Source organism: Aristolochia californica, unplaced genomic scaffold (assembly GCF_029961685.1).
Source record: "Aristolochia californica isolate CCGP_79_NKW_82.1479 unplaced genomic scaffold, dmAriCali1.0.hap1 SCAF_8, whole genome shotgun sequence".
NCBI lineage: Eukaryota > Viridiplantae > Streptophyta > Magnoliopsida > Piperales > Aristolochiaceae > Aristolochia > Aristolochia californica.
This window is the reverse complement of record NW_027182279.1, coordinates 36712125-36784213: the sequence shown is the minus strand read 5'-3', so window position 1 is coordinate 36784213 and position 72089 is coordinate 36712125. Positions and strand designations below refer to the sequence as shown.

At 36.6% G+C, this 72089-nt stretch overlaps 3 protein-coding genes across 4 annotated transcripts in view; 1 reads left to right on the top strand and 2 right to left on the bottom strand.

Moving 5' to 3' along the window:
* LOC137938786 (glycylpeptide N-tetradecanoyltransferase 1-like) overlaps positions 1-5178 on the bottom strand; it is a 7114-nt gene extending 1936 nt beyond the window's left edge. For both annotated transcript variants that reach the window (XM_068783823.1, XM_068783824.1), the window contains exon 1: positions 5071-5178. The gene's annotated coding sequence lies outside the window, so the exon portion shown is untranslated. The remainder of the gene's footprint in view (positions 1-5070) is intronic.
* Positions 5179-24919: 19741 nt separating this feature from the next.
* LOC137938699 (inorganic phosphate transporter 1-4-like) lies at positions 24920-28141 on the top strand. The gene is made up of 2 exons (XM_068783702.1): positions 24920-25018; positions 26210-28141. The coding sequence occupies exon 2, from the start codon at positions 26304-26306 to the stop codon at positions 27915-27917; it is 1614 nt and encodes a 537-aa protein (XP_068639803.1). The 5' UTR covers positions 24920-25018; positions 26210-26303; the 3' UTR covers positions 27918-28141.
* Positions 28142-28432: 291 nt separating this feature from the next.
* On the bottom strand, positions 28433-54579 carry LOC137938644 (serine/threonine-protein phosphatase PP1 isozyme 3-like). The gene is made up of 4 exons (XM_068783614.1): positions 53893-54579; positions 40348-40907; positions 39721-39936; positions 28433-29181 (listed from the first exon to the last, which is right to left on the bottom strand). The coding sequence occupies exons 1-4, from the start codon at positions 54068-54070 to the stop codon at positions 29158-29160; spliced, it is 978 nt and encodes a 325-aa protein (XP_068639715.1). The 5' UTR covers positions 54071-54579; the 3' UTR covers positions 28433-29157.
* Between the last annotated feature and the right edge of the window lie 17510 nt (positions 54580-72089).

Here is a 72089-nt window from a genome sequence, read left to right as displayed (position 1 = left end):
AATCGGTTAATGTTAAAGTTGAAGCAAGCCCGGTTTTCAAAAAATTGGAATACGAATTTTAAATTGCCTCACAAATTGCTTCAGGACATCTTAAATTCAACTGGTCCATGTGCAATGGCATTAATTCTGAAGAAGCAACCTGTCTTGAGAGACTCGAGCTGTTGAGACACATGGTCATTGTCAAGAGTTCTTAAAGCTCCCTGACTTGAATAAGGTTCTCTTCTAAAGATATTTATATTTGGCTAATGATAAAGTTGAAGTGAATCAAGAACAGGACTTTGAATAACGAAACAAATTATTTGAGGACATCTGAACTCATGTTATCCATGTGTTATGGAATGTATTCTGAGCAAGCAACTTATCAGAGATACATGAGCAATTACATAGGCCTGCACTGCAGAGTACTACAGCATATGAGAGAAAAAACAGGAGAAAAGAGAAAAAGGAAAGTATCGAGAGGAAAGAAACAAAGAATAGGATATGCCGATACTTTGTTGACCCCAATACATTAATTTATAGAATACTTTACGTAGAGCACCCCCCATTCTAATTCAAGTGGAGGAGCTTTGCTAAAGGATAGCAGCTGCTAAGGCTTTCACGCTTCTTTTCTTGAACCGATATATCAATGGAGTAGGGCTGAGCAATTTTCCACTCCTGAATCAGCCCCCGAAACTGTGCCAAGAACTTATGTAGGTTGTCCCCTGGTTTGGTATTAAAAATGTTTTGAATAACATCATACAGTTTATGGAGGTTCTTTGTGCTAGAGTACAACTTCACACAAGTATCCCATATCTGTTTGGTTGTCCCAAGGTGGACTACATTATTAGCCACATACACTTCCATGCTAATTATCAACCAGCCAATTACCAATATATAATTCTTTAACCACTTAATAGAGGAGCTATCCTCCTCATCCATAGGTGGAGTTGGTTTGGTGAGATGTCCTAAGAGGTCATGTGTAATGAGAAACCTTTTAACGGACTGTGACCAGCTCAAGTAATTAGATAAGCCTTTCAAAGGTATAGTGGTAATCTTGAGGAGGTCACTCTTACTCCCCATGTGATCTTCAGCCATTTGAGATGAAAAAAAAAAAACTTTACTTCGAGAAGAGTTGTAACCCGAAAGGGAACCACCAAAGAAGACTTGTAAAAAGAACTTATAAGTCTGATATGAGTAGTGGAAGCACTTGAATTAAGCCAATAAGGCAACCACAAAGAATATGAACCAACCCAAGAGGAGGGAGACCAAGGCCAACACAAGTTGGAACCAACTTGGAAAGAAAGAGCTAAACAACTCGAGTTGGGACCAATTTTAGGAAAGGAGTAAGATCTATCCCAAAAACCAAGGAAATCTTTGCAACAACTAATCATGCACCATGCTGGCCGAGATCAACAGATAGATAGAGCAAGTGATTCTTTTTCGCTTAGGAAAGAATATTCACCAATAAATCAAATCAAGGAAGATTTTCCTGCAATCAGCCACATTCCAAAAAAAAAAGGAAACCTTCCTTTAGTGTCTTAGGTGCCACTTTAGGAAATCAATCTCAATCTTTGACTTACCTTAATTATTTTAGGCAAGGGGATAATTAAGGGAGGTAATCAGTAATCATAACAAAGAAAAAAAATCACGGATATCTTTTTTTATGTTTTTGAAATGATGTTGATTTTTATTAAGACAAAAGCTCAAAAGAGCAATTTACAAAGGAAATCAAGGATATCTTGGAGATCCTTTAAAGAATGAACCTTTCCTTCTAGTTGTTTGGTGCCAACCACTAACCAAAAGATCCAGCCTTTGTTATCTTTTTCCATAAAACATTTTTGGTAAGGCTTTCTAATCTTGTCTCACGTGGGAAACACTCCAACGAGAAGATCAAGGTATGCAAAATTATACCAAAAAACAAGAGATCTCAATCAATCTTGTGGATCTTCTAAAGAAAGAACTTTCCTTCTACAAGTCACGTGCCAACTAATAATGTAATTCCACCCTTTTCTTTCCCTTTTTTTCTTTTTAAACTTTTAGGAAAGAGGATCAAGAGCAAATCTTAATGATCGAATCCCGAAATTGTGAGAGAACAGCATGTATTTTTTCAAAAAAAAAAAAATCCTTGCACCAATGCACAAGCACCTTCACGAGTTAAAAAAAAAACAATTGAACTATATGTCAACCTTCAATCTACAAAATATAGCCTTTCAATCATGAAACACCATGGAACCATCAATGGAATATCAAAGCTTCATTCATCAAACAAAGAACCAGAAATCCACAAGTTGTATCAGTCTAAAAACTGATCTCTTTAACCGAAGATAGCATGGATTAAACACACCGATATTAACCGTGTTGAAGCTAATATATAAGATGCAATAACTCAATCTTTTATGATCAAAACATGCTTATTAAACCTTCAGCTCTCTCTGAGATATACAGCAGTGTTCATCTCAAGGAAAAGAAGAGAAGAAAAACTTATCTTTGTGAGCCAAAAGAGGTTCAAATCCGAATTTTGATCAATACCTCAACTTCCACCTAGAGAGTTGATAAAATTTGATTAACCAACATCATCATTTCGGGATCCCAAACCTAATGCTCTGATACCATGTTAGATTTAGGATCCCATGATAGGTACTCGGCCAAGAGGGTGAGAGAGGAGAGAGAGAAGAAGAGAAGAAGAAAAGGAGAGGAAGAAGGAAGAGAAGAGAGGGACAGCTAAGGAGATGAAACCTATTAACCCTAATCCAAAATCAGACCATTGATTTTTGAGTTTCAAACTCAAAATAGACCCACTTATGCCTAAAATGAGCATGACATGAGATTTTGAACCTAAGCAATCCTAAACCAATTTCAAACTCTAGATTTTCAGTAACCCAAACTTAGTACCTAGCTAACCAAGGATAAACTTAATAGAAGCTAAATTTTCACAAACTTAACCATGCATAATTTATTGCAAGCCCTCAATTTCAATAGTCCTGCTCCATACCCAATAAATCCAACATGAACTAAAAGGAAACTGGAATTGCAATAAGCCTAACCATGCATAAATTATTTCAGGCCCCCGACTACAATAATCTTGTTCCATACCCAATAAATTCAACATAAACTAAACGGCACCTGGAATTTCAAAAAGCTTAACCATACATAAATTATTTCAGGCCCTCAATTTCAATAATCCTATTCAATACCCAATTAGTTATGCCTAAACTGAAGGAGTATAAGGAATTTCAGAAACCGAAACCACTCCAACCTAAATCAGAATCTTCAATTTCAATATCCCAAGTTTACCCTCAACTAATCATACATAAATTGTGAGGAACCACACAATTTCAGAACTTGGAATACTTCTAATTTAATTGAAATCTCAATTCATATCTGCATCTCAAATGGCTGTAGAATTATGATAAAGAGGGAGACATTGTCGTTGATTCATGATAAATTAAAAGATGAACTTATCAAGAATCCCAAATAAGATTAAGCATGAACAAGAAATTCCCACAATCTCAAAACACCCATAGACTAACAACGTCAGAAAAGTTAAGTCTAACCATGTATGCAAATAAATTTGCTTAATAAAGGTTATGAACATCAGCAAGTATATAGAAGCAGAACAATCAGAAATTTAACCTCACTAAGAGTCTTTCCATCACTCATATAGAAAATCCTATCACTCTTCTAACCATTCGAACTGATATAGAGCTCTAGTTATAATAAATGAAGTCTCAAATTATTAACATCCTAAAATCTAAATCACACACTCAATTTCAAAACCTAAATTCCAACATTCCTAGAAGCATGCTTAATTGGGACAAGCTATGGAACTTCAGATCCTTAATAGCCTAAATCTAGATTTAAGACATTAAAATTCAGGCCCTACTCCAATAGCATCTTCATCATGCTTCCCCAGAATAAATTATGAAAATCTCAAAAAGGCAATTTAGCCTTAACTCAATACACTTCAAGTCATACTTATAATAAAACGAGACACGAAATTTTAGGACTCTATTAGTCTAAATCCAATTAGGACTTCAATTTCAGATCTTAAGCCAATTATACTTCCTGTCATGCATAATACGAAAGTTCAGAACCCAATCAACCCTCAATCCTAATCAAAAACATTAATTTCAGAGTCCAAAATCAATATTCCTCTAATCAAAGTTAAGCACGAAATCTCAGAACCCAATTAGCTGTAATCCACTTTAGGAACATCAATTTCAGAATTTTAAACATACTATATCTCTCACCATACTTAAATCACAACAGAGCATGATATTTTAGAACTAATTTAACCTTGATCCAATTTCAAAACTTCTATTCCATAGTTCTAAACTTGATCTATTTCTAACCATGTTTAAACCAAATAGAATATGACATTTCAGAACCCAAATTAACACTAATCCAACTCAGGAATCTCAATTTCAGAATATTTAAACCTAACCTATTTCTAATCATGCTTAAATCAAACTAAACATGACATTTCAGAAGCAATTTTAACCCTAAACCAATTCAGGAACTTCAATTTCGAAATTCTAAACTCAATCTACTTATAATCGAACTTAAATAGAGACAAACATGAAATTTTAGAAATCAATTATCCTGAATCCGAATTGAAAACATCAATTTCAAATGCTTAGCTCAATTTAGCCTTCTATTCATGTTTAATCAAACCCAAAACACAAAATTTGGGAATCCGATTAGTTTTACTCCAAATCAGAACCATCAATTCAAAAATCTGAAATTCAATCAGAACAAAACACAATTTTCCAAAACCCTATTGTTTGAAAATCTGAACCGAGGACACTTCGGCTCAAGCTAAAACTCAAGAAGATTATATGGTGAATTATGAGAAAGGAAAATAGAATAAAAATTAGGAGAATCAGCTAGAGGAGCAAAGAGATGGGGAGAGGTACCTTGGATTCGAACTTACCAGATACAAAAAATTCAAACTCTAAATCCAATGAAAGAACAAACGTCATTTAACCTAAGGAAAGCTAAGACTTTTCATTTCGAAAATAAAAAGAGGAACACGAAATCAGAGAGGGTTGAAGATGAGGGAAAGGGGGAATGACACAGTTTCAGACTTACCTCTTTTTCCCTTCTTCTTCCTTCCCTACAATCTCAGCTTCTCCTCTTCTCTTCTTCGCTTTCCCTTCCCTTCGCCTTCCCTTCTCTCTCTCTCTTATTTCCCCTTTCTCTCCGTCGCTCCTCCCTCTTCATGCTCCCTCTCTCTCTCTTTTCGTTTTTTTTTCTATACAATTACCAAAATGCACTTCCCTTTTCATCTTATTTCATACATATCCCTTCGAGATATGACTGTACCAAAAACCACTCTATAGGGTTTGCTCCATAGGGTTTGGTAACCCATAAAACCTTGGGCAAACAAATTTGGATACCCAAAATAACTAGTTAGAACAAACATTTTCCCAAAGAGCCCAACCTTCATGGGATCTCTAGGGCATCTTTTCGTTTTTAGGTTTGTCTTCGAGCCAATAAACCAAAGAACGTATGGATTTTGGATAGTAGGTATTCGAGGCGCAAGACCGATGATAAGATGAAACTTGTAGAACTCACACTGAAAGACAGGGTCATGTTACGTTTGATGAAAACAGTAAAGGTACCATCAAAGGAATTGGAAAGATAAGTACCTCCAACTCTTTCATATCAGAGGTTTATTATGTTGAAGGGTTGATGCATAAAATACATAGCATAAATCAATTTTGTGATAAAGGAAACAAAGTATCATTTGAAAAAGATAAGTGCTTAGTAAAGAATAAAAATAATAAAACCTTGTTAGAGGGACATACAAGAAAAAATCTCTTTGTTAAATATTGTTCACTTACCCTCTACAAGTACAATATGTTTGGGTGCAAATTTAGATGAATCTTAAAGCACAAGAGGTTAGAGCAAATAGGAATAGATTCTTTTGAACATATTAGCATGGAAAAATCCTGTAAAAGGACTATCAAATTAGAAATTATAAGAGAAAAAGCTTGTGATGTTTACCAACTTGAAAAGTAACATAAAAACTCATTCAAGGCCAAGAATCTAGTCTCAACTACTTGACCTATACAACTAATCCACATGGATTTAGTTGGACCTACCCAAACCTTGAGTTTAAGTATACAGGTGCTCACCCTAGGGGTTGTAAATGACTATTCTAGATTTAAATGAGTAAATTTCTTAGCCAATAAGGATGATGCATTTTCAGCTTTTGCCAAACTATGTGAAAAAAGTACCAAAAGAGTAAGGTTGTAATATTATCAAAATTAGAAGTGACCATAGACTATTGTTCTCAACATGGCATTGAGCAAACATTTTTAGCTCCTTGAACTCCTCAACAAAATGGTGTTGTCGAGAGAAAGAATAAAACCTTAATTGAACTCCTTAATTGAACTGCTAAGAGCTATGTTACATGCATATGACTTGTCTCATAGATTTTGTGTCGAAGTTGTAAATATAACTCGATATATTGTGAACCGAGCCAGAATTAGGCCCTTTTTCAAAAAAAATCCTTATGGGTTGTGTACAACCCTTCTCAACATAACCTACTTTAAACCCTTTGGATGCAAAGTATATCTATTAAGAGACAAAAGGAGAAACTAGGGGAGTTTGATTGTAGGATTGAGACGGGAATATTCCTAGGTTATTCATCTCATAGCAAGGGTTATAGAATTTAAAACAAAATCTCTATGAGAGTCATGGAGTCGATACATGTTAAATTTGATGATCTAGATCCATCAAGTACAATACCAACTCCATCACCAGGTTCCCAATCTCAAGACCAAAATCTTGAAGAGAACCCAAAAGACACAACTAACCAAGAGGAACCACCTATCTTGCTAAATAACTATAGGTTCAGGGTTGTTCACCCTTTAAATCAAATTATTTGTGACCCCCAATGGAAACTAGAAGAACAACTCATGAATTCATGGCAAATAGTGTCTTTGTTTCTCAATTAGAGCCCAAGTGTTTTGTCAAGGCAGAAAAAGATGATTTTTGGATCAGGGGAATGCTAGAGGAACTTAATCAATTTGAAAAAAGTTAAGTTTAGACTCTAGTTCCTAGACCTCAAAATCAACTAGTGATTGGAACTAAATGGAACAAAGCTGATAAAGAAAATAAATTTGTGAGAAACAAAGATATGTTGGCTATCAAAGGATAAAACCATGAAGAAGGTACAAATTTTGAAGAGAACTACGCACCCCTGGCAAGAATATAGGCAATTAGAATTCTACTAGCCTATGCTTGTCACAATCGGTTCAAGTTGTACCAAATGGATGTAAAGAGTGCATTCCTAAATAGGTACATACAAGAAGAAGTATATGTTAAGCAACTCGAAGGCCTTGAAGACCTCAACAAGTCGAACCACATATATAAGTTTTATGAAGCCTTATACAGTTTGAAGCAAGCTCCTAGGTAGGTATAAAAGACTTAGTGAATTATTGGAAAAGACTGGACATAGGTGATGCAATGTGGACAAGACCTTGTTCACCAAGAGGCACAATCAAAACTTAATCATTGTCCAAATCTATGTGGACGATACCATACTCGGCTCTACCCACCCTTTATTATGTGAAGAATCTGCTACATTAATGAAAAATGAATTTCAAATGAGTTTAATGGGTGAACTCACTTTCTTCCTTGTACTACAGGTGATGCAAACCGAAAATGGAACATTTTAAATCAGTCCAAGTATACAAAAGGATTGCTTAAGATATTCAACATTGAAAATTTTAAGTTAATTAGCATACCCATGAATTTGTCCCTCAAATTAGATACCAACAACTCGAGTAGACCCGTGGATCAGAAATTGTAAAGAAGCATGATTAAGTCATTACTCTATCTATCAGCTAGTAGACCAAACATAATGTTTTCAATATATATCTATGTGCTAGATTTCAATCTGACCCTAGAGAATCACACTTAATGGCGGTGAAAAGAATCTTCTGATATCCTCTTGGAACTAAAACTTAGGGGTTTAGTACTAAAACTCCTCCACCAGAGACTTAATTGGATGTAAAATTGATTAGAAGACCACCAATGGTGTTAATAGAGAAATTAAATTAATTTAAAAATTAAATTCGAAATTAAATTATGTAATAATTTAGGAAAATAATGACAAATCAATCAAGAGATTGAATTTTCATGATTTCCTAAAATCAAGAGAAAATCTTGATTGATTTTGATTTATTAAATTAAGAAAATTTGAATCCTTAATTAAGGAATCAAATAGTCTTTCATTAGTCTATAAATAGGTTTGTATTAATTGTAAAATTCATTCTAATTCAATAAAATTTATCCCTCTCTTTTCACCGGTGGATTAGACTCCTAGAGTTGAACCACGTAAAATTGGTTTGTGATTTTTGTTCCTTTCATCTTCAATTTTATTTTCTCATGGTATCAAAGCCGAAGGTTTGATTTTGGCTATTTTTTGTTTCATTGTTAAATTTTGTATAATTTTTGCACGTTATTTATTATATTATTTTTTGTTGGAAGATATGAATAAGTTGGAGGGTCATTGATGTAATTAGTTTATATTTTTTGTCTCTTCTTCACTATTACTAGGGTTAAGGGTATAATTATAACATTAGTATTTTTAGCATCTATAAATAAAGCTTAAGGGAGAGGGTTTGGACTAAGTCCCTTACCCTAATCCTTCCTCTTCTTTTGCTCCACGTCATCTCTTTCTTCTTCCTACTTCTTCCTCTTCCCTCTCTTCTTTACCTAAGATGTAATCTATGGAGTCCCAAAAGTCAACTTTTTTCATTCAAATTTATTTATGCATTAGATAGATCGGCTTACTAACTATGAGCATTTTGCCTCTTATTTCATCAAAATCCACTTAGGGGGTTAGTGCACATGACTCAGGACATGATCTTCATGCGCATTATGCAGGTCATGTCCTGATGTCGTTAGGGAGTGCCCAAATTTATGTCATGTACATGAATATACATGAATCAAGCGTTCATGTTTCAAGAGTAATGGGCGGAAAGTGCTTTCCGCCCGATTTTGAGAATCTTCTACATGACTCTCGCGCGGGGCTGTTTCTCAGAGCTCTCTCTGCCGCACACCCTCTCTGCCATTGCATTCCCGCAGCCCTCTCTCTTTCTCTGCTCCCTCTCTCGTCTCCTTTCCCGCAGCCCTCTCTCGTCTCCGTTCCCGCAGCCCTCTCTCATCTCCGCAACCCTCTCTCATTCTCTGCTCCCTCTCTCATTTCCGCAGCCCTTTCTCATTCCCGCAGAGCACGGGAGGTCGAGCATTTGCAGAGCTTCTCGGCCTCCCTCTCTTCTCCCTCTCGGCGTACCGTCGGAGCGCCGCCTCTATCGGCATTGCCCGCCGCCGTCGCCGGCCGTTGCCTTTGCCTAGCCCGTCCCCATCGCCATCACCCCGCTGGCTCGCTGCTGAGGAAGACGAAGATGTTTAATTTTTCCTAAGTTAGGAAAAATTAAACTATCTTCATAAAAATTATTAATTTATAATTTTTATTTATAAAATAATTATTTTTATTTTAAAATTACTATATTAAAATAGTGATTTAATAGTTTTAATTAAAGTATTGTTAAAATAAATATTTGATAAATTATTTTGGCATAATTATCCGATTGTTATAGTTAATTAAACCAATGATTTTAAATTTTGTGATAATATATTATTAATTAATAATACATAAAATATATTATGTACAAATATATAGTGTGTTAAAGTTATGATTAGATCAATTTTTTCTCTTAAATTATTCAATTTTAGGTTAAAATATATCATATGTTATTAATAAATTAATAACTTAATGTATTATTTTCGTTTTTTATTTATAATGTTATTTATTTATTATTTGTAATTAATCATATACGTATTTCATTGGCTCATGTAATTACCATATTAATGTATAATAAAATATCTAATTCAATTAATAAATATATTAGTATATTTAATTATACATTCAATAACTTATTCGTGTAGTAATAATGGTTGTTTTACCTAATTTGGGGTTTAAGGATTATGTTGTAATTAAGTGCACTGTAAAGGTTTAGAAATTCTCTTATTTTTTATGTTTTTCTCATGTTGGGGCACTAACACTGGAAACTGTTTTCCAGTGCACATGAAGTCGTCAACACTAACACAAATTCTTACCTGATCTTCATGTACATGACATGACATGATCTTCATGTTGGACATGACTTGATCTTCAAGAATCCACTTTGGGGCACTAACCCCCCCACCCCCCCCCCCCCCCCCCCCCCCCCCCTTAGAAATGCTTTATAATTTCGTGTTTTTCATCAATGGGCATTGTGTTTTTTAACCACATTTTTTGTTGCAATATAGTGCTTTTTTATTTAAATTGAAGATTTGTTTTGAAATAGGACTCAAATTTGAGTATTTTTTCTCTTGTTTCATCAAAATCCTTCAACAAAATGATGGTACAATTGAGATTTCAAATCTCTGGTTTGTTTTATGTTGAGAAGAAGATGTCAAGCCAACATGGCTTGCCCTAATAGGCACGTGCATCCAGTTTTAGAAATCGACTCTGTCGTTGGAACCGCACACTGACCCAATATGATGGTAATGGGTCCGAAGTGCTTAACCGTGTGTCTATCCGACACGCGGGTTCGGTTTCGAATAGAGGATCTGCTGCGCTATCCAATGCACAGTTTCATATTTGAATTGGAAAACCAACAAAGAATCTGCCTAAACACATTGCATCCTCTTGAGTATTCGCACCGCATTCCACTTCTCGGATCCAGATTTGGCATGCAATCCACTTTAGTATTCCACTTCTCGCATTTCCCTCATTTTTCTTTCAATTTTTATGAACTTTTCTTTGTTATTTTTCTTTAAAAAAATACTATTTGTTGTTTTTGAAAAGGGGGATGAATTTAGAAGAGATTTAATTATTGAATAAGTAGGGAGATATTTTTTACGTTTTGGTAATAGGAATAGGGGTTGTGTGACGAATACAATCTCATATCCTAAACCATTTTTAAATATCATATTAATATATTATTTCCATACACCATCTACCACTATTTTCATACACCCTCTATCACTATTTCATCTTATTTTTTTATCACGTTATTTGCTTGTATAATTTTTTTTATAGGATGGATTTAGGACATGCTAGTCGAATGGACCTCTCCATAATCATTACCATTTCATCAAGATTTTCTCTATCCCATAAGACACTTCATCCCACCATCAACGACACCAAGTACAAAAAAAATCCCTTTCACAAGAAGGAGATTCTATCCTGCAAGACAACAAGTTGGATTTCCTCTTACCCCTAATATAACTTGAGGGGGAATGTTAGGAGAGAAATTAAATTGAATTCGAAATTAAATTACGTAATAATTTAGGGAAATAATGACAAATCAATCAAGAGTCTGTCACGATTTCCTAAAATCAAGAGAAATTTTGATTGATTTTGATTTCTTAAATTACAAAAATTAGAATCCTTAGCTAAGGAATCAAATAATCCTTCAGTAGCCTATAAATAGGCTTGTAATATTTGTAAAATTCATTTTGATTCAATAAAATTTCTCCTTCTCTCTTTTCTTTCATGGATTAGGCTCCTAGAGCTCAACCATGTAAAATTGGTTTGTGCTTTTGTTTCTTTCATCTTCAATTTCATTTTTGCATGAATGTTAAGAGAGAAATTAAATTCAAAATTAAATTATGTTATAATTTTGGAATATAATGACAAATCAATCAAAAGATTGATTTGTCATGATTTCCTAAAATCAAGAGAAAATTTTGATTGATTTTGATTTCTTAAATTAAGGAAATTTGAATCCTTAACTAAGGAATCAAATAATCCTTCATTAGCCTATAAGTAGAATTGTAAAATTCGTTCCGAATCAATAAAATTTCTCCCTCTTTCTGTCTGGTGGTGATTGGACTCCTAAGGTTGAACCACATAAAATTGGTTTGTACTTTTTGTTCCTTTCATCTTCAATTATATTTTCACAGAAGTTCTCAATATGATTTGTCAATTGCCTTAAAATATTCTTATCTCTTGGTTTTCAAGAAACAACACTCCATAGCCTTGCCTACCTCCGAAGCAGAATCATTGTAACTGGAAATTATTGTGTTCAACTTATGTGGATGAAATAGCAGTTAGAGGACAAGGTTTAGAGCAAGGTGAAATGCCTATTTATTGTGATAACATGAGTGTAATTGCCTAAGTAAGAATCACCACTTTTGATCTAAACATATTGAAATAAGACATCACTTCATACAAGAGCTGGTTCAAACCAAGGTAGTAAAATTTGAATTTGTTCTTATTAAAAATCAATTAGTAGACATTTTTACAAAGCCGTTAGGATTCGATCAATTTTCGAAGCTACGGGGCAAACTAGGCCTAAGCAACCCTCCTTAGCTCACTTAGCTGAATTTCCATAGATCTAGGATACATATCCCATTAATCCTAAGATTGAAATGTGAATTGAGAAGAAAAATCCCAATTTAGACGTGTCTTTTATGGTAGGATCGATCAATGCCACCCGATCAATCGATCAACCACGAAATTACCTTCTTAAAATAAAGTTCAGGCTTCATTTTAAACACTTGGCTTTCCCTCCTCAAACTCTCTAAACCTCTGAAAATCCTCTCATGACCCTCCTTTACGTTTTCCACTACCTATGTAAGGAGTTTTTGGCGTATTTCAGATTCCACCCGCCCATGAAATCTCTATTTGGGTCCCTTTAGAATTCTTTCCCCACAAAACAAAAATGTCTCTCTTCTCTATGCTCCTTACCCTCCTCACCATGGTTTATACCAAGTGGATTGCTCACAAAGAAAAGGCACCTCAATCTGAGGATGAATACTCAAAAATGTCTAATTGATGCAGCCACTTCTGCACCAAGGCACAAAGAAGCCACCATGTGAAGCTATTTCTAGGTTGAAGCATGGTAGAACCTACCCAGTTTTAGCTCGGTTTCTACCAGCGTGAGGTAGCTTCCTTCGATGAGCTTTTTGGGTCCTACTCTAGTATTTTGGAATGCAACCTACCCATCTACCCCAACCTTGTAAAAGTGTTTTACACCAATCTTGAGTTAGAGAATGAAGAATTGAAGCTAATGTCCTTCGTTCAGAAGTCTTCCATCTTTCTTGACCACCAATCTTGAGTTAGATAGATCGTGGGAAGTTCCTATGAGATCAAGATTAAGGATGTCATTATGGAGAACTAGCTCTTTACGGAGGTTAAGACTGACATCCTCAATATGAGGAATGACACTTTTTCCTATCTTACCACATGTGACACTTCTTGGCTATGGGTCTTGGTGCAGTAGATCCATCCCGACTTTGCATATCTAATGTTCCTACAGGTGGCTGACATAGTGAACAACACTCGGGCAGATGATCTCCCATTCGGCCAAGTCATCACTATGATCTAGGAGTGCCATTGGCATTGCCCTAAAGCACAAAGGAGATCTTTGTTCTCGCCAAGAAGATGCCCGTTCACGAATTGAAGGTGAACAAATTTGTGTTTCCAAAAAATCGAGGAAATTGGGTGTCCAATCACTCAAAGGTAAGACAATGCATGAAACTTGAGAGACTAGGCTTAGATTGTCTTGTGTGGATTGAGGATGATATCTAAAACATGAACGAAACTCTTGTCCAAATTCAATTTTCTCAAGTTGTACTCCAAACAGGATACCAGGGGCTTCAAAACCTCCTTAATTCAGTGATCGACTTCCTCTCTCTATCCCGCCTGCCTTTGCCACCACCGACAGAGCACTAGTCCCTCTTACCGACTAGAATTTTGATTAGGATTGACGTATTTTTCTATACTACATATAAATCTTTTAAGGTCATTCTCTATTTGCTCATACTTGTACACACTTCACTTATGAATGGAAAAACCTTGATCCACTCTTTTGTGTGCATTTTTTTATCCTTGTCACAATTGCAAATCTTTTTTACTTATGACAAAAGGGGGAAGAAAGAAAAAAAACTAAAAATTTAAAATGCTATGCATAATTTTAGCAAGAGCGATTAAATAAACATATGGGATCTCGTAATATAATTTTATGGAAGTTTGGTTTCATCATCATAAAAAAGGGAGGAGATTATTGACCTAGGTTGACCTCCATCTATATTTTGATGATAACAAAACTTAACCGTGTCTGTACTAATATTTTCAATCAAATATTTAAGATATAATTCCTTCAAGAGACACAAAGATCTAGGTCTACACAAAGAACTAATAGAAATATATGGAAGACCTCAAACTCAACCGTGTGTAAATCATCTTGAAGAAGTTCTCAAAAGCGAGAAAATAAATAATTGAAGACTAGAGTCTATACTTTAAAGAAATATTTGAAGAACTTTAGCCATGCAAAAACCACCTAGAGTTACATCATTCATCATGCTTAAAATTTAATTTTCATAATCTAGCATAAAGCATGATTGATCAACCTACATGGGCTTTATCGATCATACAAAATGCAAATTGGTATAAACAAATAAAACATGATCGATCAATGTAACTAATTGATCGATCATCCAACAAATTGCCATATTCAACTATAAAGCATGAGCGAACAAAGCCTATACAATGAATGATCATCCAAAATTTTACATAGCCAGCCCCCATCCAAAATTTTACATAGCCAGCCCCATAAAGCATGATCGATCAACACTTTTTGTTTTTTTTTAAAAAAAAGGGAAAAAAACAACTTTTACGATGGGAAACTTATAAATACCCCTCCAAACATCTTGTGAACAGGAATGCGAGCATTTATTGGCAATTTTATTGCATTCAACCACTATTTTATTTGAAATTTATTCTCAAACCCATTTATGAGAGAAAAGAGCTACAAACTTACCAAAACACCCGATCTCTCTCAAATTCTTGTGCATACTAGCATTATTTTATTTGAAATTTATTCTCAAACCCATTTATGAGAGAAAAGAGCTACAAACTTACCAAAACACCCAATCTCTCTCAAATTCTTGTGCATACTAGCATTTCAAACTCATGAAAATTTCTCTTGTGCATCAAAGCTTGAGACTTGGAAATCTCAAGGAGCACATTATCTCTCCAAATATCAAGGGTGTAAGTTTTCCTTTATTTTTTTTATTTTCATTATTTCTTCTTGCTACTAATATAGAGCCAAGATATCTAAATAGGAAAGCTTTCTAGAGCTAGAATCTAGCTGATCAATCTCAAGGATAGATTAGTATTAGTGTATGTTGAATTCATGGAAAAGATAAATACTTCATTGACTTCATTAACTTATTATAATCAAAGTACATGAACCTCTATTTATAATAGAGGAAGGTAGTAAAGTCCAATTACAATAAAACTACATTTGTCCCAATTACACCCAAATTCTAACACTAAAGGATAAGCCTTAACATAATTAAATAACTCAATATAAATAGAAGACGTTTGACTCAAACTAAAACTCTTCTATGACGTGACCATAAGATAAAGATATAAGCTCGTGGTTATCTTTGTGCGTCCTTCTTGATCTTCCAACCAACTTGTCGATCTTTGTGAGTCCTTCTAGATCTTCCAACTTATGTAATAAAGATGTCAGCTCGTGGTAATCATAGTGGGCCCTACTTCTTATGTATTTGGGCCCATCTTGTGGGCCTTCCTTGGTCGTGTGGCCCATATTATAATACTCTTAGATATGTGGGCTTGGTCGTGTGGGCTAGAGCCCATCTTCTAACACTCCCCTTCAAGCTGGGGGTGAGAGAACATCATGAACTCTCAGCTTGCTGCAAATTATGTATTGAATATTTTTCTATAAAATGACAGTCCTCCCATCTTCCAACACTCCCCCTCAAGCTGGTGCTCTCTTCCATGAGGTCCAGCTGGCCAATTCAGGAGGGTATAATATAGATGTAATAATAAGTTCCTTTGTCATGGTTTCCTAACTGTGATATTTTTTTATAGGGTATCATTCATCATGGTTTCCCAACCGTGATTTTTTTACAAGGACTGTCATGGTTTCCCAACCATGATATTTTTTTATAGGGTAGCCTCCGTCATGGTTTTCCAACTATGATATTTAGTTTTTTTAAAGGGCCCATCATGGTTTCTCAACCGTGATAATTTTTTTACAGGGTATCCTCCATCATGGTTTCCTAACCGTGATATTTTTTTACGGGGTCAAATAAATGATGATATGAGAAAGGATATCGAGGCCACCTCTTCTTCAATAATAATGTCCCCAAAGAGACATAATAGTTGCAGCTGAATATAACACACCATCTTCCAACACATATAACACAAACCAAAATAATCATAATCCGATATAAATATTTTTTCTTAGATGTAGAAGCTTCATCTTTTGTACTTCCCCTTTCTTTAATATTTTGGTCACATAAACTTATCCACAAAATATGGAATAAAATACATCTTTCTTGTACTTCTACTTCTCTCCCTCAAGTTGGGATGTAATGGGAGTGATCCCAGCTTGAACCAAATATCATAGATGTAGCAATAACTCCAAATAACAGAGATGTAGTAATAAGCCCTTAAACCATGGAGAAGTGAGATATTTGCCTGATATAGCAACTCAAACAGTGACGTAAAACAATCGGCTTAAATTCGGAATTTTCAATGCAGCAGGATACCAGCATGACCTTTGATTCTCCCGATGCGAATATATCTTAAAATATAGATCAGATTGTCGTGAAATTTTTCCTTCTGAAACTAGACTTAAATACCTTTAATCTAAGTATAACTTTACTTCATAAAATATAATTATCAGAAGATAAATAACCTGATAGATTTTGTTTCTTTTTTTTTTTTAGCATTACCATTGACTCTTCCAAGATCAATATCTCCTTATAAAAACTCAGATCGAGAATTGGTTAAATAGGTAAGAAAATATACTTACATATATTTCTTTTTATATATAATTCTCCATATAAAGTCTCGTTCTTGATAGCATAAAATACCTTGGAAGTTTAAGCTTTCTGCTGCTGCTCGAGCCTCTTTTTTTCAATCTGACCTTCGCTACTTCAAATATCAATTTATCTTTGTAGATAAATCCGATTGAAAATTGGTTGAATATATAAGAGAATAGACTTACAAATATTTCTTTTGATATATATATATATATATATATATATATATATATATATATATATATATATATATATATATATATATATATATATATATATATATATATATATATATATAAGTCTCGTTCTTGATAGAATAAACTCGAAAGTTGAAGTTTTATGTTGCTGCTCGAACCTCTTTTGCAATCTGACATTCGCTCATTCAAATATCGATTTCTCTTTATAGATAACTCCAATTGAAAAAAAATATTTTTCCTTGGAAAGTAGACTCAAATATATTTCCTTCAATATATAACTTTTAATATGAAAATCTCAGTATAGAGGTGAAAAATGCAAACCAAACTATGGTTGTAGGGACTAAAAAAAATAACTACGAACCTAGACTTAGGGTTTAGGGTTTAGAGAAAAGGATCTCATTATCTATGTGGGTTTACCAAGTCAACTCACTGAACCCGCTTTGATACCATGTTGAATTTATGAAAAAGAGAAATACTTCATTGACTTCATTAACTTATTATAATTAGAGTACATGAACCTCTATTTATAATAAAGGAAGGTAGTAGAGTCCAGTTATAATAAAACTACCTTTGTCCCAATTACACCCAAACTCTAATACTTAAGGATAAGCCTTAACATAATTAAATAACTCGATATAAATAAAAGACAAACATTACTCAAACTATAACTCTTCTAGGACGTGACCATAAGATAAAGATGTCAACTCATGGTTATCTTTGTGAGTCTTTCTTGATCTTTCAACCAGCTTGTGGTTATCTATGTGAGTCTTTCTTGATCTTTCAACTTATGTGATAAGGATGTCAGCTCGTAGTAATCATGGTGGATCATACTTGTTATGTGTTTGGGCCCATCTTGTGGGCCTTCCTTGGTCATGTGGCCCGTCTTATAATACTCTTAGATATGTGGGTCTTCATTGGCCTTGTGCGCTGGAGCCCATCTTCCAACAGTGTATTTGAGCACATATGTGGGTTAAAAGAGAGTTGGAATCTCTTTTATGTAAATATCAGCTAATAGAGCTATTAGAAAAAAATTTCAAGCAAGGGTTCTTGGGCAATGACTACCGATAGGGGAACATCAATAATTTTTTTTCTTGTCCCCTAGTAGTATTTGTGTTAGTTAATTGTCTTACTTGTATTTATTTTTCTTTACAAATACTCTAATTTTTAATTGTAATTTCTCAATTTACCTTCACTTAAAAAGCGACCTGGGTCAATAGGAGAAATTTGTGGTACATTTATTCAAGGATGAGAACACTTGTAGTAGGGCATTTTAGCCACATGAAGCTATGAGTTTTGTGATTATTAAAACAAGATGCCTAAGTGGTTTCAAAATTTTAAGGCTGAGATTGAGGTGAGGAGAAACCCCTTTGAAGGGGTTCCTATGAGGATTAGGAGTGATTGTGCATGCACTTCATGAGCCCAGAGTTTTCGACAAATGTTCTATATTATAATAATAATAATTTTTTTGTGAATGTGACACTTCTTTTATTTCCAAATGAAGAGAATATAAAAGCAAAACTCTAAGAGTACAAAGAAACAATCAATTTGGCATTCATGTGGCTTGAAGTCATTCTTTCATGCTATCCATGACATGGTATGTATAATATTGTTGACACTTTCATGTCTTGTATTAGTTGTATGTGATTTAAATTTTTTATGTTACATTTGTAGAATGAGGGTGTGAATCAAGTAGATTTTAATAAAAACACTCATCATCAGGAGCCACGTGGATGGGCTTCAAAGGGAGTGGGTGGCAGATGTGAGTATAGTTTGGTCTAGGTGGCACTCAAGAAGGGGGCTAAACTGACTCACAAAAATTAATCAAAAATATTTGACACAATGTGTATATGAATAGATAATGCTAGCACATAATGAATCTTTATGTGGTTTGGCCAAATATGGCTTAAACCACATTCAAGCAACCACTTAAGATTTACTAGCAAAACTCATGACATGTTAATGGAGTCCACTCCTCCAACCTAGGGATTTAATGGAGCCCATTCACCCCATACAACAAGAGAAAACTACTCTTTAACAACCACATGAGTAATTTTTTGTCTCAAACACCCTATACAAATGGCCCGCCGGCCAAATACCATCAATAGAGAAAAGAAAAATACGAATTAAAACCAATAAAAATTAGTAGTTTGAATCTCCTTGAGTATAGACAAACCGATTTTTTGTGGATTTTGAGTACTTGATTGATTAATTTACAAGTTTTAGAGCTTTGATTCAATGAGTAGATCATGTTTGAGTATTTGTGGTTTGGTGGAATATTTTGTTCGAACTAAATGCTTAAGGATCTATCGATAGTTTTTCAAAAAAAAAACTAGCCATTTTTTTTCCTATTGGGACTTTGGGTCCACTTAAAAACTCAAAAGCAACATAAAACAAGGCTCCTACACTTATAGTAGCTTTTGGGTTTTTTCATACCAACCCATAGGTAATGGGTCAACCCAAATAATTACAAAGACCAAAAAATTTAGTATTTGAGTGATTTTTTTTGCCAATTTTGAGTCCAAAATGTTTAATGCTCCTTGGGTATGTCCATCAAAACTTGGAAAATAAGCTAGACAAAGTTTTAAATGAAAAAAATCTGACTTACACATAAAAACAATGACTTCTTTACAATTCTGAAAGGTCTTCACTCGAACTTGTCTTCTTCAGAGTAAAACTTCGTCTAATTTTGGCTCGAGGCCTTGAATCGGTTTCTTGAATCTTCAACTTCTTTACTTCATTTCATGCCAAAAACCACCAAAATCATTGTTGGAAGGATAGTGTCTAATCACATAGATAAACAGTTTAGTCGCAAGCACACTTTCAAATTACACATTTTTTTTAATCATCCAAATAATGGTGCCCAACATGATTTGAACCCTTGGTCTAACAAGTATAACCTCATTTATTTCTAAAAATAAATTTATCAAAATATAAATATTAACTATGTGTAAATTTAATAAGACCAAATGCAAGGAAGGTGGTGGTGGACTATCTCAAGATAGTGACCTGGGGCCACTAGACTTGGCTACATGGGAGGATGGGTCTTGGTGCATCTCCTTCTCTCGAATGAAACAATTCATGCATGGTTGCTAGTGACACATCCCCCGTTACCATCAATTATTTTCCTGAAATTAATGCTTGGATAAAAGTTTTCATGGCTAACAATTAAAGTCAAAGTCTTCGGCCAGCAGTGTCAAGACTTTCTTCATCAAGAGAAGAACCGGAAGCAAGCCAGGCCACACCTGTAGCTATGGATCGATGGAAATTTCATCCTTGACCCAGGTCTCTCTTCTTCCCCTAACATCTGTTTGACGAAAGCGCGTCTTGATTACTTAAAATCTATCAAAATCTATCAAAATCTATCAAAATCTATCAAAATCTATCAAGAAAAAGGTAAAGCGTGATAGACAAGCAGACACCATATTGTTTAAGAAACACAGGCGATCCCTCTATTGATTGTCCTTATGTCAGAAGAGAGAGTTGAATCCAAAGACAAAAGGATGCTTCGATTTGTTCACTAGTGGGTGTCTTTGACCACCCACTTGTGATTAATTGATTCTTGAGCTCCTTAAAATAATCCCAAGACAAAACGACAGATAATACCTGCATTAGAAGCTACCTGTCATATAAAAGTTTATTAATTTGCAGCAATCAGTTCTATCTGTTACATACAAATCATAAACAAGCAGGGAAGATTATCTTCCTGTATGGAAACCTGGAGCTTGGTTTCTTAAAGTTGGAAGAAAGGAATGACAGATGGAAGTGAGTTATCTAGGGATCATGAGTTGAATATCTGAAAAGGACGCCTGAGTTCTTTCTGTTCTATAAAAATCATAAACAAGCAGGGAAGATTATCTTCCTGTATGGAAGTGAGTAAAGGATTGTTTTTATGAGTAAAGGATCCTCTGGTCAGGTTCAATAACTGAGTTTGCAGAGGACGATTCCACCTTAAAGTGAACTTTGAAGAAGAAGGCACTTTCATGGATTTAGCTTTTTTTTTTACTTGTTAATGGATGTCTTAGTGGGAGGATCCAAGCCGAACAGTGAAAGTCAATAGATAAGAGATGTTTTATTTGGTGTAAAACATACGAAAGATCAGACAACTGAGATAGCCGTTGATCGGACGGTTGAGATAACTGTTGATCGGTTGGCTGGAATAGCGTTTCGCACCAAATGATTTTTCTTATTGGATCAGCCTTCCTTAAATAAAATCCATTCAGGCATCGTCAACTGTACCTGAAACACAAACCAGAATAGTCACACATCTAGGGAAAAATTACAATCAAGATGAGTTCAATGTCAATGACTGCCCTCAAGCTTTCTTGCTTCTGCACCTGGAGAAAGTGGGCAGTGCTCATTCATGGCCAAGCACATTTTGCACTAAGTTTTTCTTTCTTTTCAACTGGTTGACTATGGAAAAACTGCCCATGTAAGTGGTTTCACCTTAGAATGTGAACCATTAGGTAAAGTGGACCGATTGTTTTAATATGGGTTTGTTAATATAAGACTTATCTTTTAGTGTTTAATTTTAACGATAACTGGGACAAAGATAATTTTTGTAACTTGTTGATGCTTTGAAGTAAGGTGTTTTAGTCTTTGTGAATGTTGTAAACGTCAGGGTGGACATTGACATCACTTTTAGACTGCAATCTTGTCTTTGGCGATCGGTTTCCCTTCTAACAAAGGGAAAGGAATCAACGCGGTAACGGCCATTTTCTCTGGTCTAAGATGCACAGCCCACACGCAGGGCTCTTGCTATGTTAAGAGGGGTCCTGCTTCTCAACTGACTCAAGGCATTCAGCTAGTGGAACAAAAGGTCGTTTCATCAAGCATCAGCGCCCCACTCTCTGAGACATTTCGTCAAACGGGTTTCCGTAAAGAAGATGGTCCAGTGACGAAGCCGTAGCCCAAGATTGTTGACAACTTTGGAAGGTTGCTTGCCGTCTTAAGTTGCAGCGTGTCTAACAGGAACAGTAGTGAGAATTAAGCAGCAGCCACTATAGGCATTCAGCAAGTGGAACGAAAACTCGTTTATTCAAGCATCACTCCCCACTCTCTGAGACATTTCGTCAAACGGGTATCTGTAAAGAAGATGGTCCAGTGACGACGCCGTAGCCCATGATTGTCGACAACTTTGGTAGGTTGCTCGCCGTCTTAAGTTGTGGCGTGCCTAACAGGAACAGTAATGAAGATTAAGCAGCAGCTGCTATGAGTACGTGTTTCTTTTTTGCTATATAGTTCACTATGTGGGAAGCCCTTCTCCTCTCTGCAGATAACTTTTTCCTCCTTTCTGTCATTAATAAGAGTCTGAAGAGTCTCTCTTCCAAGCCTCCATTTTTGCTCAAATAGGGAAGAAAGGTTTGGAAGCTGATTCTTTGTTTCATAGTCCTTGTCTTTCCTTACCAGATTGTTTTATCATAGGGTCCACACAGTTCGAGCCATTAGGCCTCAAGTCAATGAAGCAGAAAGGGCCAAATCCTATTTTAGTTCATTCTTCTAGAGTCACTCTACTCTTTTCACACTAGATCGGTTTGATGACCAAGCCATTTGGTGCGAAACATGCAAAACGGTTATCTCAGTTGTCTGATCATAATCAACGGTTATATTCTGATCAATAGGCTATTGATACTCATTTCGTTTGTTTTGTACCAAATAATTTTTCGTATTCGATCAGTGGTGCAAATGACATTCATTTCTATGCATATACCTCCTTCTATGAAATGAGAATCAAGTAGTCACTTTCTTGTTGATGGATAAGGGAATGACAATAGGCCATGGACTTGGTGACAAACTAGCCATGAGACAAAGCTAGGTTTAGGAGTCAAGATTTGAATATATTTTTCTCTTTGGGAGTTCAGCTGTGAAAAGAGCAAAAGATTCTTATTATATTGGTTGAATTCACCCTTTGTCAAATGTGTTTGGAATCATCACATTCTTATTGTTATCATTTCATCTTTTGTTTGTATTTGTACTCTGTCTACTCTTTGAGTTAATACTTGTTATGCCTCAAATTCAACATCTAAACAAGAACCTTAAAAAAATTAAAAATTTGATGATTTTCTACTTCAAGGAAATGTTAATATGACAAGGCAAATTAGCAAAATCGTTTTTTTTTTTTTTAAAGATTGAATAAAATTAAAGGACTAAAATAGAATTAGAAAATTATGCTAAATATAAAACTAAATCTACCAAATTGCATCTAATTAAGCTAAATTATCGATTGGATTAGGTTCCATCTATTACAACAGAAAAAGAAAGAGAGAGGATCGATCGGGTATACCCTTCTTTGCTCATAACCGATGTTAATAAAGCTAAACCGGTAGGATAAGTAGTTTTGGTGCAATCGAGTTAGATTAGATCCAATTGGACTACTTCTTTATTTTATATTATTATTTTATTGAAGTTGGACATTTTTCCATTCATTCACAAGAAAATAATTGAACCAGACCAAAATTATCAGTTCAAGTTTAGACTTGACCGACCAACCAGGTATTCATGTTTTAAGCAAAGAACCATTTTCTTTCTATGAAAACCGAAAAAGGGTCCAGTTCAATTCAATCCACAACAATAATAAAATAGAATATAAAAAAAAAAATAGGTGTGTGATGTATAAGTGTACTTAGCATTTTTTAAATAAAAAAAGAAAAAAAAACTTAGATATTATGTCCACAAGCCACATCCACATTCTATTTAGGAATAGTCAAATAGTCACTTTCTTGTTGATGGATAAAGGAATAGCAATAGGCCACCCTCCTTTTTCTATGCTTCATGGACTTGGTGACAATCTGGCCATGAGAAAAAAAACAGGTTTGTCTCAATCATGGTGAAACAAGTCAATATTCTCCAAATCATGGGAGGACACATCTTTCTCTTAGGGAGATCAGCTTCCCATGATGACTTGTGAAAAGAGCAAAAAATTCTTCTTATATTTGGTGAATTCACCCTTTGTCAAATGTCTCTAGAAGCACCATAGTCTTATTATTATAATTTCATCTTCCCCCTTGTGTTTTTGGTCTAACTACTCTAAACAAGAACCTTAAAAAAAGAAAAATAACAAAAAATAGAATTAGAAAACAATGCTAAATATAAAACTAAGTCTACCAAATTGCATCTAATTAAGTTGAACTATCGGTTCGACTCCTTTGCTCATAACCGATGTTAGTAAAGCTAAACTGATAGGATAACTAGTTTTGGTCCAATCGAGTTACATAATATCGAAATGAACCAATCCATTATTTTATTGAAGTCGGACATGAATCGATCTTTGATTAGTCGATACTATCTTTTCTATGTAGGTACTTAGTCATAGCTTTGAATCTTCCCTCTATTAACTCAGTTCGAGTTCAGAGTTAACTGACTAGTCAAGTATTCATGTTTTAAGTGGAAAAAAAAAACTATTTTCTTTCTATGAGATCCAAAAAAAGGTCTAATCCGGTTCAAACAAGTTGGTTTTGAAAGAAAACAAACCTTAACAACCCACACCCACATTAAAGTCAGCAAAGGTGGCATAGAAAGAGCAAGGGATGAGGAGATAAAAACAAAGGGAGACGAAAAGAAGGACAATCAACCCTCAAATACCATAACCCACCATAAATCCTGATTTCCCTTACCTTGTGCCTTGATTTTAAAAAAAATAAAAATATACCCAAAGTTTTGGATCCTTTGCCATGTACTTACCATAAACCCTAGTTAAATATTAGTCGTCCTTGTCAATGCCAGTGGAAACCAAAATTCAATGTGAACGAAGAACAAAAAGGAGAGTTGACTTGACAGCATGTGGTATATACTGTCAATGGATTCCGTTTCTGGATCCTATAAATGCACGGTCGTTCCACCAGCCTCCTCTCTCAAGTCCTTACTTCGTTCCCTTCTCTTCTTCTTCTTTCTCTTTCTCTAATGGCGGTACCTGTTCACTCCTCTGTTTGATATCAGATACGGGGTGGTAGTTCGTTAAGACTTTCTTGTCCCAAAGGGTAAAGAAATCAAAATTCTGCTTCGGGTTATTGAAGATTTTTATTCTACTTTTTTTTGGTTTGTGATTTTGATCTTACAGTGGCTGGATCGTTACGTTTTCGTGGTTGAATCGTTGAAATCGATGTTATGAATGAATCGTTCTGGTTTGCTTACCCTATTTATGTATTTTCATTTTCATTTTCTTTCAAGTTGAAGACGCCATTCTTTTTATTTGCCTCTCTGTGAATCTATCGGCCGTCTGCTTCAGATTTAATGTAATATATATTTATCGAATTTGTGGGATTATAATTTTATAATCGTCACTCTTTTTCTCTTGACTGCTTCAGATTTAATTTAACGTATGTACTTGTCTGAGTTTTCGGTTTCTTCTGCTTCAATTTATATATTTTGGACTCATTTCTGTCTGTAAACTACCTAGTTTTTAATGGTTTCTTTCTTAAAACTGATTGGTGGTTGATGCCCGGCGAGGATTTTGGTCTTACTGATGAGGACGATAAGACTGGAAAGTCCTAAATTTTTATTAATGTGCTTCCGCCCTTTTCTGCTCTTTCTGTTTACTTTTCCGGTTATCACGGGACGTGCATGCAGAAGAAGATCTTAAATCTCCGAAAATCTCTCCGTTTCGATTTCATCTTTCTGTCTTTGTTCTTATTTTCTTACTCTGCAACTCCTGTGGCTCCTTCTTCTCCGATTAGATATAAGGTATGTTTTCCATCCCTTATCCGTTTATCCTTTAAAATCACAGTAGCAGAAAGTTGACACGTTTGGCTTTCTCTTCGATCTTTCCGCCTCTCTGAAATTTTTACCATCTTTGTCCTTCTCATCATCAATGAGGTCAAATGCTGAACTTTTCGGAAAGAAACTCTTTAACCCCTTTTTTGTTTTCTTTCTTCAAGTCCCGACTGTGACAATTGAAAACCTCTTTAAAATCCTGATTTTAAATCGAAAAAAATCCTTGCCCATAATAAGTCTGGTTGATAGTGTCTGTATTTGATCCGAAAAATCTTAGCTTGTGTGATGGACTTTTCTGCAAATCAATGGTGATGTCAGTGGTGGGCACGGATATGTCTGTACTCCGAATTGATGGGATTCGATATGACCACCTTGACTTTTAATCAAATCAGACTTTCTAAATTCACGACTTCGTGGTTTGCTAGGCCGGAGTTGAGAATTTCTTTCTTTTGTGACAGGAGTTTGAATTTTCTGGGTTTCGTGACTGTCGTCCGAATATAAAAGACACGAAGGAAGAAGCAGCATAACAGAGAAGGAATCGAGTGATCAACAATGGCAGGGCAGCAGCTTCAAGTTTTAAATGCCCTCGATGTGGCCAAGACGCAGATGTACCACTTCACTGCTATCGTAATTGCCGGCATGGGTTTCTTCACCGACGCTTATGATCTCTTCTGCATCTCCCTCGTCACGAAGCTCCTCGGTCGAATCTATTACTTCGAGGGAGATCCCAAGAGGCCCGGGGGACTTCCCCCGAATGTCTCCGCCGCCGTCACCGGTGTCGCCTTCTGCGGGACTCTCACCGGGCAGCTCTTCTTCGGTTGGCTCGGAGACAAGATGGGTAGGAAGAAAGTCTACGGGATGACGCTCATGATCATGGTCATCTGCTCCATCGCCTCTGGTCTCTCTTTTGGCAAAGATCCTAAAGGGGTCATTGCTACCCTGTGCTTCTTCCGCTTCTGGCTCGGCTTCGGCATTGGCGGGGACTACCCCTTGTCGGCCACCATCATGTCGGAGTACGCGAACAAGAAGACCCGTGGGGCTTTCATAGCCGCCGTCTTTGCCATGCAGGGATTCGGCATCCTCGCCGGAGGGATGGTGGCCATAATCGTTTCTGCGGCTTTCAAGGCCAAATACGACGCTCCCAGCTATATAGAAGACCCGGCAGGATCCACCGTCTCGCAAGCGGATATCGTCTGGAGGATCATCCTCATGTTCGGTGCAATCCCGGCGGCCATGACTTACTACTGGCGGATGAAGATGCCGGAAACAGCCCGGTACACCGCCCTCGTGGCCAAGGACGCAAAGCAAGCGGCCGCCGACATGACCAAGGTACTGCACGTGGAGCTCGAAGCGGAGCAAGACAAGGTGGAGAAGTTAACCGATGCCTCAGACAACCGATTCGGGCTCTTCTCGAAAGAGTTTCTCCGCCGGCATGGGCTTCATTTGCTGGGAACGAGCGCCACCTGGTTCCTCCTGGACATCGCCTTCTACAGCCAGAACCTGTTCCAGAAAGACATCTTCAGTGCAATCGGGTGGATCCCCAGTGCCGGCACCATGAATGCGATCGAGGAGGTGTTCCGAATCGCAAGAGCCCAGACCCTCATCGCTCTGTGCAGCACAGTGCCGGGCTACTGGTTCACAGTAGCCCTGATTGACCACATCGGCCGTTTCACGATCCAAGTGATGGGATTCTTCTTCATGTCCGTCTTCATGTTCGCCCTCGCCATCCCCTACAACCACTGGACCAAGCATGATAACCGAATCGGGTTCGTGATCATGTACGCATTCACCTTCTTCTTCGCCAACTTCGGACCTAACAGCACGACTTTCATCGTGCCGGCGGAGATCTTCCCGGCGAGACTGAGGTCTACCTGCCATGGAATCTCGGCGGCCGCAGGAAAGGCCGGGGCCATGGTGGGTGCATTCGGGTTTTTATACGCAGCACAGAATAAGGACAAGACGAAGACAGATCCCGGGTATCCACCCGGTATTGGGATGAAGAATTCTCTGATAATGCTGGGAGTGTGCAACATTTTGGGCTTGCTGTTCACCTTCCTGGTGCCTGAATCGAATGGGAAATCACTAGAAGAGATGTCCAGGGAGAACGAGGAAGAAGAAGAAACGGAGAACGGAGTCCCGGTTTCGAGAAAGACGGTACCAGTCTAGCATAGAAGCGTCACATCCTTCTCCTGTAAACCTGTAAACCCTTAAGCTGCTTTTGCTCAAAAACCCATAGTCTCCATTAGATAACAGAGAGATGATCACCGTCTCTACTCGGGTTGCTAGCAACTCTTAATGATATCTCTATTTTGATTCTCTGTATCAACTATCAAGCAGAGCCTCCATTGGAGCACCATTCCACACCGTGAACAGGAATTGAGTTTCCTTTTCCTCGGATTTCATTGGAAAACCTAATTTTCTTTTCCCTTTTACGTAATCTTACCTTAATGCAAACCTGTATAAATCTTATTGTATTTTCATTATTTTTTTTTCTTCTACGATTATTATTATTACTCTCATTAATTTAAAATTAAAACGTCTAATTCAAATCAGGCGCATGGGAATAGAAGTTCCTTAAAAAAACTCAAATTTCAGTAACTCAACTAGGTGGGTAATTCATATTTCCATGTTTCCATCATTGCAATCTTTCGGGTAATTCATGTTTCTATGATCCTTGATCCTTCCTACCCAGATAAAAGTGGGTAAGTAGAACTAAGATCAGATTTGTCCAAACTGCTGGATCATTTCCAAAGACTAATGAGGGATTGGATAAATTATAGAATATCTCTGTCAGTCAAATTGATGGGTTCTCAGTATATCTCAATAAGTGAATTTGGACACATGAAGAGAGATTTTGAGATGAAACATCATTCTTATAGCCTTCCAATAAGTACAGTCCACACATTTTTTTTATTTTTTTTAGAACACTCCAAACAATTCAAAGAGTGATATTGTACCACTAGTAGTCCAGTTATGTTTTGCCAGAATCATAGCTTCTATGTTCAAAACAAGCTAAAAAGAATCGACTTCAGTTACAATTTGCTGTAATGAAATTAATTCAGGTAGGGTTTCAATCACTTGGGTTGTTTGCTCATTGGCTCCTCACAGTAGCTCAATCACTTTCACTATCCAATATTGAGGATTTGTATTTTTTTTTTTCCATTTTCAATCCTTTCTAGAGCCCTAAAACTCATTACCCACAGCGTATTTACCTAAATTTTGAGGGGAATCGTGGGCACATTCTAATCTTTTGTATCTAATGTAGATGGAAATCACAGCTCCATGAACTCAGCAACTTATTTTCCACACCAAAAACTGCATTTTGTGGCAGTCTCATTTTAGCACACCTCAGAAGGTTCACCTTGCCTGGTTTTAGCTCATCTATAGTAACCATGGTACCTCTGCTTCATGCTTTTGCGCCTAGGAAAGACTGTTAGCAGGAAGAAAGCAGAAATCAAAACTTAAAAAATTAACTAAAGCATCCCAGGATTAAAGTCTAAGGAGGGGAAGGGCAGTCCATGGAATCAGCTGGGAGAAGCACTGTAAGAGTCACTTTTATCATTCAAAGACAATGCAACACACCCTTGTCAAAATAAATAAATATATATAAACAAATACTTATGAAACACAGGCTAGGAGGCAATGACAATAGGATACTATAGGTAATGGCAATGCATGTACTAGATCTAGCATGAGCTTATTAGGAGCTGGGATGCAAGGCATGATGCTGCTCAAATGGACTATCATATGCAACTGAAAGACTGGCCATGCTTTCATCTAAGAGGCTGATCCTCTTATTAACATAGTCAGCAAAGTAGCAACCTCAAACACACTCTTTTGATTTCCGTAGCTCATTATCAATGACTTTTTCATATTTTATAATAACTTTTTTTTGAACTCCTTTGTTGAATGACCTAACAGAATAAATACCATGCAAACAAATGATTCCTTAACCCTATAGAAGATAATTTACAGTAGACAAGTTATATTTTATATTCATATAAAGAGCTCCTTAGTTGCCAAATAATGGAATAATGAAACTCTTTTAACTACAAAAGAATCCTTGCAACCCCACCACCAAAAAAACACCAATTTAAAGTACCTTGATTGTATTCATTTTTTTCCTAAGAGAAGGTTTTGTACAATTACAAAACGTCTGCAAGACTATTTTAAGTATAAAACAGTATCAAGCAACCTTTTTCAAAAGAAAAGAAAAAAGATTCAGTACTATGATGCTCCTGAGAATTAGTACATTTCTCCTATCATAATAAATAATTTGGGCTAACAGCATCATAAAAATAGCCACCAAAATTCAAACAAGAACCTGACTTTCAACAACAACCATGGAATCTGGCAAAGACCTTTCCAGGAGCTAACAGGGCACCTGAGGAGGAACATCAATAACTTGCTTACATGCATGAAAATGCACCACCTACGTCCAAATAATTAGGAAATTTGGAAGAAGCAGGCTACAGCTGCCAGAGAATTCAATTACTATAGATGCTAACATCATGCATGGCTATTAGATATTGCTGGACTGGAATTACGTGTATCTCATTCAAAGACAAAATATTAAGAAATTGTACACAAGCCCAAAGATAAACTGTGCAGTTGTGCAACTTTGGTAGAAGAAAACCAGAATTAACTTAGAGATAGAGAGAGAAACCTAAACAAACCTATTAGAGAGCAACACAACATGGCCAGACAGCAAATTTGTCTCAGAAAACTTGAGCAGAATTAGAGGTCGAATATGAAGCAGCCTCCTTATATGTATGACTTTCCTCCTGCCTAACCACTTTCAAATATTAGAGGAACAAGCCTCACCTCTCCCGTAATGCCCAGTTATAGAGAGATCAGGGGAGGCAGGGGCTCCACGCCCTCCCCAATTCTGTCTTGCAGAAAGGAGAGGAGCCTCAGCACCCCCACCTCCACAATGGAAAAAATAAACAGCAGGTCCCCTCCAAGGCCTTTCTGTTGTCATGATGGCCATGGACAGGGGGAGCACCTGCCTGACCCCCTTTTTTCTCTACACGAGGAAGGGTGGGTGCCCCTCCCATGCTTGCTAAAGAGAGAGAGAGGACACCACCCCACCCCATTTTGGCTTTGTCATTGTCAAGGGAGGGACTTGTCAATTTTTTAAGGCGGAAGGAGGTGACCAGTTCAATTGAATGGACCAGCTCACACTCTTCGTTGGTTGAACTGATCCACCCAGCAAGTCCAGTGGTTTTTCCACTGGCCCCAGTTTTTACAATAACAAACCAGAAGTGGGGGCCTCCTTCATGTCCTCGGACTCCACAAAGGCTTAATGTTCATGGCCTTCTCATCTATGCTCAGCACTTCACCGGCCCAGGGGTCATTGATGGTCAACCTAAAGTAGTGAATAGTGATCTTGTGGGCAAATGGATCTGCTAGCTATCCATGGAGATCAACAGTATTCTCGCATAATAATAAGCTCACTCACCATTGAAAGGGTGCATGTAATTCAGTCAGCCAACAGTGCAGCAGACCAGCTTGCTGAGGATGGAAATAGCTTGCAAGACTCACTACCTCTGTTTTTTTTTTTTAAATAATCTCCATCCATTCCCAAAAAAAGGGGGCCCAAGGGCCAGGGCCTGGTGATATGGTTGATCCAGTCTGTCAGGTCAAAGTTTCATAACATTGCCCACTTATTTTTACTTTGACCAAACCCTAGCTCTTATGTGTAAGTTATTATTATGAGTGAGGACTCGAGACATACCAGCAGTGCTTGCACCCTAATCTTCACTGGTTGAAGAATTTAATATTTAGAAACTTGCAATATTTCCACTACATTTATAGTCGTTTTCTACTTCAGGAAAGAACCAAGATGGGATGGAAAACAGAAGTGTTGGACAGGAAGATATGAAATCCAAACTATTAGATTTGGAACCAATGACTAAATGACAAAATTGCTATGACAAACTTAAGGGGACTGAGGTTCAAATTCCTTTTCTGTCAATATGGTGATTCATTAATTAACAAGGAGAATACAGATGAGGGGAGAGGAGAATCCTCAAGCCCCAGCAGAAAAAGACTCTCAAACTAAAAAAGTCGACCATGTTACTGTCATGTGTCGAAAGGGAAATAAGAGAGTAGAGAGAGAGGAATTAAAGGAGAGAAGAGAGAAGAAGAGTTTGAGAAGAAGAGAGCTTTTGAGAAGGCTCTCGTTGGGGTTTGTGCTTGACTCCCTCGATCTCTTTTATTAAGTGAAAATGACAAATTTACATAATTACCCCTATACACTTAAAATCATTTAAAACATTATATCTACCAATATACATTATCAAATCACATGAAAACTAAGTCTAGTAACATAATTAAACATGTAAAACAAGACATTATAGACTTCAGAAACAACAACTGATGTGAAAAGACGAAACTGCCACTCAGTAGATTTTCTAACTCTCCCTCAAGTTGGAACATATATGTCAACGAGGCCCTCCTTGTTATAGAATATCACAAACTCGTGTTTTCCCAAGGCTAAAGTAAACACATTTCCAATTTGATCATCAGATCAAATATAGGGAGTAATAACTTCTTTTTTCATTATTGCATCTCGAATAAACTAACAATCCACTTCAATATGTAATAATTTCTGTTTTCATTACTACATCTCAAATAAAATGATAATCCACCTCAATATGTTTAGTTCTCTCACGAAAAATTGGACTCTTAGTGTTGAATATAGTTGTTTGATTATCACAATACATAGTTATAGGTTCATCTTGGTGTAGATCCTATTTTCTTACCTCATATCTTATCCACATTAGTTCGTCGACAATATGAGCGATTGCTCTATACTCAGCCTCAGCACTAGATTGAACTAAAATATTTTGTTTCTTGCTTTTCCAACTTATCAAATTGCCTCCTGGAAACACACAATAACTTGTGGTAGACTTTCTGTCCAATTTCATACCTGCATAGTCTGCCTCTAAAAGAACTTCTATCTTTAGGTGATTATGAGGCTAAAAGAGAGACCCTTTTCCAGATGACTTTTTCAAATATCTCAAGATTCTTTATGCAGCCTCCAGATGAATTTTGCATGGGCCTTCCATGAATTGACTAACTACATTGACAACAAAAGATATGTCAAGACAAGTAACATTAACATATATGAGTTTGCCAACAAGTTGACGATACATCATCTTATCATTAAGTTCAGCACACTAATTATCATGAAGATCCATGCCCTTCTATTGGAGTTTCAACTAGCTTGGCACCTAGTAACCCACACTCTTGCAACATATCTGTGACATACTTCCTCTGTGTCAACACAAGATTTGCCTTGCTAGCTACTTCAATCCCCAAAAAATATTTCAACAATCCAAGGTCTTTAGTCTAAAAATGTTTTTTCCAGATGTGTATTTACTTTCTCAATTCCTGTCATATCACTACTAAACAATAAGATATCATCAACATATACTAACAACACCACAATACAGTATGACTACTTCAGGACAAAAAGTGAATGATCAAAGTGACTCCTGGAAAATCCAATGGACAAAACAACTTGACTGAATTTTTCAAACCATGCACACAAGCTTTGTTTGAGACTATATATAGCTTTCTTAAGCCTGCAAATTGTATTAATTTCCCTCTAAGCAACATACGCAAGAGGCTACTCTATATAAACTTCCTCTTCAAGATCAGCATACAAGAAAGGATTTTTAATGACAATCTGGTAACTAGAGAAAAAGTCTCAAAAACATCAATTCATAGGTCTGTTTGTAGCTTTCGACTACCGATCTAGCCTTGTATCTCTAGATAGATCCATCGACCTTATATTTCACCGTATACACCCATCTACATCCGACAACTATGACATTTGGGGGCAAATCACACAACTGCTAGGTCCTTCTATCCAACAGTGCTTTCATCTCAACATCCATGGCCTGCTTCCAATGTGGAGAGGAGAGAACAGCTTGCATTGAAAAATGAATAGTGCAAGAAGATAATGACAAAGCAAACTGTTTGTGTCAATCAGACAATGAATCAAAGGTAACAAAATGTGACAACGGATAATGAGTACCTTGTAGAACACCCTTCCAATGAGCAATAGGAAGATGCAGATCACTTACCTCATGATTAGTAAACGAAGTAGTTTCTTGATCTAGTGTGAAAGAGAGAATTGTAGTAGGAGATAGAAGCACCCATCTTCTATGATATACCTGAGTGGTTTCTCAACAGTAACACCACGGGAAGGTCTTGGAACATCCTCTACAGGTGTAGGAACAACTAACTCTACACTTGTAGTAGGAAAGGGAGACACAAATATAGTAGATGACGTAAAGAATGGAGTATCCTCAAAACATCTTCCATTTGCAGTTCCTAGAAGGACAAAACATTTGTATCCCTTCTTTGTACGAAAATATCCCAGGAAAATACACTTTATTGCAGGAGGAGAAAGTTTATCTCTAAATGGAACAAACCCATGTGTAAAACATATGCATCCGAATACACATGGAGATAATGGAAATAATGGAAAAGAAGGCATTAAAAGTTTAATGAGTATTTTATCCCCAAGAGAAGGCATCTTGTTGATGAAAAAATACGCAATAAAAACTACATTACCCCAATACTTGGGAAATAACATGGTACACGCCACTTCCAACAAATGACGATTTTTACGCTCAACTACTTCATTTTGCTATGGAGTAAACACACGGGGTGACTGATGAATAAACACCTGATTTTGTCAAAAGATATCAAATTTCTGAATCATGACTTCCAACCCATTATCAATGGGAAGAACACAAATAAAAGTATCAAACTGATTTTCAATTTCATTGTAAAATTTTGAAATACCTCAAACATCTCAGATTTCTCAGGTAGGAGATACAGGACAAGGACCCCCAAACGACAGAATGAATGATGTCAAACAAGCTACTGCTCCAGTTATGAGATACAAAAATGTTGTCCAGTGATGCTTGTGCAGCTGACACGATTCACGCTGAAACGAAAGACTAGAAGGAAATGTAAGAAAAAGTTGAACCAACTTTGCCAGAGAGAGATGACCAAATAGTAAATGCCATTGTAGAGGTGAGACTACAGTGTAAAGCATGAAGCGTATTATCTGGTGAATGACTCTCCAAATAATACAATCCGCCTCTCTCACGCGCAAAACCAATCATCCTTTTTGTCATAAGATCCTGAAAAACACAGTGGGAGGAATAAAAGGGAATGAACAAGTCATAGACTTTGTCAACTAACTAACCGACAATAGACTAAAAGGAAACTTAGGAACGAATAACACAGACTGAGGAGACATGAATGATGTTGAGGCTATTGTGTTGACCCCTTGAACCGATGAAACAAAACCATCAGCTAAAATAACATGCTTAATATCAAACGATTCTTTTAAATTTGAGAATAAAGATGACATACCTCACATATGGGTAGTAGCTCCTGAGTTAAGAACACAAATGGATGAAGGACGCACATGAAGAGCAGACATACTTGAACTAGCCAGAGTGGATATAGGAACGGAAGTCTAAGCCATAGACGCCAATGAAGAGGCAGCTGACAACTGAACCATACGTTGTAGTAGTTGGTGCATTTCATCAGACGATCTTGGTACAATATTGCTTACCACCACAGTAGGAATTTCACTGTTCTCAGAATGTTCGAGTTTGCCCATGCTGGCTTACCAAACTTGTCCAACACTTATCTAAGTAGTGGTTTGATCCGCCACAATAATTATGCTTCCTCTTAAATTTACCATTACCCCGACCTCGACCTCATCCAAGCCCATCTCTACCTTTGCCTCTACTTATACTGTTACAACAACTAGAAGATTTTGTAAAACTAGAGGTATCAAGTGCAGAGGCATCCACCATCTTAAATCCTTTACCAGCTCCGAGAAGAACGGTAGTTTCAGCATGCATGATTCTGTTGAATGTAGTAGACAAGGTAAGCACATTATCTAAAGCAAGTAATCGTACCTTTACTCCATCAAATTCTGAACACAAGCATCAAGGAATTTGGCAACCAACAACTGGCTATATTGCTTTCTTAATTCCCATTCATCAGTAGTAAACGGATAATATACAATTATCTCTTGCCACACCCCTAGAAATTCACTAAAATACTTTGTAACAGGTCTATTACTCTTGAGACTAAAGAAATCAGTATATAACTCACACACTCGAGATAAATTGCTCTATTATGCATACAAGGATTCTAGGGAAATCCACATCTCTTTTGAAGTCTCATAATTCATAATTTGATTCCTCAATTTGGAATCCACACTGTTTACCATCCATGCCATAACCTGACAGTCTTCTGCCTCCCAATCATCATTTATAGGCACAAGGGGGTTATCTCTGATATATTTTGACTTTCACTTGACATTTAAATACATCCTACTGATTTAGACCAGCTAAGATAGTTTTATCCACTCAATTTGAAGTAATTACAATGGTATCTTTTCCATAATTCCCTACTTTCCTTGATCGAGTATATACCTCACCAGAATCAGCCATAAGTATCACAAAGCAAGGACAATTAGGCAATTACAACTTCAAGCAACAACATAGGCACACAAGGTATGTGGACTTCACAAAAATTAGGGTTTTTATGCAATCTACGCTTAAACCCAAATTAATCCAATTTCCACCTATAGAGAGTGATTGTACACTTATAAACACCAAATCAGTAAGGGCTGACATCACCTTCCAGGAGAATGACATAGTCAAGGAGACCAATATAAGACTGCACTAGGCAAAGGGGAATTTTTCCAAAACAAGAAGTCCTTCCATGACTTTATCTCATCGATAACTGCACTTAAATCTAGTAGTGGCCAACACCCCTAAAGTTTTGAAAGAAAAAGAGAAGAAATAGATGATTTTTGTTGAACCAGTATGGCACGAACGTCGTGGAACCTCCTTTTGAGATGTAGTCTTTAATGGAGTGAAGCAACGAAGAATACAGACTCCCAACTGGGATTCACCGCTCTCTACCATGTCAAAGGGGAAATAAGAGAGTAGAGAGAAAAGAAGAGTTTGAAAAGAGAGCTTTTAAGAAGACTCTCATTGGGGGTCCTACTCAACTCCCTCAAAAAGAAAAATTTACATAATTGCCCCTATACACTTAAAATCACTTAAAACTTTATATCTTAGACTATACATAAGCAAATCATATGAAACTAAGTCTAGTGACATAATTAAAGATGTATGTAAACTTCAAGAACAATAGCTAATGTGACAAGATGAAACCACCCCTCAATAAATTTTCTAACATCATGTTTTAATCTGGGGTGATTGATTTTAATGGTTCATTGAATTTAGGATACCCTTTAGACTTTAAAATATTAGTTGTGGAATAAGAATTGCGGAGATTTTTCTAAGAGATTTGGATAAGAAGCTCTATTAAAAGTTTTTTTTTATTAAAAACAAGTTCTATCAAATGTTGAATGCTAAATGAGATCTGATGCCTTCTCCTTCTCCTGTCTTGCTGTCCTACACCTACGAACTGGTACAAAATGTTTCCAGGGCAAATCACGAACGACTATACACTACCAAATACCACCAATGCCTGTACTTGGTTCCAAACCTATTTGAATGTATCTGATCCATTTGTTTAACTAAATAGCTTCAAATTTTCCAGATCTACTAACAATGTAGGTTTATTGTGAGGTTTTCGTATTATGCACATCTGCACCATACAGTGAATTACATACTGGCATTATGCTAAATGAGATATGCTACTGTACCTGTAAATAGCAAAAAAATATGGCATTAAATAGCTTCACTCCCAGAGCAAGATGTGATACACAAACAAAATATTGGAAAATATAGGTGTGGCAACCTAGTGGAAGAATCACTAACGCAACTCGGGATCCGGTCAGTCAAGTCGAGCTGACTCGCTTTAGTCAGCTGGTTGAGCCCCCCCTAATCTTTCTGAAGGGTGAATTGACCAAAAAATATTTTCAAATTTTTTTTAAATAACCATAAATCAAGAAAAACTTCATTAAAGTATAATATGTTATATATAGTTAGCTAAATATCATAATGATTTGTGATGCAGAAATTTAGTACATTGTGGGTCCATCATGATTAAGTATTTGTTTGGCTGGAAAAAGAAATGCCAATATAAATCAGGGTTTTGCAACTCAGGATCTAGACCCGTCTTGGCATCGCCTGATCCTGAGTCAGGTCAACTCGCCTGAGACAGTTGGCTGAGTCGCCCCTGATCTTTCTACAAGGCGACTCAGTCAGAAAAAATTTCAAAAGATTTTAAAAAAATTAAAAAAATAGGAAAAAAAACTCATTGTCGTATATAATATGTTATACAGAATTAACTAAATATTGTAATGATTTGCGATGTATAAATTTAGTGTGCAGCAGATCCATCATGACCAAGTACTTGTTTGTCTAGAGAAAAAAAAACACCAATAGTGTAAGAGTGTAAGAGTGTTGGCTTTCAGAATTGGGATTGCTATTCAACTCGGAGTCCAACGACCCGAGTCCCAACTCAACATGCAACAATTTTTCAATTATTAATATTAAATTATATTTTTTAAATTATTTAATAACTTAATAATAGTGATTCCTATTAATTACCTTAATGACTTATTTAATAAGCTTTCAATTCATTAAATAACTTACTGATTGATATTACATTATTAATTCTTAGCTTAATTACTAATAATTTTAAGTTTTATTAAACCGTAAACCCTAATAATTATTGATTGATACTTTTTTTAAAACATTTATTATTTTTAGAATCCATAGCTTAACATATTGTTGTTACTAACTAAGATTTGTTTTTCATTAATTATTATCATTGTTCAATAATGATTCATATTAATAATTTTTTTGAAAACAATATTATCAATCATTAATAAAATCATTTTTTAAATATTTAATAACTTAATAAATAATGATTCCTATTAATCGCCTTAGTGACTTATTTAATAGTCTTGCAATTTATTAAATAACTTAATGATGGATACTAAATCATTAATTTTTAAATTAATTACTAAAAATTGTTTTTTAAACCCAAAACCCTAATTATTTTAACTTAATGATTTATATTAACTATTTTTAAAAACATAATATTATTAATCAATATTATTATTATTATTATTATTATTATTATTATTATTATTATTTAAAAAACTTAAGATTATTAATCCCTAAATAAACCATCAGATTGGGCAAGGGAAAGGTTTCCCCAAACCCGACCTGCAGGGATGAGGCGGGATATGAAATGGGACAGAGACGGGGGCAAAGATGGGTTGGGTTAACGAGGACAAGGCAGGGATGGGTCAGGTTTACAAGGACAGGATTGCAAGGAAGAGGATCAGGTCAAGGTTGGGTTTAAGCTTTAGCGTATTTTTCAAGATCAAGTTAGGGTTTCAATATACCTGACCCCGCCCACCCCTACGTGCCACTATACATGGTTGTTGTTTTATCAGGTAATTATAAGTGTAATATTTCAAAAACTTACTAATCGTATATCAAGTTGGTACAATTATTTTGATTGTGTAATAACAAGTTCTTTTCTTTTTCTTCTCTCTTCTTTTTTATAGTCTATACACATTTTCAAAAAAAAAGTTCTTTTCTTTTTCTTTTTTTTTGAATGTTGACACCCTTACCTTGGTCAAACCCCAACCCATGCACCCATTGGGCCAAAAGGTCTTGGTCCTTTTCTTTTAAAAATTGAGATGTGAGCTAGTATTTACTTTTACCCAATGTCTACCAATTCCATAAACCTAGAAGAGTGCCCACTAATAAACTTCCCATATCAGTACAGCAGGATAAAGGAAAAGCACAAGAACATTCACATAATGAACCAACACCTCGTTAAAGTCTCCATTTTACCATGTGATCACAAAGTACAGTCCCACCAGAAGCACAGAATGAAAAGAAACAAAAGCAAAATGCTTTTGAAAGCCAAAAAAGAAAAAAAAAAAGTTCTTCACACATCTCTAGATCAAATTCAAATTTACCTTGACACCAGGTGTATCAGGCTTAGCAGTGGTTGTACTTCCAAAATTAAATTTTGTTTTCTTTTCAGCAGGCTTTAACATTTGGAAGGAGCACATCAGGGTCTCATCCACACTCATCATAGCACCGGCATTATCAAATTCCCCACAATAATTAGGAGCTGAAAATATCGTTACAAGTTGCCTATTAGCAAAGAACTCATAACCGTCCTCTACTACCTGTACAAGAAAACAGAAACAAACTTTAGAACATGAAACCTACCTATAGCATCAATGTGAACACAAGCAATTTCCAACACCTGTATAATGAAAGCTCATTTGAATAGCCTGGGGCTTGAACAGGCAAGCATACATGCCATGATCAAATTGAAGGGTCCAGTCCAGTGCACACTTTCGAATATCATTATGATAGTGCCAGCAATAACCTTCTTCCATTTGAATGATAAATCACCTAAACCATAAGTTTACAGATAGGATGACCCAATACAGAAAATTCAATTGGAGATGGAACCCTTCAATTAGTTATCCATGCATGTGACCAATATGTGCTGTAGGCTATTCAAGAAGAAACTTCCACATGAGAAGATTTTCATTTTCAGTAAATAATTGGAAGATGAATAGAAAGACAACCTGGTGAGCCCGGCATATAAGGTCTAAGTCATGCTTTTGCAGAAACTCTGAAACCTTATCAGGGCCAAATGTATAAGACACACCCCTATCATTCATTCCCCATCCCTGCACATCTTTACTGGGATCCGACCAAAGAAGATCACAGAGCAATCCCGTATCAGGTACATGAGTGGGACGTGTCAAAGTTCGAATCTGATCCAAGTTACTGAGATCAGGAGACAGACCGCCATGCATGCAAAGAATCTTTTCATCAATTAAAGCTGCCACTGGGAGGCAGTTAAAGCAATCAGTGAAGATTTTCCAGAGCCTTACATTAAACCTTCTCTTACATTCATCATAAAAGCCATATATACGATTTATAGAAGCACACTCATGATTTCCCCTCAGAAGAAAGAAGTTCTCAGGATATTTGATCTTATAAGCAAGGAGAAGGCAAATTGTCTCCAGGCTCTGCTTGCCCCTGTCCACATAATCGCCCAAGAATAAGTAATTAGCCGCAGGGGGGAACCCACCATATTCAAAGAGTCTTAGAAGGTCAGAGTACTGGCCATGAATGTCACCTGAAAATCAACCATGTTAGAAACCAGGATTTAACTTATTCTCAATGGGGGGAGAGAGAGAGAGAGAGAGAGAAAGCATGATTTATAAATCTAGATCAACTTAGCAATGACACAGCGGCATATCGGAAGAAATTAGAAGGGTCACTTAGACCAAATCCAAGTCCACCTTAATGCATCATAAGTTCTGAATCCAAAAAGGAAAACTTAAATCTAACTAGGTGAAATAAAGTTGGACTATTTTAATTCTTCAATTGAATATTGGGAAAAACTATAATGAAATACAAATTTGTCAGTTGTGTAAGCACTTAAATCTCATAGATCTAACCACTATTTAGATTTGATGAGCGCTACTCTCACAGAAGCCTCAAAAAATGCCACTTCCTAGTGTTGATTAATAATCTTAATGGCAGAAGGACAGCCTATGCGGCATAAAAGAACTTCTTTAATCTGCATATCTAATTGAAAACAAATATTTGAATACTTTACTGTCCAACTGTAGGTCATGCTAAAGGAACCGTCGGTTTTGATTGCTTAAAAGATTGTAATTTCCTCATCACTTTGGATTATATGTACTAATCATGTCCACTCATCAGATTAAATATTTCCTTTCTTTCATAGATCTGAACTTAGTATCACTCTCTTAAGAACCTTTTTTTCTGTGGTGCTTAACTTGTCTGTATCCTCTAGGAGATGGTTGAGAAGCGCATAAGAAACATCGTTGCTAGCCAAATTACGGATAGTTCTATTGTGGTAGCATCATATAAAATTTACTTAGTTGGATAAATCATTATATAGATATCTGTACAAATAAATAGTATTTCTACACATGTCTCACAACGAAGCCCTAAAAATAAGTCAACAGGCAGAATCAAGCAGCTTATAAAGGTGAACCAAGCAGTTCACATCAGCCAGCCATCCAATTTGCCTCTTCTTTAGGACTTCGTCGTTAATAAAACTATCACTATTCCAGAAAAACGAAAAAAGAAGCTGATTGAATGGTCTTGTGCAGTTCATCCCTTGATATCAGATTGTGGACCTCAAAATTCAATGTCTCAGTGCTAAGGCAAACCAAAATCACAAGTATGTGATCATAAGCCTCTGGCCAAGCAAGATGTTCTCCAAACAAAATTGTCTTTTTTTTTTTTACTCTCAACCAAATGAGGTGGCATGAGAAAGCAATCCTAATAGAAGCCTTGAATGATATGAGTCTTCCACAAGATCCATCCCCAAAATCTATGTTTTTCATAAACCAAATTAATTGGTGCATTTTCCTAGCCTAAAATGTTAAAAGAATCAACCCGAGAAGACTCAAAAATCATACTCACAGCACCAGTTTGTATGCCACATGCAAAAGCATGGCAGTGATGAAAAAATAAAAAAGAATCACACCTGAGATTTCTACAGTATAACCTAATGATGATTACATCTATAGTGATTGTATGATGTCCTAGCTGGCGTCTTGCCAATTGATTGTTCTCACAAGTATCATTATTCTGAGGTAACAAGCAGCACAGAATCATGTTTATATAATACTTAACTAACTCATGAATAATCATCTATATCCACATGATGTCACAAACAGACAAAGCAGTAACTTGGTGCTAACAGCTGTTCTGACATAAACTATGCAAGAATGGAATTCATCTTCAGAAGAATTTGTTATTTGCTTGTTGTTGTTGTTTATTTGTTTTAATAAAAAAAAATTTGATGTTTGTTCTAAGTGATGCCAGTACCTTCCTATCACATATCTAGTCACCCTAATCATACTCTAGGAGTTAAAATTTTGACCACAGATATAAATACTTACAAAAAGTTCTTACCATCCTTTACCTCCACATTATGGAAGGCAATATATAAATGATGGCATCTCTACTCCAATGTGTAAGGTTCAGTGTGAAAACTAGAAATCACGTTCATTTTTGGAAGTACCCTTGGATCAATGAGGAGCCTCCCAAGCATTCCTGTCCAAGCCTTTATAGCTTGGATCAGGACACGGATATACTGATTTGAACTTGGGGCTTGCTTTTGTAATAAATAAATAAATAATAAAAACTCAGGGCTCGATGTTAATGGCAAAATATGCTGGAATTTGAATCTTAGGCAAATCTCAAACAAGCATGAGATCGACACAGCTGCTTAGTTATCTCAATGCTGAAAGCCTTCAATTTCAAAGGCTGTGATGGCAAAAAGATAATTTGGACGTAGACTAGTTTGGGAGTGTTGACAATGTCTCCTTATCAAAATCACCTCCCATGCTCATTGGAGGAGTATGACCTCTCAACAAGACTCTCAGAAGCTTATTGTTCCCGGGGGGATCCTTCAGCCAAATTATTTTTCTCTCTCTCCCCCCCCCCCCCCCCCCCCCATCGGCCTTCCCCCCTCTCCGTCGCAGAGCCTCTCGGCCTCCCGTTGGAGCGCCGCCCGCCGCTAAGGAAGACGACGCGCACCATGAGGAAGACGATGGCAACCACGTAATAAAAATAATAATTTATATAGTTTATTTATAAAATAATTATTTTTATTTATTTTATAATTACTATATTAAATTAGTGATTTAATAGTCATAATTAAAATATTTTTAAAATAAATATTTGATAAATTGTTTTGGTTTAATTATCCCATTGCTATAATTAATTAAACAATGGTTTTAAATTTTGTGACAATATATTATTAATTAATAATACATAAAAATATATATTATGTAATTGATAAATATATATATTTAATTATTATATTTATTTTTTATTATTGTATTAAATTAGTGGTTTTTAATGTTAAAACATGTCTTATGTTATTAAAAATAATTTATTTATTTATTATATTCACTTATGTTATTTATTTATTTATTTTTAATAATTTATTCTAGTCACACGTAATTATTGTATTAATTTATAATAAACTATAATCATTAAATAATATAATATAGTTTTTCATTAATTAGGATATTAATATATTCTAATAGTACACGTTAAATCACTTATCTGGACCGTCTGCCGTAAGAAAATTTTAACCTCGGATGCGTTACAAAGACGAGGCACTAATGTTCCAAATCCTCTCTGCCCGTTCTGCAATACGTCTCCTGAAACCGCATATCACACCCTTTTGCACTGTGAATATGCTCATTGGATCTGGACCAAATTGATGGAAAAAATCGGAATTTTATATTGCCCATCACAAGAATTACATAACACAATCCTCACTTTGGTCAGCACTCGTTTCCCTAAGATGGGGAAAATTTTAATCTCTTGTTGTGTTGGGCACATAGCATGGAATTTATGGGAAGAAAGGAATGACAAAAAATTCAATATTAAATCTCTCCCTCGGAAAATTCTATGTGACCAAATTATTGGTCAAGTGTCCTCTTGGGTTCTCCTTTGCAAGAATTCTGAAATTTAAAAGGGACAAACATGCGTGGCAACTAGCGAATTATTGCAGGAATGTCGTCTCCGGCAAAAGCTCCAAAAATGGTTGAATGGTCTAAACCCCCTCCTGGGCACTTTAAATTAAATTTTGATGGAAGTGCTCTTGGTTGTTCGGGTCCGACTGGATATGGAGGAGTAATTCATGATGAAAATGCAAATCTTCTCTTCACATATGCGGGCCCAATTGGTACTTCTGACTCTACTAGTGCGGAGTTACATGGACTGTACAACGGACTGAAACTTTTCAAGCAAAAAAGGAAGGGTGTTCTCTTAGTGGAAGGAAATTCTCAAGTCATAATTAGCTTGTGCACAAAGCCGTCCAAACCCCCTTGGCATCACTAGGAGTTATTTGATGAAGTTTGTAAGTTAATTTCTGCTCTACAATATAAGTGGAAACATGTTCCAAGATCGGTAAATCATTTAGCCGACGCTCAAGAAAAAAATGGTGTTTCCCTCCAACATCTTGTTGTGGAGGAAATGTCTTTCTAGCTAGCAAGTTTTGTAACTTCTCTACTTTCGTAATACATTCACACATTTCTCTAAAAAAAAAAAAACCATGTTTATTTTGGTTAATTATCTGTTTAGATATATGTTCTATTTAAGTATATTATAAAAGGTTACTCAATTCTCTTGTTTATATCATACTTTTCATTTGGGGGCACTAACACTAGAATCTGTTTTCCAGTGCACTTGAACTCATCTACACTAACACCCAAGGATGAGTTGAAGTTGAATCAATTCATTTAAGATGAATTGAATTCTTCACTTCATTTCAAGTTCATTGTCGACTAACCCCTTGTAAGGGGCTTTCAACCTGCATTCCGTTGGCAAACTCTGCAACAATGACAAATAAAGTGGTAGATCGTATCCAGCTCTGTTGCCTATTTGCTGCAATGTGTGGAAACACTTCCTAAGGAGTTTTGTCAAATTGTTACCTCAATTTTTTGAAAGGTTTATTTGAATAGAAGCCAGCCAACTCTCTTTCTATTGGTGGAAAAGTCTTGGAAGATCACTCTTGCAGTTGTCCCATGGAATATTGGCCTTGCCAAAAATGTAAAATATTCCTTCATAATGTAAAATCAATTCGTTGTGTAACTGAGTGGAAAGTGGACTCAATACTCTGTTGGCCTAAACTTTCTAAACATCTAATGGATCTTCCTCAGGCAAAGATTTGGCAAAATGTGAAGGATAGAAGGCCTATCCCCGACAAGCAAACCCTCCCTCATGGCCCTCTTTATATTTAATGAAACTAAACCTTGTCGACCTCTCATGCCACATAAACATTCTTGGATATGGCCTCTCATGCCACGCAAACATTCAAGTCATGTGCCATTTAGCAACAAGAGAAATCCTTTACTCCAGAACATCTAGCTCATAGAAATTTGTTACTGTAATCTTAACTACAGCTTCCAGTAAGACCCAGCACGAAGTTAATCATCATATCGTTGATCGGTCCTGGAAGAGTCACTTTTTTTTAGGAATTGGCATGCGAATTTGTATGCCTAAAAGGTAATATAATCAATAGCACCATGGCTCATCATCCCTTTCCTGTCCAATGTCACTCTTTATGGAAAGCTCACCTATCCATTTGGCAAGAGAGTATAAATTTGAATAATAAAGAAGTAAAGAGTAAAGAAAGAAGAAGGAAAAGTGAGAGCAAAGAGAGGAGAAAGCTGCGAGTAGAGCAATAGTCATCAAGGATCAATCAATCCTTAATCTCTTTTATTATATCACTTGAAAAGACAACTAAAAGGACAGAATCATCCTCAGTACATGTGTTTGCTGTATGTAGCCATATAAAGCCAACATAAAACATAATCTTATTGATGTATCACTAATCATATGACCATTCTAGCCAATAGAGATCATGAATATATATAAATGCCCTGAATTCCAAAATTTATTACACTCCCTCTCAAGTTAGAGCATAAATATCAAATAGTTCCAGCTGGTCATAAAACATTGAATGCTTACATCTTCCAAGAGGTCTGGTAAAGATGTCACCGAGTTGTTCAGAAGATTTCATAAATAGTGCAACAACCTTCCCTTGCATTACAACATCTCTAATAAAATGGCACTCTAATTCCAAATGCTTCGTCCTCTCATGGAAAATTGGATTGTTAGCTATCAAAATTGTTGCTTGATTGCACTTCATAACCATAGGCTTTATAATGGGAAATCCTAACTAATCAAAAACTGATTTTATCCACACAAGCTCATTCAGTGTATGAGTCATTGCTTTTTACTCTGCCTAGGCACTGGATTTGGCCACTACATTCTTTTTCTTACTCTTCCAATTAATCAAATTACCCCCAAAAAACAGCAGTACCCAATCATAGACCTCCCATTTATCGTGGATCCTACATAATCATCATCCAAGTATCCCAACACATCAATCTTCCTATGGGGAGTTTATATAGACCTTTCTAGGAGCTCCTTTCAAATATTCTACAATTCTACAAGCAACCTTTTAAGAGTATTTTGCATGGATTCCACATGAATTAGCTCACAACTCACATTGCAAATGATATGTTTGGCCTTGTAACAATGGCGTAAGTCAACTTATCTGTGCATGTACTTTGTCTTGTACTTAAGTTTAGGAGCCTAGTCATCATGAAGACTGGTGTTAACTTCCATGGGAGTCTCCACAAGACATGCACCCAGAAGACCATATTCTAACATATTTAAAGTGTACTTCTTCGGAAATAGGACAATACCTTTCTAACTCCGGGCTACCTCAATACCAATGTAATATTTCAATTGTCCAAAATCGTTTCTCTAAAAATGTTTTGTTCAATACATTTTTACTTGTTAGACCCCTTTAGGATCACTCCCCATCAAAACAATGTCATCCACGTATACAATAAGAATAACAACCTAGATTGTCTCCTCAACACAAACATGGAATGATCACAACGGCTTTTCATGAAACCAAAATTCATAACCACCTTGCTGAAATATTCAATACCCTAAGACTCTGTTTAAGATAATAAATAGCTTCAATTTGCACAGATTCCTACTATTCTCTATGTAAGACAATAAATAGCCATTTTCAATTTGCACATGTTCCCACTATTCTCTGTTTAAGACAATAAATAGCATTTTTCAATTTGCAAACCTTCCCAGTTTTCCCCTAAGCAACATGCCCAAGTGGTTATTCCATATACGTTTCCGCATGCAAATCACCATAATAATAGAAGTTTTTTATATCTAGTTGATGTAAAGGCAATCATTTTTTAACTGCCACAAAAATTAAAATTCTAACAGAAGTAAGAAAGATTGGGGAGAACGCCTCAAACACATAGATGTCATGGGTTTGTATTCTTTTGCAACCAATCAAGCTTTGTACCTTTCAATGCCCCCATCAGTTCTGTATTTAATACTATACATTCGTGGACATCCTATAATGGTAGCTCCCTCAGGTGGATCACAAAGCATTTGTGTACCCCTAGAAACTATGGCCTCCATCTCTTCATGCATAACTCATTTTCATTTAGGCACTAGTAAAGCATCCTACACCATGTGAGAAATAGAAGAAGTACACAGAGACAAGGCAAAGGATTTATAGGTCAATCACAAAAATCGAAGGACACATATTTGGACACTAGATGAAAAGTACGTGACCGTTTGCTTTCCAAAGCCCAATGGGCAAGTCTAAATCAAAGAATTCAGATTCAGTAGATGAAGAATGCAATGGCAACACTAGAGGAGGAGGCTCTTGTTGATATTGGTCATAAGTGGACGGTGACACAAAAGTTGATTTGGAGAATGCAAGGCGACATTGATACATTTGCAATGGCTTTGAAGGTGATGGTGGTGGATGTATGGGTATGGTACCTGCACTTGAAATATCAATAACAACTATAAGAACTGAATTGCGAACAACTAAACTCTCCTCAACCGGGATCAACGCAATTGATGGAGACTCACTAAATGACGCTATGTAAGGCATACTCTCATAAAACATAACATCAACAGATATATAAGTTTTCCTTGTAGTAGGATTGTAGCACTCGTATCCCTTCTAATGACGTAACGCAAAAAGACACATTTAATGGAATATGGGGACAGTTTGTTACTAGTATTACCAAATGAATGAATGAAACATGTAGAACCAAACAGTTTAGGACATACATAAAAGATCCTACAATGAGGTTTTAACACTTGCATAGGAATACGTCCCCATAGAATAGAGGATGACATACGATTAATCAAATAACATGAGGTTAAGATTGCATTACCCAAAAAGACAAAGGAAAATGCATATAAAATAACAAGGTGAGCAAAACCTCAAGTAGATGCCTATTCTTTCTTTTAATAACCCCGTTTTGTTGAGGGATGTATACAAATGAAGTTTGATAAATGATTCCATGCAAGTCATAAAAAGAAATGAACTTTTGGTTAAGAAACCCCAGACCATTATATGTACAAAAATTATGTGAATTACAACACCAAAGTGGGTTTTTATTTTATTGAAAAACTTTGTAAATACATCAAAGACTTCTAATTTCTCCCAAAGGAGATATGCCAAAGTCACTCTACTAAAATCATCTATCGGGACACAAAATATTTGAAACCAAAATCTTTGGGACTCAACATGGGTCTCATACATCAGAGTGAACTAATTCAAAAAGGTTGAAAATTTGACTAGAAATTGTTGGAAAACTAACTGTATGATCCTTCCCAAGATGACAAGATTCACTCTAAAATGATAAATCAAACGACAAGAAAGGAAGGAAGTGATGTTGCTTAGTTGGAGATGGTTGTCCCAAGCTCAGTGCCACAAATATGGTGAAGTGTTTGTTGAGAGTGCCACTACCTTTAAGAATAGACACACCATCCAGAAGTACTACCCACTTTCTCGTGCCCGGACAAATCATCTTCTTCGTCTACAAACCTTGAAAAATATATGATGTAGGGCAAAAAGTTACAGGGCAATTCAAAGACTTAGTAATATTACTTAAGGGTAAGAGATTCACAGGAAATTTTGAAACAACCAAGATAGGTAACAACGACATGTGTGATGTCTATTGTTACAACACCCTCACACCCGATCCTATGAGGTGGACCCATCGGCTAAGGTGACAATTTCATAGGATTGTGAAGAAAATGCATACGAGAAAAAGGTGGGCATACTTGACATATGTTTCGATGCTCCAGAATCAACAATCCACAAGGGACTAAATAACACAGTGTGTAGTCATACTTGAGTTTGTCATAGAAGCACTCACAATAGAAGAGGATCCAACATCTTGTAGTGTGGGAGATGATGATGTGGATGTCAATTGACACAATTGGTAAAGTAACTACTAAATTTCTCCTTCAGTCCCATTAGTGGACATTGTCTCACCTTCAAGCACGCTAGAGTTGGCCCATGCTAGTTTTACAAATTTATCCCAACACTTTGTCAAAAAACAAAAAAAGATTAGTTCTTCCATAGTGGATACCTTTTATCACCTCCATCACCACGTCCCCTACAACGAGTTGCATTGTCTCTACCATGACCTCTTCCACCCCCTCCACATCCTCTAGGGGTTTCAGATCTAGTGGAGGCATAATTGAGATTGAAGGTTGTGACTTCACTTGTCTTAGAATCCTTCTCACCTTTATTCATTACTGCACTTTCAGCTCAAATAACCGGATTAAATGACTTCTCAAGAGTGGTCACTTCATCATTTGCCAACATCTAAGCCCAGATTGCATCATACTTTGATTCAAGTCCTTCTAGGAAACATGTTACTTGAATTTGATTCTTTTCTTTCGAAGTTGATCTGCATTTGTAATAAAAGGATAAACGCACTTGCAAAACACCTCATATCTTGGTAAAGTAGCTAGTAGCAGAACGGTTGCCCCATCGCATGTTGAAATACTTGGCATACAAGTCATGAACTTTGGATGAATTGCACTCCTGAAATAAGATAGATTCCAATGCAATCCAAATTTCCTTAAAAGTTTCACGACTCATCACCTATCAATAAACCAAGGCTCCATATTGTTAATGAGTCAAGTCATTACCTGATTGTCTTATGCCTTCCACTCCTCTATCATAGAATTAGGAGGATCATCCTTAAGGTATTTAGCCTTTTCCCTTAGTTTTTAAAAACATATGGACTGATCTTGACCAATTCAAGTAACCTTTCCCATTTAATTTCACTAAAATAATTTGAATAGATAGATTCCAATGCAATACAAATTTCCTTAAAAGTTTCACAACTCATCACCTGTCAATAAACCTAGGCTCCATATTGTTAATGAGCCAAGTCACTACTTGATTGTCTTATGCCTTCCACTCCTCTATCATAGAATTAGGAGGATCATCCTTAAAGTATTTAGCCTTTTCACTTAGTTTTTAAAAACATATGGACTGATCTTGACCAATTCAAGTAACCTTTCCCATTTAATTTCACTAAAATAATTTGAATAGAATGGAAGTCTTTGCTCACAAAATTTGTAGAGAGGTTGGTTGGAATAATAACCTCCCCAATATCAGCCATTCTACCACAACCAGCTAAGAAAACAACCAATAAACAATCCCAACCAAGAACAATTCAGTACTACAACTGTTTTGCCAAACATAACTTAGGCAGGTTTAGGTGGTCCTGACTCAGAAACCGAACTTCTGATATATGTCATAAACCAAATCCAATCCTTCAACCAGAATCTGTACCAGTTTCAGAACCAAAATAGTTTAACACTTCCAAGGAGTTATATTCACAGGTAGTACATACACTTAGACAAGTCTGCTCTAGACCTGAAAAGGGATAGGAGAAAACCAGGCATAATAACACATAATAACTGTTCAATAGGCAGGACAAGTTATCAACCAAATGGTTATGGCACAAGGAAAGGGGAAAAGATCCAACCTTAAAATACTCAGAAGAACAGATTTGTAGTACTTCTCCCAATAAAAAATGTTTGCTTAACAAAAATGGACTCTATGTAGAATTTCCCAAGCTCAAATTATATTGCTCTGATACGATATAAATTTGAATAATAAAGGAAAAAAGAGGAGAGAAAGAAGGAGGAAAAGAGACAAAAGAGAGAGAGGAGAGAGCTACATGTAGAGCAACAACTGTCAGAGACCAACTTGATCTCTAATCTCTTTTATTATATCAATTAAGTGAAAAGACAAACTAAAAGGATATAAGTGCCCTTAGTACATGCGTCCACTATATACAACCATATAAAACCAAAAACGAAATAGACAAATAATTTGAATGATGTATCACTATCTTATGACCTTCCTGGCCAATATAGATCATGAATATACATGAGCAATGACCAAAATGCCCCTAATTCCATGTTTTCTTACAGAGAAAAATAATGACACCTTCTAAAATAGAACTTCAAGCATCATCATATAGGTCTGACTTATAGAAAGATAATTTTCTGGGCTAAGATTAAACTTATAGTAAATTTTAAAAAAATAAAATAAAACTCAAAGCAACGACATGTCCTCTTCTCCTATACTAAGGACTGGTACCGAGTGTCCGCAGGAGAACAGCCCCAATATGTTTCAGGACAACTCGATCAAACTCAACATCCGAGGTAGATTATATGAAATCCCTGGAACAGACGATTGTTCCCCACTTGAATCCTCGTGCAATGGTGGATGTCATGATGGCTGAAGTTCTCTCCCTTTATGAAGGAATTCATTTAACACAATTAGGTGGGAAGTCAAGTAAATAGTGAACCATGGAAGTAGTTTATATCTCCTATACATATATCCTAGGTTCATATTCCAAGGGAGACAAACCCTTTAGCAGATATGAAGGTAAATATAAAAAAAAAACAGACCACAAGATAGGAATGTATAGTACTCTCATCCATACATTCAGAATCTAGTATCTCTGATTATTCTTTTCCCCTTCTTCTTCCATACTCTCATTCTTTTATTGATGCTATCTGCTTCCTTGTGTTGGATCTCTGTATCTGTCACTTTAAATAAAATTCTACTTTTCCTAAAAAATGAGTAGAATAAATTGTCCTTTTTGAAAATTGAATACATAAATTATCATTTAGCTTTATCTTAATTTTTCTTTGTCTATGCACACATGCCTAGTTAAATATATCACCTGGCCAAATGCATTGAATAGTGACCTATCATTATATAGAGATAGAAAAAGGATGCATATCATTCATTGACAATATTTACCTTCTTTTTTCTTTTCTTTTTCCTGTTTCCCATTTTTTGGAGTTTCTTAGGTAGACACTCAAATCAGTCATATGGACTGATTAAGAGACACCAGATATGACAAAGCAAATGACCAATCCACAATTTTGACACAGGTGTACCATCAGAATCATAGCTCCAATGAGGCGCACATTTTAATTAAGATAGTCAGCATATTCGACAAATTTCTGAAGCAAAGCTAATGACTTCAACAAATAGTCTGCATCAGGTATACCACACTTCCTTTCAACAAAATAGAGCCATAATTCCTTTTCATATAAAGTAGTCTGCGAATTTAAATTTTTCTATCTAAGAAACTAGTGCTCAAAGAAATTGCCATTAGATGGAGGATTGGTATCATCTCCATCATATTTTACAGCTTCCACTCACATTATATAGAACTCACTTATGTACAGTTGAACTATGCAGACTTAGAACCGTTACAATAAAATGACAAAAGTTTTCCAACAAGTTGGATTATTAGATTTCAGAACTAAGAGGACCACAGACGCTGGCACTGCACATATAATGAAACACGACAGTTAACTGAAGTTGTTATAACTACTGGCTCCAAAATTTGAAAACATACGTAATAATTTTGAAAAAGATATGATTAGAAGCTTCACACACTTGCCTCTATATCTTGCTGAAACTGACCTTTTTTATTAGAATAGCAGCACTAACTTGGCTGTACAGTTGAATTCTATTAACAACACCCTCAATGTTAACTACCCAAATGAGTAAGACTTCAAAATAACTTCAATCTCATTCTCGAACAACATAATGATAGGAAAATTAATAAAAGTGCAGTAACGAAAGGAACAGGAGGGGCTGCACCTAGTTTACGGAAATCCTTACTGCTTCTGAATCTCGAAAGAAACTGAACAATCAAACAGCAAAAGCCATACATACACAAACAATCGGAAACAATCAAGAGGGGGTCGTTTTAAAAAAATAAAAGAAAATAAAGAAGGGGTTGCAGATCGCGTCTAAGACGACCTCTTTAATTACACCCATGGGTAAAATGCGGCCATGAAAGGAAAATTTCAGAAAACATTCAATCTTCAGTAGGACGTAAAACAGCAGAAGTTCACCTGCAGCGGTAAAAAAACAAGTTCAGGGGTAAAAAAGAAGAAGAAGAAGAAGAAGAAGAAGAAGAAGAAGAAGAAGAAGAAGAAGAAGAAGAAGAAAAAGGAAGACGCAAGGGCTTCGGAAAAATTGTAATTTAACCATATCAATATGAACAATGGGGATGCTCGCACCAGTAGCCAATTAAGTCAAAACCCAGAGCAGCAGTCCCCTAACCACGACTAAATTTGACAGACCCAAAGTTGCTTGATGCCAAATGATAAAATCCACATCAAAGACCAAACAGGATTGAACAAATTACCGCAAATCTTGATGGGTGCTTCGAGCTCCAACAGATTTGGCTGCTGCATGAAAATGTCCTTGGAGACAAGGCAGAGCTGCCTAATCTCAGCCTCCGACAACTGCACCTGCTTCCCCGGCCGACTACCGCGCACTTCCAGGAGCCGATTGATTATATCATCCAACACAACAGGGTCCATTCCACCCTTTTTTTCTCGCAGAAGAAATGCCAAACAAACAGCAACAAAACAAAATAACCCTAGTTCTCGTTTCCTTTTCTCTCCCCCCACTCGCTTCCTCTTTTTCTTTACATGACTGAAAGAAGCGAGAGAAGGGGATGGCCTTTTTTGCTCTTTTTATCCTGCTTTGCTTTGGGCCTGGCTTTTACGCCTGTGATAAGAAGCTTTTCAAACATTCCTCGCAATCAGAGAGTTAAAGAGAGATTCCCAGAGAGAACGAGACAGCACGAATTTGATGACTTAAAAAGAGGGTCAAGTCTCAGGAGAAGAGAGAGCAAGCGAGAGAGAGAGAGAGAGAGAGAGAGAGAAGAGAGCCGCGAAGAGCATAAGACGCAGGCAGCTGTCGCAGGCAGCTGACCTAATTAAAGGAGAATCGGAGGGATAGTGCTCACGGCGCACACCGCAGGTCGGGGTCGTCGGAACATCGACATGATATTCTCCAGTTCTGACGGTGGCCACGCCAACGAGAACAAGTGGACTGTCACATTTGACCTCGCCGGGGAAAATCTAAATCCATTCAACGATCGCAGCCGTCCAACGAAGTAGACGGAAAAATCAAATGTCACGTGGAGCCTCCATCAGCGGGTCCCGTCTCGTGTTCAATAAAAAAATCTCGGCCACATGTCTGGGTGGGCTGACTCACCCTGTTCTCCACTGAATTCAATTAAACCGGCTTACTTGTCACCACTCACTAACCTTAAGACAGCTGACCTCAGGTTATGTAATATGTTCATCTAACCAGCTGATTATCTTAATGGAGCTGAAGGGGTTTGCCATCTCTATTTAAATTTTCAACTTCTTTTTATAAAGTAATGTGTACTTTTTTATGATATGATGTGTTTGCAAGCTTATATAAAATTCAAATCCAAATACAATATCACAATGAGCAATTAAGCACTACATAAGGAATGCATAATTTGTTACGATGGTTTATAACTCAAACTAACGTTGTTAATCTACTCTTAAGATGTTTGTACCACAAATAATAATGACTTCGATAAACTATTACGCGACATCTTGAGAATAAGATATGTAAAAGATAATGATAACAATTAAAGGACCCAACGATATATAGTTATAGGGAGCAGTGGTCCTCGTGTGGCTACATTAGATAGTTCGTATCTGTTACGGTCCCGGATCTGACACAAGGATTCTTTGGGAGGATCTGGGGTCTGCCACGGGTTGCGGGTCTTCCAGGCATTACTGTAGGGATAGTAGGAAGATATGGAGAACGAAAAACTAACGATCAAGCCAAAGGGAAGCTTGATCACCCTAGAGCTCGTTGAGGAAAACTCTAAGCCTCTTTACTCTAGATTTAACCTATTTCTTAATACTTCAATGTCTTTTCTTTTCTCATTACTCTTGCCCCTTAAATAGGGTTCACCCTGTTAGGGTTTAATAAAATATTACAAGAATATCTTTATGAATGAAATATTTCAAAAATATCCCTATTAATAAATAATTCTAAAATACCTCTGTGACCTAAAACTGAAATAAAATAAAGTAAATTAAAGAAAACACTAAAATAATAATGTTAATGCGTGCATAACAGTATCATGTCAACTTGGTATACATATACAAAATAATAGAGAGTTATAACTTAAATTTGTCTAATAGACACAGACATATATTATTTCATGGATAGAACTTTGTAAGAAGGCACTCACTTGAAGTTGATGATTGTGAGAGGATAATCAAATTGTTAATAAAAGTTAATATTATGTAAGAAATGCTTCGATTATTATATCGATAAGCGTATAATAACATAAAAATTCATTTTGAAAAAAAATGACTTCCTTGTGACAAATTGTTAGGACGACAATAAGTCAAATAATTAAAGCTATTATTATAGGAGTTGTTTGTTAAGCTTTCAAAAGTGATTCTTCGTTAGAGTAAGTTTAGGCTACGTTTGACATTTTCTTTAAAGACCTTCTTAGGGTGACATTTTGTTACACCACTAACATGGTTATAGTTTGAGTTAGGCAGCAAAAGTTGACAATGACTCCACAACCCTAGATGGCCCAAACACACCTATGCAAGGGCTAGGCATAGGAGGGTGCACACCAAAGATTTAGGTCGTACTATGCACATGTGCATTCCTAGGCGAGATACCTGCTAGTGTACTAGATGATTGTGTACATGGCAAAGTTGCATGCTAGATCTGACATGCGCGCACATAATAGCACACACCCAGTAAATAATAGCACACACCCGGTAAATGTTGCAACACAAGGTTGGCGAAAGTCAAATATGATCCTATCTAAATCTCTTTCAAATGGATTGTGGAGAGATTTAGACCCAAAATGGCAATAGTTGAGATAGGATTGAATAAGGGAATGAGACTTATGTGGTAAAATCTCATTGACTACAATAACCCTTTGTAACTTGTGTAGTTCATGACTCATCAAACATGAGAATTCACTTCTATGGTTCTCAAAGCTCTATCTCCCTCTAGTCCCTTTCTAAATATTTCCATGCTTCCATTTGTGCATTGTAAGATTCTGATTCTAGGGTTTCATATCTTGTAATAGGGGAAGATCTTATACACCATTTACGGCAAGGTAGGTGTTTATGATGTTCTCTCACCCCCAACTTGAGGGGCCGGGGGGGGGGGGTGGAAGATGGGTCCAAGCCCACACGACCAAGGAGGGCCCACATGTCCAAGTGTGTTGAAGATGGGCTCAAGCCCATAAACCAAGGAGAAGGCCCATACAGTGGTAACATGATGGTAAATAAAGATGGCACTGATGTAAGTAGTTTATGATTTATGTTTCTTTTTCACTCTTACTAGGGTGAAAGGTATTCTTGTCATATTAGTACTTTTGATATCTTTAAAAACAACTTAAGGGGGAGGGTCTGGACAAGTTCATTACCCTATTCTTCCTCATCTTTTCTCCAAATTCGTCACTCTTCCTCTTCTCCTCCTAAAACCCTCTCTCCACAACTCTTCTTCTTCTTCTCAACTCTTAATCATCTTCTACCATGATTATACATCATGGAATCCTAAGTTTCAACATCTTGAATTGATAAATTAACCAACAAAAGTTTGAATCAAGGGAGATAAGGACACATATCTAGTTGATTTTAGCAGTAGTTCAAAAGATTTCCTCATAATCAATGTCATAGGATTGATTGTAGCCCTTAGCAACCAATCAAGCTTTATATCGAGCATTGTTGCCATTAGGTTTATGCTTTAAGATATATACCCATTTGCAGCTCATTGATTTTTGGGCAAGAGGAAGGAATGTCAACTCCCAAGTCTAGTTCTCATATATGGTTGTTGTGTGTCATTATTGTAAATATCTTATATTATTTGTCTCTTCTTCACTCTCTCTAGGGTGAAGGGTATATACTCTTGAAATTTATATATAAAGGCTAAAGGGGTGGGTTTAGATATCTTCCACAACCCTTGTTACAAGGTGGGATCCACCATGATAACGTGAGGTGGCGTGATGGGTCATCACACAAGATGACATCCTTATCACAAGAGTTAGAATATTTGGTAATCTTTCTTGATTAATGTAATCGTTTTATCTTCCCTTGATTTATGTAGATTTGGATAATCAAGATTGATGTAATTAGGAATAATAGAGATCCTATCTTGTCCCTAAATATGTAATAAAAATAGTATAAATAGGGGTCTTGGTTGAAGGGTTCAATCAAGTTCTCCACTTCTCAACTCGTGAAGAATCTCTCTTTTCTCTTCTCTCCTCTCTACCCGATCTCTCTCTCTCATTACTCTTTTTCTTTTCTCTCTCTCATCTTGCTCGAGATTTACATCATGGGGTCCTAAATTCAACATGGTATCAGAGCATCAAATTTAGGATCCCACATCAAAAGAATGCTCTAAGAAGTTGTTGGAATATTTGTTTGTATCGATCGGGCCAATCCTTATGTAAGATTTGTGCAGATGGTTTCCTAACAAGTTCGAGCCTTTTAGCGCAATAGTTTTAACATGGTATTAGAGCCAGGTTGGTCCCGAGTTCGAATCCCACTCCCACTGAATTTGTCCTGGGTTTTTTCGGTGAATTTGTCCCGGGTTTTTCTGGTGAATTTGTCCACGGGCTTTCCCCGTGCGGGGGAGTGTTGGAATATTTGTTTGTATCAATCGGGCCAATCCTTGTATAAGATCTATGCTGATGCTTTCCTAACAGGTTCGAACCTTTTAGCGCAATGGTTTCAATATAAGTTATGATCAAAGTTACTCATAGAACACTATTTGAGAAGCAAGATTGAAGCTTGTGAGATAAGTTTTTCATTCTTGTTATTATTACTTCATGCTCTTGGTTTTCGGATTTTTAGAAGATGGTTCAGAGATGATTTTATTGTTGTCTTCATCTGATGAAATTATTGAGATTTACGCATCTCGGATAAGAATAAGTTTACCAAGGCAGTTTTGTCGATTTGCAAGTTCTTAGCTAAAAATCAGTTTATGTTGAGAATTTATGCATAAAAGGTTATAATTTTGTGGGAACAAGAATTTCCTAAAGAAGAAAATTATTGTTTTTTTATCCATTAACCTAGCTTCTATGCTAAACTTCTATTATGAGTGATTTTAGAAATATAATTACCTAGCGTCTATGCTAAACTTCTCCATTAACCGAATTGTTTGAAGAACTCTACTCAGTTTTGTGCTTATTTTTTTGAAGAATTTTTTTGAGAGCCACGAGGTGGCTTATTGTTCTTGGTAAATCACTAGGAACTACATATATACTAGTTTATCCCAAGCTGGGGGTCAAATATATTTTTGGAATGATCTTGGAAATATCTAATTCGGAATTGCTACCTTACCTTACTTGATCTCATGCTTATTGATTGTTTTTTTGCTATTCTCTACAAGGAAGACTAGAGAATTAATTATATAAATTTTTGGCCAGCAAGTTGACTGGCCTAATTGGGTTTCCTCCTTGCCTACAGACTTGATAAGCTCAGATTTTCCTCCCATCTACCAGAGCAAGCCTTGGCTGGTCTTGAATCTCCAAGTAGCTTACTTAGGCTACTTCAAATTTGAGTACATTATTACCCTTGAATTGCCTCTTATGGCTAAAGAATACAAGGGTAACAAAAATGATATACTCAAGATTACTACCATACCCTTGCAAAGGATATTAAATTTTTTGAGCTAGTCCACATTGGTTTGACGGTTCCTTATAACAAAGGATCTACTTAGTCACCTCACCAAACTTGGGCCACCTATTGATGAAGAAGATATTACTTACGCTAAGTGGGTAAAAAATGACACTTTGGTAATTAGTTGGCTCCTCATGGAAGAACCTGTCTCCAACAATGTTATTCATCTCGACACCACCAAACAAATTTTGGAGACATGAGCTAAGTTGTACTCTAGCTCCAACAGTTTACACAAGCCACATGATATTCTCCAAAGAATGTTCAACACTAAACAAGGAGAATATATATATATATATATATATATGAATATTTGGCTAATTTTAGAGGCTTTCTTCAAGAATGAAAGATAGGTCAGCCTACTTCTGCCAATGTCTCTATCCAAGACAAGCAGAAGGAAGCTTTAGTCACTGCCATTTGCCTAGCAAACATTAAGCCATATCTCAAAGTTTCTAAAACTCAACTCCTTAACGCCTATGCTATTGCCACTTTTGATGATGTATGTGCCACATTACTTCATATTCCAAACTCTTTTCTCCTTCTCTTACTAAAGTATCATCCACTATGTACTCCGGGCATAGGGGAACATCAAATTGACCGCAACTGAGGCCGTGGAAGGAATGGTTTTGTCAGAACAGACGACAGAGAATGCACCCATTGCAAGAAATTCGGTCACACTATAGATACATGTTTTTAAATCCATGGCATATCAGATTGGATGAAAGCTAATCAAGCCTTATGTTGAATTTAGGACCCCATGATCAATACCTCGAGCAAAAGGAGAGAGAAAGAAAAAAAGGAAAAATAGAAGAGTTCTCGGGTAGAGAGAGAAGGCAAGGAAAAAAAGAGAGAGTAGAGAGAGAACACTTGACATGAGAGAGGTGGAATGAATGATTTTGTTAGAACAGACGAAAGGGAATGTACCCATTGTAAGAAATATGGTCACACTATAGATACATGTTTTAAAATCCATGACATACCAGATTGGATAAAGGCTAATCAAGCCTTATGTTAACTTGAGGACCCCATGAGCAATACCTCGAGCAAGGGGAGAGAGAAAGAAAAAAAGGAAAAAAAGAAGAGCTCTCGGGTAGAGAGAGAAGAGAAGGAAAAAAGAGAGAGTAGATAGAGAACACTTGACACGAGAAAGGAGAAAAAAATAAGAAACTTTCTTGATGAATTCCGAGTTACAATCACCTCTATTTATAGTTAAGGAGGTGATAGAGTCCATGTACAAGTAATTTTAGGACTCCTAATTATATTCCAACTAGAACTCTCCAAGACAAGCCTATCATGATAAGATTACATTATCTATTTAAGAGACTACTTTAACTCAACTTCTAACTTTCCTTTGATCACGTGAAACAAGATAGAAACCACCTCATGATCTTACCTTTGTGGGTTTGACATGATCTTCCAACTCATGTTGATAGAGATACCAGCTCGTGGTATCTTTGTGGGTCCTACTTAATCTTCAAATCTTCTATTTAATTCCAGCACATGTTTCTTATCTCTTAGCTAGAGCCACTTTGTATGAGGACTCTTGTTGACACCTCTCGAGCTCATGGTGGGTCCCACCAGCCATGGTAGGTTCCACATTGTAACACTCTCCCTCAAGTTGGGGGTGAGAAAACATCGTAGATACCAACTTGTTGCAATTTTGGACAAAATTTTGTGAGTGACTGGTATGGTGAAAATGTCTGCAACCTGGTTCTATGATGATACATGCTGGAGAGATAAGATGCCGGCAGTGAATTTTTCTCGTATGAAGTGGCAGACTATTTCTATATGCTTTGTTCTCTCATGGAAGACTGGATTTGATGTGATGTGAATTGCAGCCTGATTATCACAATATAGATTCATAGGAGCTTCTTTGTAAAAACCCTAGTTCAGTTAGGAGAGATCTAATCCATAGGATTTCACTAACTGTGTGTGTCATGGCTTTGTACTCTGCTTCTGCACTAGACCTTGCAACTACATTCTGTTTCTTGCTCCTCCATGTAACCAAGTTTCCTCCAACCATCGTACAATATCCCGAAGTAGATTTTCTGTCATCTGGGGATCCACCCCAGTCTGCATCTGAGAATCCTTCGATGTTGAAGTGTCTATGATTTTTATAGAGGAGCCCTCATCCTGGTGCTCCTTTCAGATATCGTAATATCCATTTTAGTGCAAGCCAGTGATTGAGTTATGGTTTGTGCATATGTCGACTTACCACACTGACTGCGTATGAAATATTTGGCCTTGTTACGCAGAGATAAATAAGTCTTCCCACCAATCTTTGATATTTTTTGACATCTACTTCTTCTCTAGTACCTGCACATAATTTTGTATTCGAGTCCATAGGATTTTCTATTGGTCTACATCCTAGCATTCCGGTCTCCTTCAGTAGGTCAAGGACATACTTCCTTTGAGATAAAATAATTCCATATCTGGATTGTAGTACTTCAATACCCAAAAAATATTTGAGCAGTCCGAGATCCTTTGTCTTAAATTCGGTACATATCCTTTCTTTTGTCTTTTGGATGCCCTCAGGATCATTACCAGTTATAATAATGTCATCAACATATACGACTATAATTAGCTTGCCCTTTGGTGTGTCTTTAATAAAGACAGAGTGATCACTAGAGCATTTGTGAATCCGGTCTGTATGAGTACTTGGCTAAAATTTTCAAACCATGCACGAGGAGACTGCTTGAGACCATAAAAGGATTTTTGTAGTCGACATATAGACTCCCCCTCAACCACATACCCAGGTGGTTGCTATATATAAATGTCCTCCTTTATATCCCTATTTAGAAAAACATTTTTTACATTAAGTTGATAGACCTGCTAGGAAGAGTTAGCTGCCAAAGATTCTAACAAACGTACCGAGTTTAATTTAGTCACTGGAGAGAAGGTTTCTTCATAATCAATGCCATAAAATTGTTTATAGCCTTTAGCAACAAGACGAGCTTTCAAATGAGACATGGACTCATCCGGATTGTGTTTCACCGTAAATACCCATTTGCAACCGACATGTTTCTTATCTGAAGGAAGGGGGACTAGAGCCCATGTCTGATTTTCACCAAGAGCTTGCATTTCTTCATCCATAGCCGCCTTCCACCCTAGATGTTTGACAGCCTCCTGATAGGAATGTGTAGTATAGAGGAAATAGCCGATAGAATTTGACAACAAACAGGGGATAGATGATGATGAGACACAAAGTTTGTTATGGGATGAGAAGTAAAAGGTATGGTGCATGATCTGGGCTCTTTCCTAACAACAATAGGACGAGTATCATATTCTGGGCCAAAAATAATCGAAGAAGATAGACTTACCTCGGTAGGATCTGACAACTCAATAGGTGTCGTGTCAGCCAGTGTTTCTGGGGGTTGAGTAGTTTTTGCAGCACGGGGCACAACCGGTCGAGGAGAACCTGGTATGGAAGATAAACATGGAGGACCATTATCAGAATAATATGGAGAGTCTTCAAAAAATGTGACGTCCCGAGACACAAGTAAACACTAAAGAGAGGGATTATAACAAATATAACCCTTTTGTGTGCGAGAGTATTCTAAGAAGATACACTTCACATATTTGGGATCAAGTTTACTATGTTTTGGGGAGGAAATATGGAGAAAAAATTGACAACTGAAGACTCTCAAAGGTAGTGAAAATGGATTATCATCAGGTAGTAATAGAGAGTAGGAAGATTTTTTACCAAGAACGGAAGAGGGTAACCGGTTTATAAGAAAACATGCGGTAAGAACTGCATGTGGCCAATAAAAATATGGAATTTTCATGACATATAGTAAACCATGAGCTACCTCAAGAATATGACGGTTCTTTCGTTCGGCTACACCATTTTGTTGAAGGGTGTAGGCACATAATGTCTAATGAATAGTGCCTTTTTCTTGACAAAACGATTCAAGATATTTGGATGTGTATTCTTTGGCATTATTCGACCGAAGGACTTTCATTTTTTACCCAAACTGAGTGAGTACCATTGCATGAAAAGATTTAAATATCAATGGTATTTTAGAATGCTCTTTAAACAAAAATAACCAAGTGGTACGAGTGAAGTCATCAATGAATGTAATAAAATATTTCACATGAGAAATTTTGGAAACACTCAAGGGTCCCCATACATCAGTATGAATTAATGAAAAAGGAGAGACATTGTTAATTTCTAGATGAGGTGAATATGTAGATCTCTAATGTTTACTCATTTGACATGCTTCACAATGAAGGTTCAATCGCGCTTTAGGAAAAAAATGATGAGGAGATTGGGTGGACGGATGTCCCAATCGGTTGTGCCATAACTTGGTTTCTGTGTCACAAGTGGATGCAGTATTTATTTGTGGCACATCTAGATAGTAGAGCCCTCCTTGTTCACGACCTCCACCAATCACCTGTTTCATTGTAAGATCCTGAAACACACATGATTAACGAAAAAGGAGAGACACTTTTAATTTCTAGATGAGGTGAATATGTAGATCTCTGATGTTTACTCATTTGACATGCTTCACAATGAAGGTCCGATCGCGCTTTAGGAAAAAAATGATGAGGAGATTGGGTAGACGGATGTCCCAATCGGTTGTGCCATAACTTGGTTTATGTGTCACAAGTGGATGCAGTATTTATTTGTGGCACATCTAGGTAGTAGAGCCCTCCTAGTGCACGACCTCCACCAATCACCTGTTTCATTGTAAGATCTTGAAACACACATGAAGTGGGTGAGAAAGTGATAGAGCAATTAAAATGTTTGGTGATCTGACTAACCGATAAAAGATTCAAAGAAAAAGTAGGAACAAAAAGGATATCAGTGAGCGAAAGTGATGGTGTAGCAGAAGTGGATCCTTTCCCTTGAACTTTATTTGTGAATCATCAGCAATGATAAAAAATTTATGTGAAAGACATGGAAAAACTGAGTATAGAAGATGTTTGTTACCTGTAAGATGCTCGGAGGCTCCTAAGTCAATTATCCAGGATGAAGAGGTGGCAGAAAACATACCTAAAGCGGTGGTGGCAGCGGTTGGTGAAGAAGTAATTGGGAGGACCCCATCATGGTCTTCATTTTCTGGAATAGTTCACAGTCTTCATCAGTAAAAGTATGCTTTGGAGTTGTTGTGGTAGACTGCATTATTTTTGTATCACTCAATAAGGCTTGGTTAGCCTTATTCTCATTAGCTTTATAACATCTTTCACGAAAGTGGCCCAATCTACCACATAGAGCATTCTTTCATATGAAAGCATGTGTCTCTAGTGTAGCCATATCCCTTACAATGGGTGCATTCCTTTCCATCTGTTAGGTCAAAACCAGTCCTTCCATCTCTTCCTCTTCCTCGTCTATAAAATCTGCCTCGACCTCCGCCTTGGTCAGATGGTGTTCACCTATGTGTAGAGTACATATCGGATGCTATTTCAGTAGTAGAGGAAAAAGCTTCTAGAATACGGAGAAGTGTAGCGCATACATGATCAAAAGTGGGAACCACAAAAGAGCTAAGAAGGTGAGTCTTAGCAATTTCAAGATGCGGTTTAATGTTAGCAAGGCATATGTCAGTTATCAAGGCCTCTTTCTGTATATCTTGGATAGAGATATTTGTAGAGGTTGGTTGGGCAAGTTTCCACTCTTGAAGAAAGCCTCAAAAGCGAGCCAAATATTCATGTATATTGTCTCCTTGTTTGGTGGTAAGCATCCATTGTAAAATATCATATGGCCTTTGTAAGTTGTCGGACCTTGAATACAACTTGGCACATGTCTCCCAAATTTATTTAGCCGTCTCTAAATGAATGACATTATTGGAGACATGTTCTTCCACACTATTGGTAAGCCAACTAATAACTAATGTATCCTCCTTTAACCATTTGGTATAGAATATATCATCTTCATCAATATGTGGTCCACGGTTGGTGAGATGACCAACTAGATCCTTTGTGATAAAAAACCGACGAATCAATGTGGACTAGTTCATAAAATTTGATACCGCCCATAAGGGTATAGTGGTGATTATGAGTAGGTCACTCTTGTGACTCATATTATCTTCAGCCATAGTAGGCAAATCAAGTAAAATAGTTCTCCAATCAAGTTATCAAAATATAACCAAGTGGAAGGCTTTAACCAACTCGGTTAATGGAGATGCTTAGCATAAATCCTAAGTAATTAGTCTTAAGGGATAATGACTCATAAAAGGCTCAACATCATCCTTTTTTATCTGGAAATCTTGTTCCCATAGATTTATAAAAAAAATCCAATATGCACTGGTCTTGGTCAAAGTATTGTGTAAATTGACAAAAACTGCCTTGATAATCTCTTCTAATCAAAGATAATCCAAGATGCATATATTCTCATAATTTCATAAGATGAAAACATGCATAAGGAAATCTCTAAACCACCTCTTAATACCAAAAACAAGTAGCATAAAATTAATAATATCATAAATAAATACTTATCTCTTGAGCTTCAATCTTGCTTCATAAGGAGCCTTCTATGAGCAACTTTTAATCATATCTTCGTAGAGCATAAAAGGGATCCTAAATTGGTGGCTCTTATACCATATTGAATTTAGGATTCCATGAGCAATACCTCCAGTAAGGGGAGAGAGAAAGAAAAAAAGGAAAAAAAGAAGAGCTCTCAGGTAGAGAGAGAAGAGAAGGAAAAAAAAAGAGAGTAGAGAGGGAACACTTGACACGAGAGAGAAGAAAAAAATAAGAAACTTGCTTGATGAATTCCAAGTTACAATCACCTCTATTTATAGTTAAGGAGGTGATAGAGTCCATGTACAGAAATTTTAGGACTCCTAATTACATTCCAACTAGAACTCTCCAAGATAAGCCTATCATGATAAGATTACATTATCTATTTAAGAGACTACTTTAACTCAACTTCTAACTCTTCTTTAATTACGTGAAATAAGATAAAAACCACCTCATGATCTTATCTTTGTGGGTCCCACTTAATCTTCAAACATTCTATTTAATTCTAGCACATGTTCCTTATCTCTTAGCTAGAGCCACTTAGTATGAGGACTCTTGTTGACAACTTTCAAGCTCATGGTGGGTCCCACAATTTGTGTAGCCATGTGCGTCCCACATTGTAACACCTTAGTAAGTGATACAAAGTAGGATCAGTCTACCCCATCAACATGTCAATAATTTCTATCCAAAGAGAGGCTTCTAGAATAACCAAATCGAGTTACTGAAGAATGCAGCAACAACCAACGATTTCCACCAAGAGGTACTGCCGTGAGAAGCCCAAATAAAGAGCTCTAAGCTCTGAATCTATCGAAAGAATCCTAATTTCTGGAGGAAGCAACAATGATCAAGAAAATATACCTGATAGGGTCCTTAAACACCCACAACTGAGAGCTCCAAGCTTTGAGAATGACGACCACCAATATGCAACATAAGTTTATGAAATTGGGAATGCCCCTTCCCCTTTTTCTTTATCTATTTAAACATAGGATTAGGTTAGGTGAAACAAGACAACCCATGGGCTTAATTATAATCTAATCCGTATAACATATTAACCTATATACATGTAAATATCTAAACAACTAACATTAGTATAAATTCCAAAATATGGTAACATCCCCCCTCAGATTGATGTAGGTAAGTCAACCAACAATAATTTGCCAACTAGAAAATTATGGCAGTGTTGAGTCATGGCTTTGGTGAAGACGTCAGTCACTTGGAAATCCTAAGAGATGTGATGAAGAGATATCACTCGATGCTCCAAGGTGTCGCGGATAGAATGATAATCAACCTCAATGTGCTTGGTGTGTTCATGGAAAACAAGATTGCTAGCAATCTGAATAGCACTTGTGTTATCCGCATGAAGAGGTGTCGAGGTGGTCTGAGGAAACTCAAGTTTTGCTAGGAGACCGCAAAGCCATATAATTTTAGAACACACAGTAGACATGGCTCGATACTCTGCCTCAGTAGATGACTTGGACACACGATCTTGTTTCTTACATTTCCAAGAAATCAAGGCATCCCCTAAAAACATACACCAACCTGTAGTAGAGCAACGGGTATTGGGGCACCTAGCCCAATCAACATCTCTATAGGCAATAAGTTGAAGAGACGAGTTGGTAGGAAAGAATAACCCACGAGTAGGAGAACCTCGAAGATAACGAATAATGCGTCGGATTGCAACAAGATGAAGATGCTGAGGAGAAAACATAAATTGACTGACCTGATGAACGACATAGGAGATATCTGGGCAAGTCGTGGTCAAGTAGATGAGACTCCCAACTAAACGCCGATAGAGAGTAGGATCATCAAGAAGGTCCCCTTCATCTTTCCGGTATTTTACATTCACCACCATAGGAGTAGCAACAGAAAAGTGTCCGCCAAACCATCTAAGGTAATTGTTACAATGTGGGACCCACCATGGTGCACGAGCTGGTGGGAACCACCATGAGGACATGGGATGCCAAGAAGAGTCCTCACCCAAGTTAGCATGAGTTAAAAAGATAAAAAACACAAATTGAAATGAGTTAGAAGACTTGAAAATCAAGTGGGACCCACAAAGATACCACGAGCTGGAATCTTATCGATATGAGTTGGAAGATCACATGGGACCCACAAAGATAAGGCCAAAAGCTGGCCTCCTCCCTTATTTCCATGTTCTTGAAGAAGATTTATAGTTCAACTTATATTAGAACTCTATTAGATTGTATTATCCTTTCATGATAGACTTATCTTAGAGAGTTAGACTTGGAATGTAATTAGGAGATTTAAAGTTTAATTGTATAAGGACTCTAGCACTTCCTCTACTATAAATAGTGGTTTTATAATTTGGAATTAATCAAGTTCTAAAATTTTTCCTTGATTAAATCTCTCTCTTTTTGCTTGGAGCACACCTTGTTCCTCTTCTCTTCTTCTCTCTACCCGACAACCTTCTTCCCCTTTTTTTCTTTTTCTTTCTCTCTTCCCTTTCTTGGAATATTGAAAACTGGATCCTAAATTAAACATGGTATCAGACCATTAAATATCCCTACATCAAAAGGAATGCTCTAAGAAGGTATGATCAACACCGATCATAGAAGGCTCCTTGTGAAGGAAGATAAAAAACGTGAGATAAGTTCCTTCATTATTTTTTTTATTACTTTATGTTACTGGTTTCTAGATTTAGAAGATGATTTAAAGATGAGTATGTGAATGTTTTTCATCTTATGAGATTGTGGATATGAATGCCTCTCAATCTAGAAGAAGTTATCAAAGCAATTTTGTCGGTTTGGAATTTCTGTTAACCGAGACCAGTCCATGATCAGATTGTTGGAAATTTTATTTTTTTTTGTAGGAAAAAGATTCCCCTAATATAGAAAATTGATATTGAGTCTATTATGAGTGGTTATTTACTCCAAAAAAAAAATCGGAATAATGATTGTTTAGCATCAAATGCTAAATTTCTCCATGCACCAAGTTGTTTGAAGAATACTACATGAATATTTTGATTAAATTTTTTTGAAGAATTATTTTTGTTGAAGTGCCTATTATTGCTAAAGAAAATGTGACTAGCAAAGGTGGTATACTCAGAATTATCACAATACCCTTACAAAGGGTATCAAATTTTATGAGTTGGTCCTCATCGGTTCGGAGGTTTCTTTTAACAAAGGACCTACTTGGTCATCTCACCAACCGTGAACCACCAATTGATCATGAAGACATTTTTTTATAATAAATGGTTAAAAAATGATCCCTTTGAGATTAGTTGGCTAATCAAAAGCATGGGAAAATTGTGAAAAGAATGCACTCATTGTGGGAGATATGGCTAGACTATCGATACATGCAATTACAAAGAAAGGAGTTACTGTGGAAAAAACGATCACTATGGAGAAATATGTTATATAGCCAACAACAACTCAGACTTGACAAAGGTTAATGAAGCCTTGGTAGGTGATACAAAGGAGGATCAACCCACAAAATCAACTGAATAGAAATTTTTTACCGATGAAGAATATGAGTTGTTTTAGAAAATGATGGGTTCTTCTCCAAGTTCCTCATTAAATACCGCTGCCCCCACTGCTTCAGGTATGCTATCTGCCTCATCTTCATCCTGGATAATTGACTCAGGAGCCTTCGAGCATCTTACAGGTAACAGACATTTATTACATTTTGTATCTTCGTGTCTTTCACATAAGTTTGTTACCATAGCTTACGGTTCTCAAACCAAGGTTCAAGGGAAAGTATCCACTTCCTTTACACCATCACTTCCACTCACTGATATTCTATTCGTTCCTACCTTCCCTTTGAATCTGTTATCTATTAGTCAACTAACAAAGTGTTTTAATTGCGTTATCACTTTCTCACCCATTTCGTGTGCATCCTTTCTTATAAATCGTCTTCCATCTTCCGTTCTTGGTAATAAATCTCCTTACTCTATATTGTTAGCAAATGATGATCCATTTTCACTGCTCTTGAAAATCTTCGGGTTGTTGAATTTATGGAAAATATAAAAACTTCATTGACTTATTGTAATCAAAGTACACGAACCTCTATTTATAATAGAGGAAGGTAGTAGAGTCCAATTACAATAAAACTACCTTTATCCCAATTACACCCCAACTCTAACACTTAAAGATAAGTCCTAGCATAATTAAATGACTCAATATAGATAAAAGACAAATATAAATCAAACTAGAACTCTTCTAGGACGTGACCATAAGATAAAGATGCCTTTGTGAGTCTTTCTTGATCTTCCAACTGATGTGATAAGGATGCCGGCTCATGGTAATCATTGTGGGTCCTACTTCTTATGTGCTTAGGCCCATCTTGTGGGCCTTCCTTGGTTGTGTGGCCCATCTTATAATACTCTTAGATATGTGGGCTTTCCTTGGTCGTGTGGGCTTGGGCATATTTTCCAACACGGGTGTCAATATTTTGTCCATATTTCCTCCCCAAAACACAGTAAACTTGATCCTAAATCTATCAAGTGTATCTTTCTAGGATACTCTCGTACACAAAGGGGTTATGTTTGTTATAATCCCACTCTTCAGCATTTACTTGTGTCTAGGATGTCTCATTTTTTGAAGACTCTCCGTACTACTTTGACAATGCTCCTCTAGGTTTATCTTCAGTACAAGGTACTCCTCGACCGGTTGTGCCCTGTGCTATAGAAATTTCTCAGCCCCTAGAAACACTGGGTGAAACCACATCTACTGAGTTTACGGATCTCACTGAGGTAGGTCCATCTTGTCCAATTATTTTTGGCCCACAATATGATACTCGTCTTATCGCACAAAGAAAAGAACCCAAATCATGCACCGTACCCTCTACGTCTCATCCCGTATCAAATTTTGTGTCTCATCATTGTTTATCCCCTGCATGTTGTCAATTTTTCTCTGCTACTTCTTCCATATCTGTACCACAGTTCTATAAGGAGGCTCTCAAACATCCAGGGTGGAAGGCTGCAATAGATGAAGAAATGCAGACACTTTTATGAAATTCAGACATGGGCTCTAATCCCACTTCCATCAAATAAGAAACCCGTTAGTTGCAAATTGATGTTTACTATGAAACACAGTCTGGATGGGTTTGTGGCTCGGCTGAAGGCCCACCTCGTGGCTAAGGGTCATACACAATGTTATGGAATTAATTATGAGGAAACCTTCTCTCTAGTGACAAAAATAAACTCGGTACGTGTGTTATTATCTCTGGTAGCTAACTCTTCATGGCAAGTATATCAACTTGATGTGAAAAATGCCTTTTCTGAATGGCGACATCAAAGAAGAAATTTATATGCAACAACCACCTGGGTATGTGGTTGAGGGGGAGTTAGTATGTCGAATAAAATTTTTTAGTATGGTCTAAAACAATCCCCTCGTGCATGGTTTGAGAAATTTACAGATTTTACGGGCTGGATTTTACAGATGCTCTGCAGATCACTCAATTTTTATTAAAAACACACCCAGAGGCAAAGTAATTCTGGCAGTATATATTGATGATATCTTTTTAACTGGTAGTGATTCTGAGGGCATCTAGGAATCAAAAAAAAAAAATGTGCTGAATTCAAAACAAAGGATCTTGGACTATTCAAATATTTTTTGCGTATTGAAGTATTACAATCCAGACATGAGATTGTGCTATCCCAAAGGAAGTATGCCCTTGATCTACTAGAGGAGACATGAATGTTGGGATGCAAACCAACAGACACACCTATGAAATCAAATACAAAATTATGTGCAGGTACTGGAGAAGATGTAGATATCGGGAAATATTAGAGACTAGTGGAAATACTTCGTGACCCGTATGTAACAAGGCCAAATATATCATATGCAGTAAGTGTAGTAAGTCAATACATACACAAACCACAACTTAGTCATTGGCAAACACTTGAAAGGATATTACGATATCTGAAAGGAGCTCCAGGAAGAGGTCTTCTCTATAAAAATCATGATCACTTCAACATCGAAGGATTCTTAAATGTAGACTAGGCCGGATCCCCGGATGACACGAAATCTGCTTCAAGATTTTGTACGATGGTTGGAGGGAATTTGGTTACATGGAGAAGCAAGAAGCAAAATGTAGTAGCACGGTCTAGTGCAGAAGCAGAATACAGAGCCATGGCACACACTGTTAGTGAACTCCGGTGGATAAGATCTCTTCTCACTGAATTGAGATTCTACAAAGAAACTCCAATGGATCTATATTGTGATAATCAAGCAAAAATACACATTACATCGAATCCAGTCTTCCATGAAAGAACAAAATATATTGAAGTGGACTGCCATTTTATACGAGAAAAGTTCCAAACAGGTCTTTTATCTCTAAAGCATATATCATCACAAAGTCAAGTTGCAGATATTCTCACCAAGCCAGTCACTCACAAGATTATGTCTATCATCTGCAACAAGCTGGACATCTA

Bases quoted from the DNA above. Each gene is read 5' to 3' on its own strand.
- LOC137938699 (XM_068783702.1), top strand. From the start codon at position 26,304: ATGGCAGGGCAGCAGCTTCAAGTTTTAAATGCCCTCGATGTGGCCAAG.
- LOC137938644 (XM_068783614.1), bottom strand. From the start codon at position 54,070: ATGGACCCTGTTGTGTTGGATGATATAATCAATCGGCTCCTGGAAGTG. The intron at 40,908-53,892 runs GTAATTTGTTCA...GTTGATTTTCAG, and splicing joins AGCACCCATCAAGATTTGCG to GTGACATTCATGGCCAGTAC. The intron at 39,937-40,347 runs GTTGTCTTTCTA...TTTCTTGTACAG, and splicing joins TTATATGCCGGGCTCACCAG to GTAGTAGAGGACGGTTATGA.